The sequence below is a fragment of the Leptosomus discolor genome, chromosome 1 (assembly GCF_034619465.1).
Source record: "Leptosomus discolor isolate bLepDis1 chromosome 1, bLepDis1.hap2, whole genome shotgun sequence".
In the NCBI taxonomy this organism is placed as follows: domain Eukaryota; kingdom Metazoa; phylum Chordata; class Aves; order Leptosomiformes; family Leptosomidae; genus Leptosomus; species Leptosomus discolor.
The window spans coordinates 131,994,389-132,058,313 of NC_141391.1; the positions used below are offsets into that span (position 1 = coordinate 131,994,389).

The window sequence follows — 63,925 nt, forward strand, 5'->3', positions numbered from 1 at the left end:
GAATCATAGAATCATAGAACATTTTCGATTGGAAAAGACCTTCAACATCATCAAGAAGAGAAGGTTAGATTCTTGAAACGCAGAGAGGAAAAACAGGACAGCTTTAAGATGTAGACCAGATGGATTCCCTGGTGCCTATATTCCCTAAATCCCAGATTGCTCAAGGGTCTGATGCAGCTCCCAGCATAAATTAGGGTAGTCAATAACTGGTGGGATTATGGCAACTTCCCAAAAGGCTGCACATGGCCTGCTGTGCCTCTGGAACTCCCTAGGACTTGGAAATCTCTTCAAGCCCTGCTGTTCTGACAAAGCTCCTGTGCAGTGCTGTAGCTTGTCATCATTTCTCAGCAGTTTATTAAGCATTCTAATGATTTGTCTGTGTTGTTTCTTGTTTAGTCATTTCTCAGTGAGTGCTGGTGATGCAGCAGAATGCTTTGCTTGGTAGGATGCCTTGGTAACCTCATGCATTTGAGTACTCCCTTTTGTGTATACACACAGGCAGCTTTACTGCACCTGTACTGAAGAAGACACAGGAGTGGAAAGATGTGCAGCTGCAGAACTGTCTGATTCCCTTCTGATATTTGTTTCAGAGCTTTGTGATATGTCTTGTAGAAGTGAGCTTTAGCTCTTATTGCAGAAAACTGTTACCCTTCAGAGGAATAAAACCAGTCATGCCTATAAGGCCCCCAGAGCTTCTGCTCAGGCAAGCTTATGGCCACGCCTGTGTAGAAATGCATCCAAAGACATATGTCACCCTCAACATAGATTTCCACCAAGCACTCACTACTCAGAAACCACTTACAGCTCTGTGTCTGCTAACACATCCCTATGTCTGCTAACACATCACTGTGTCTGCTAATGGTGTTCACTGAGTGTATTCAATGAGTCTCTCTAAGGTATTTTCTGTTACCACTTCTGTTTCAGTTTTTTGCTTCCCACCATCAGCAAACACAGAATTATTTCCACAAAGGGATATCAGTTCCCAGGACCCAAATCACACTGATCAGGGGTTTTGAACATGATACTGATGCAAGTTGCTTGAGAAGTACTATGTGAATCCCAAAGTCAGGTACAGTCCTGATAGAAAGGCGGTGGCTATAAAGCCATGCAATCCCAGCTACATTGCTTGGCATGTGATCATGTGCACTTTATGAGCCAGTGATGAAGTGTGAGGGAGATCAGAGGCCTCGTAACCCCACATTAAGTCCACACATGGTAAATGCTGCCTGTGGGCAGGTTTGGATCTTTATGTGGTTGTGCGGGAGCCAGGAGCTGATGCTCTTTTGACTGCTGTTGCTACCACCAAATTTGTTTGAGACTCCTTTTAACAAAGTGTTCTGATTAGTCCTGGCTTGTTTTTCCATATCTGCAGTTCCCCAGAGGCTCGGACATCAGCCTCTAACAGTTTAGGCTTCCTTGTTCTCAAGTCGCTGTGTGGAGCAGAATATCAGCAGTGACACCCTAGGCGTATTTCTACCACTCTGGTATTTCAGAGTGCTAAACACGGATCGGGGTGTGATCCCACACTCTTTCGTAGCAGGCTCTTTATTATTTGGACTCCAGTACATGATCTTAGAAGTAAAGAAAAACTAATGATAGGACTGCTACATTAAATTAATGTTACAGGTACAAAAATTCTAGAATCTGAAATGGTCACTCACTGGTGAACTTAACAATGTTGGGCATATCAGATATACCAGAATTAAATGTGATACAATTGTGTGGTTTACTAATTTTTTTTTACTTTTAGTTTATCTTCGAGAATTGAGAATGTTACTCTAAGACAAGTGCTTAGGTTTTTCATGGCCAACTTAAACACGTTCTTAGGCCTACTTTTTCTTCTACAGGCTATTCCTCCCAGTGCTAAGAATATGGCTTTCTTCATTTGAATGAGCTTCAGCAGCTTCTTCAGTACCATGGCTGATTTGTATGCAGTATTTTTGGCCTCCTCAGTTTTTCCAATGCCAAGTGTGACAGTAATGTATCTTTTTTTAACATACATTTTCTGCAGTGTAATTGGATATTAGCATCTTGATTCCTGCCAGCAAAATTCCATCTGTAACAGATAACACCCCCTTAAGCTAATAGCATGGAAATACTGTCCTGGAGATCCTGTGCTGATGGTCTTAATGATTTTGTGAAGTCTCATTCGCAGTAAAGGCTTTGTCATTCATGTTTTGTATTTGGTTCAGAACCAAGTGTATGGGTAGTGTTTTTAAAATAGAGTCAGTATTCTGGATTTAAATTTTGCTCTACTCTCCTTTTGTCTCTGAACTCTCCAAACTTTTCCAAGGTTGAAAATTCCATTTCCCAATCATGCCACTTGTCCGGACAAAAATCTCCATATTTTGGGGAGCATGGTGTATAAGAATTGTTTCTTTTGGCTTTGGCAATAAGTGCTTTATAGTAATTTTCAGTTAACACTTGCTTTCTTTAAAGACAGAACAGTTTAATTCCACAGGCAAAGTTCAAACACAGCTCTTCCGTTTGAGCATGCTAGCAGTCTGTTTTTGATTGCATCTTTGATGTGCTCATCCCTCATTTTGACCAAAGAGGTGCAAGAAGGCTGAGCTTAAAGCCTGCTCTGGTGACATATGTGAACAATTTACTTTTTCCCATATTGTCATGGTACCTCAGCACTAGAATTCTTGTCTGGTCTCAGAAATATGAAGACTTGTCTCCTGTGTCCATTGTCCGCTTCACAGAAGTGCCCTTCTTTAGCTATCTTGAGCAGTGAGATTGGGCACAAAGTTGACCACATATATCCCCACTGATTTCTGTTCTACCTAAACCCTTTCCTTGTCTGTTGAAGGCAGGTGTGTTGCTCATGTCCCCAACCTTACCATGATCTAACTGTACGCCTTGCGTTAGTAAGAGAATTTCAAGGTACAGCAGGATATCTGCTGAGGAGTTTCTGTCACTTTAGCAAATTACAACTCTCCATTAGAGTGAAGCTTAATGAATCCCAGATTTAAAAGCCACAAAAACCCTAATGATTTATTCTGGCACCAGCATTACACAAGGTATAGCTCTCCAGCCAGTAATTATTTTATCAGATGCACAGCTCCTGACTGAGCTGTGCTGGATCTCCTAGAAAGGTATAGAAGCATTGAAATTTCAACAAACAAAAGCTGTAGAGGGAGCGCTCTAGCATTTTCTGACAAAGCAGCACCAGGAAGTCTCCTGGTGGGGCAGTACATTGCTGAAATGCAGCTGGAGTTCCATCAAGCTTTTGCTTCATGCTCAACAGGCCCCAGGGGGTGGGTGAGCAGCTTGGCTACCCAAAACCACCCAGCATCACAGCTCTGGGCCAACCTCACATGCAGGCTGTGCTGGCCATGGGACATCCAGGCCTCCCAGAGGTGGGACAACCCTGCTGAATAGGCAGTGTGGGAGCCCAGGGTCTTTTGGTATCTGGGACAGCCCTGTTGCCATGACCAGGATCAGGAATCTTCCCTGGCTCTTTGCTGTAAAAAGGTCCTGAAAGCCCGGGAGACTCAGCTGAGCTTGAGCACACCAGTTCCTTGTTGATATCCAGGTTGATCACATGAAGTTTAGCAGGTTCTACCTTTGGGCTGAATGGGAGGGAAAAGCTTTTGGAAGATGAGAATTTCTTGTGACGTTTCATAGCCTTATAAACACACTCAACTTGACCTTGTGTTCAGCTGGTGATCTACCACAAGTAGACAATGTCATGCTGTTCCAAAAATGACAAGCGCCATGCTGAAATGTATAAACAGGGCTGTAGCCTGCAAGACACATGAAGTAATCCTACCACTCTGCTCAGTGCTAGTGAGGGCTCAACAAGGACACCGTGTCCATTTCTGGGCACCGGTTTGCACCGAGATTTGCACTAAATGTGAAGACATACTGGAGAGAGGCCAGAGGAATGAAACAAGAATAATCTGAGCTCTGGAAACCATCTTTATGAAAAAAGATTAAATTAACTTAGTTTACTTGGTCTAAAACAAAGAGGAAAAGGGAAAATTAATTCAAATCCCAAATAAGGTGATTATGAGGAGGAAGGCATGGGACTGCATATGATAGTTGGGAGAAGAAGACAGGCTTAAGTTGCAACAAAAAACATTCAAGATAGATGTGAAAAAACATTTGCCTTGGTAAGAGTAGAGAAGCATTGGAATAGGCTGCCCTCAGTGTCTGACAGGTCTTCTTCCTCAAAAGGTTTTAGAGAAAATATGCTGGGAACAGCACTGCTATTGCTGAGCCCTTCTTGGGCTAAGGGACAGGCTCCATGACCCCTTAAGATCCTTTCCAATACAGCCGTTATATGAACTTGAGCAGCTGCTGTTTAAAGTTGTGGTTAGTTACTGTTTGATTGAGAAGTACATTGTAAGTAATATATGCCATGAGTGTGCCATTCAGCTTCTTTTCACCCAAAGAACAAAGATTTATTGAACATTTATGGCTTTTCTGCATGATTTAGTGTGACAACTAAAACATTCATTCAACTAGCAAAACAGTACTGATTGCTGCAAGCCTTTCAAATACCCATGACTGTACCCTGGGTACCATCTCTCCCCGCTCAGGTACTGGTTTTGCCATGACAATAGTGGCCCGATGTCTCCCCCTGTTCCTGGAACCAGTTTAAGCTCCTCCACTGAAGCTTAGGTGAAATAGCTGCTACTTTACTTCCACTTCCAAAAAAAGTTCAAAATCAAAATGTCTGATAGTTACAAAACAGAATGGGAAAAAAAAATTAAAGAATATTTAAAGAAAGGGGAGGGGGATTAAAAATAGGACTGTGTCAAAAAAAATGGAAATAACAATACTTATTTTTTATATTTCTCTTGCAAAAGACATCTTATGGAATTGTGTTTTCTAAATATATGTACAGGGAAAAGGTGTTCTGCATTGAAAAGCTTATCATCAAAGAATTTATGTGCTAATACTAAGTAATGTTTTAAATGTAGAAGTATTTGCAAAGGAAAAAAAAATAGAAATGGGTTTCAAGCTTCCCTCTTAATTCAGTTGCTTGTTAATTTAATGTTTTTAATTTATTAGCTGAAAACCACAGGACCACAGTAATTTATTCTATTAGTAGTACAATTTCCACCTATGTTTTGCTAAGTTTTATGTCTTCATGCATGTGTTAGCAGGTAATTCAATCTTTGGCTGCATAATGCTTTCCTTTAATAAGGAAGAGGCTCATAATCTTAATCCAATTAAAGAAAAGAGAACTGAAGGAAGATTTGCCACAACAAAGATGATACTAGAGGATATTATCTTGGGGTACTGGCAGCAAGCTAATAACTGTTCATCAGGAAATCAGTATCTTCAAATATTTTTAACTTGAGGCGTGGAGAGAATTTGAAAGCATCTGGGAGACCTGTGTCTCCTGTTAAATGAGTTGAGATACTTGTTTCCTAGATATAGTTGGTATTTAGATATGGAGAGTTGTAAATTCAGACACTGAGATTTACGGAGCTGGGCATACACTTAGTTTTACTTTTTCTGGAAATGATTTTGTGCCTGTGCATCTTTGGGCATTTATCCCTCAATGTGCTGCCTTGGGCGAATGTGTTTCATATATACACAGACCATCTTGTTCACAGACAGCACCTCTGATATTATTTCAATTCTGTGTCCTGTACCTGAGAATAGCTAGTTCCAAATTAGTAAGGAGGATACCAAGTATTACCCTATACCATGATACCATGAATGAATAACTTTGTTTTCGTTATCTAATCCCTTGTCATGCTCTTGAATGACATCATGGAGTACTGAGTGCTGTAAATGCTGTTTTAAAATGAACTCTATTTTACCAATTTAGATCTTTCAGCTTTGCCTACTGTGAGAAAAGAGAAATAAGAATGTGAATTTACTTCTTCTACATTTATTACTTTAACCACATACTGTCTGGTGGCTGAGTGGTTCCTAAATATTTAGTAGCATCAGCTCAAACCCCTCCATAGCACCCTGGCAATCTAAATTACATTGTCTGTCTGTTCAGGATGAAAACTCTTTCCTCTTTCATAAGCAAAGAACCCTGAAGGTAAAAGAAAGCCTTATGAAAGGAAAAGCAGGAAAACAGAGTAACAATCAGCAGGCTGTGGTCTCAAGCTCACGCTCTTCCTACAGATAGATGGAGAAGGCACTGATCCCATCCCACGTTGGCTAAATCCTACTCACGGTTCCTTGCCCAGGCTCGGGGACCCCATTGCTGGCTGCTTCCATCTCTGTTTTTACAAATGAAGAATGAAAATCCAGACTCTTCTTCCTCTTGTTTCCCTTTCCTAGGATGCCTCCCTGCTCTCCTGGAAGGCTACATTGCTGGCTGGGGGGACTCCTCAGCCCTGAGGTGACTCCCAGCCTGCCTTTGGTCTGGGCATAGCAGGGTTTGTCCATTCTTTACCAGCATTGTATTAATACTATTCTCAAATCTGACAGTATTTAAACAAGAATGCACCACCGTAGCACAACTGCTGTGCCTGTGATGCCAGCTCCCCTGGACCCCCACACTCTTTAGCAGATGTAGGCAGAGGGCTCCTCACAGAAAGTGGCCTCCAGGATGCTCTTCTTTCCCTCTGCCTGCAAATGTCAGCCATGAGCTCTTGCCTGTCCCATCAGGCTCCACATACTGTTCACCTTTTCAGATCTTTTCTGATCTTCCCTTTCCTTTGTTTCCTCTCTTTATTTAAACAGTGCCAACCTTTCTAACCATGAAATCGCTCCTGGACACACAACTTTTTTTTCTGCTTTATGAGCTGATTTCGTATGTGCTATAAGCTACACTGGGACAGGTGTACCTGAGCCAACACAATCTGAAAGCATATTTAGATTGACTTTAATAACACTGCCACATTACTTCCCATTTTTTTTAATCTCACTTTGCTACCCAGGAGAGCATTTTACTTAGTTTTTGGCTGCTATTTCTTACTGGGTTGTCCAAAAGAGGACCCAGTTTTGGCCTGTTGTTACTGATTTTCTTGTGACTGCTCATTCTGGAACATGCACAGAAGCTAATCAGAATGAGTGTAAAAGTATTTTGTTCAACTCTTAGTTGCTTCTAAGAACAGAAGCTCCCAGCATAGCTTTTCATGCCAATGCTAGACAGAAAAGGTGGTGAAGCAGGAGATGTATCTGCTCAGATAGATCAATGAAGCAGGCAAGGAGGCAAGTGCAGTCAGCTGCACCAAAGGCAGAGCACCCTGCTCCACTGGGGTGTGTCACTCACACTGGGACCAGCTGGACCAGAGCTCATGTGACAGACCTCACTTGTCAGCCCCAGTCTCTCAGAGACCATTTGCAGGCCCCAGAGCAATTCATGAGAGCCATACCCACCTTTGGATGTTGTTGAAGAGCAGGCTGCAAAACAGATGTAGTGGTTCAGCTGGGGAGCAGACCACTCTTTTTCTCAGGGACCCTTTGCTATTGCTTCACCCAGTGTTGGGAGGGTGCCCTTAGAAAGGTGACAGCAAGGAACAGACTGACAACAGTAGAACAGTTCGACTACATGTCTCCTTGCTGCCTGGTCTGAGCAGTGCTTGGGAAAAAAAAGACACACAGAGTAGTGGCAGGGATGCTCTGGCCACGGTTCTTCATGTGGGTGTAAACTTTCTTAACTGATCCTCACACTGGGGCAGGGAGTGGGCTGCAAGCAGATGTGGACAGCATGAATATTATGCTTGACATCCCCATCTGCAATAAATTTGATGCTCTTCTGAAGCACTGAGCTTGCTGCACGTTCGCTATCTGTCTGGCTGCATGCACAGGGAGGCTAGCTGTGTGTCAAGGCAGTGGGTCATGGCGTAAAGCTCTCTTCTGCCGCTGGCAGTCCGTGTCTTTCTTCCTGCCACAAGACCAGACACCCATTCTGTAGATGACTGTAGATATTCCATTGGGCATCAGATAGCAGGAGGGCTTTGTGAACCAGGACAGAATAGAGTGTCTGCAGCTGACTGCAGTGATTGTTTTCCTTTCAGTAATTTGTTGCATAGGACCTGGCAGGCTTAGCCTCAGCCAGGTGGAGAGAGAGAACATCGGTCTAAAATATGTCTGATATGCTTTTTCATATCTTTTCTGAATCCATAATTGGTGGGAGGAAGATGACCTTTCCCTAGCTGAAACATTGCAAAGTGTTTCCTTCCTTATTCTGTTGGGCACCAAAGAAGCAAGAACTACCGCCCATCTGCCAGGAAAAATGAGAACCCAAAAGCTTGGGGACACTCAGCTGTTGCACTGCTCTGTCTCCTCCTAGTCTTGGCTCTGGTTAAAGTTCTGTCATTCTGCTGTCCAAGGGCCACATGCCTATACCAGAGGCTCCTCAGTAAAAGGTATCAGTCAAATGTTAAGACAACATGCTCACAAGTGATAGACGATATTGCATTGTAGCTAGAGCAGTGTGACATAACTCCAATTGCTTGCCAGAGGAATATCCCAAAGTGTCAGCAGCAGCTGGACATTTCATGTCCATGTTTCAGATTTTGAGGATGGTGTTGAAATCCCCATTCAGGAGTAAGGATCTAGCAGTCACGTTTGTCAAAAATGGGAGTTTCTGACTTTGGATTGAGTCACTTAGATGCTGTGAACATGAAATACACATTGTTTCATATGAAAACTAGTATGTTCCTACAAAATCTTTCAGTGTGACTCCACATTTCCTGGTAGATGACTGTTTGCCTAGACATATTTTGATCTCTAGCCAAAAGTTTGATTGCCCTTGCCAATAAAAATGCACTTGTTTAAGCCAGGACCAAAAAATAGTTTAGAGTGGACCCGCCACAGGGAAGTGCAGCATCTGCTCAGCTGTCTAAATGTGTTGACTGCAGAGGCATGAGAATGATGTGAGTTTTGTCTCTCTTCTCCCATTGACTGCTGCGTTTGGACTTCAACAAAAATGTATGAAGTATTTCCAAATGCTTGGTGGTCATACAGCATGCATAATCATTAAGGCTGCCTACTAGAAGAACCCCCGTGATCACAGTGTTTCCCTGCAGTAGCTCCTTATTTGACCTAGGTAGAGGTCAAATCTGTCTGGGTAGATTTAGTGAATAATAAATCATCCTCATAAAAAGGTTCTCAGCACTTGCAAACTCTTGATGACGCTTCAGAAATTAACTGTCCTCAAGATTAGCAATGTATGCCTGTCTTATATTCTGAATTTGACTAACTTCAGATTTCTACTGCTGGCTTTGAGACCTATTCCAAATAGGCCAAAGAGCTGTTTATTGTGAATTTTTTGTGCTACCTCCTCCCCCATAGCCATAGTCATTTTCATATGCCATCATTTAGTTCTTCATTTGGCAGGCCTGTAGACATGCTGCAGGCAAAATGTATTGAGCAAAGAGAAGCTGCAATATTTCTCATCCCCAGAACACAGGTTTCAAATCTCTACAGCTAAGCTTGCAATAACATGAGCACTGAACTTTTCAAGCCTTCGTGATTCATTATGGAGAAGTATCTTGATTTCAGATGCTTCCCTGGAAGTCATCCTCACTTTCAATGTGAAAGAAGTCTTTCTTGTCATCTTGTATCATTTTTAGCAAGGGTTAAGTTCAAACCAGAGAGTTAAGAATGATAATGGAAAGGAGGTGATGGACCAACACCAAAGTGTTATCATAGTTATTTGCTTAAGAGAAAGGCTTGATTCTTACTGCATTTGTTACTTCCTTATTCCCCACTTGGCCATCCAAGTCTCTCACAGTGTGCTCTGTTCATGGAGGTCTGATCACAAGTTTTACAGGGTCTCCTATGACCAGAGTCATGCAGGACCATAGGAAGAGTAACTCACCTTACACATGTGGTAGAGAATTAGGCATCTGACACTTGTTTGAGGAGGTGCAGCTGGCGTCACTGGGATGCCTGGCTTACTCTTACAAGGTTGGTATGTGTCCTGGGTGGGTTGTTGAGTGCAGACAGATGCGGGGGCAGACGAGAGGTTGATTTGACAAAGCAGAACCACCATAGCAGTGTGGGGCCCTGGTGTGTAGCTGGAGTCACTTTTTATGTCTTTCTTTTACAGTTCTCAGAGATGGGCTCTCCATAATGCTTTGGTTATCAAGAAAGGACCACTGAATTGTTGTTTTGCAATGGAGAAGACAGAGGGAGAAACAACAGCACTGTGGCTCCCACCTTGTTACTTATCTGCCTGCAGACATGTGCCCCACATCCTCTCTGTGCTGTATTAAGGAAAGGAAAAGCTTAAACATTACAACATCTGCTTTCTTACATCGTGTTTTCCAATTTTGCATCCTATAACCCCCTGGTGAAAAGAGGAACAATGACTTTATATAGCTGCTGCTTGATTCTTTTGCTATTTACCTGGAACACTGCTGCCTATGGACCAAACCAACGGGCACAGAAGAAGGGAGACATTATTCTTGGAGGATTGTTCCCCATTCATTTTGGAGTGGCTGCTAAAGACCAGGATCTAAAATCAAGACCAGAATCAGTAGAGTGTATAAGGTAAGCCACAAAAAAGGCAAAATAGAATCTTTTGTTGGGGAAGTCTTGACCTTTCTCGGCTTCAGATGACATGCTATATATTGTGTAAATACGGTCTGTGATCTGATGCTTATAGAATCGTAGAATCATAGAATGGTTTGGGTTGGAAGGAACCTCAAAGATCATCTAGGAGGCTTGTATTGTAAAAAATAGAAAAAACAAGTGTGCAAAGACAGGAAGTGCGTATCTTAAACAGTAACATAAATAATATTTGGACAGTGACAGAGGACAATCTTTGTATTACCCAAAGCTGCCAAAACATGAGTATATTGATCTATCTGGCCATGCACAGTGGGCATTTGTATAGTATCTGAAAATTAGCTTTCCTAACAGGAGGATGGAAAATAACTCAGTGCCCTTAAGTTCATTTGATTACATTCATGCATAGCAAAATAGCTTAGAAATCAAATTTTCGTTTGTGTTTGGTTTTTTTTTTTCAGTTCTGCCTTTTATCTTCTAAGACTTACAAACTGTCTAGTTGCCTAAACAAGTGAATAGGTGAAAGTGAGATACTGCTTTTGAAAAATCCCACTGAACACACAGATGTCTCTTTAGGACCTTTACAAAGTCCCAGACTTGAACTCCTTACCCAGTCTTTCTTTGCCCAAAGTCCTCTTCTTCTGTATAAACAGTGCCTGTATGTTTTGTCTTAAGTCTTTGCAGTTAAAGCTGGAGGGAGAAATGCACATGGAAACAAATTCTCTTATTATTGAACTGTAGCCATTTTTATGATGAAACAGGAGGAATTTTTAACCTTATACCCCAGCACATAATACACATGACAAGTGGAAAGTGTGACAGAAACTGACTGCAACTGAAATGTCATATAAACAAAATATAAGAAATTGATGTGGAATTTTGTCGTGACCATGCATGGGGAAACACTTTAGTGTTATGGGACCTCTTCTGTAATCATATGTGAGAAATTGTGTATCTGGAATTATTTGAACCTCTCATACTAGATTGCGGATCTAGTACAGTTTTGTTGCAGATGGCAGTGAGGAATGGCTGACAGCATTGCTGCTGTGCTTACAGAGTTCAGATGCAGTTTCCCACTGAGACACTGACTAAGACACATCCATCTAGGTTATGAGATCATCCCCAGATGCTCTCATAGGGAGCGCAGAGAAAGAAGTATAATTAAGCAGGGGTTGCTTTGGCTGCTTCTGTGCATGCACAAGAAAGTAATGAACTAAATGTATGTGGAATGTCTACTTCATGGAGCAAGAAGCTCTGCCAGATTTTCAGTATTTTTTTCTCTTGCACATGCAGCATTTTAGAAGTGGAATTCCGAAAAGCAATGGATGTTTTCAGCTCTGTTGTCTTCTTCATCTGCTCCAGGTGGCAGGCAGCACAGAGCAGATATTTGCAAACTGAACATAGCTTTAATTTCTGTCAGCACTGGGTCAGCCTTCACTGACTGTCTTCATACTGTCACATTATTAGAACAGATCACAGGAGAATGTTCCCCCAGGAGTACTACAAGTGTGGTTGCCAAAAGATTTGTTAATGAGGTAGCACTGCCAACAACAGGCAAATCCTGAAAAGCCAGGCCAGCTGTTTTAAGCACACAATGGGAGATCCTTCTGGGTGGCATTTGAGCTGCTAAAAGGCATCCTCCACCTGAAATTTGCCTGGGTAAAATCTGTGTTCCTCTTATTCCTACACCAAGAAGCTGCAGGTGCAAAAGAGAGGAGTTAACTGAAAAGGCAGGCATTTGTGGCACTTTGCTGCACTCTAAGGAACTGGATAAATTATGAGTTGATAGCATAGTGCAGATGGAGAGAGAATACTTAATGAAGGTAAAAGGTTTAGCTGCAGAGGTAGAAACTACGATAGGAACAAGACGATGATTGGACCAGAGATGACTGGAAGTTCCTTCATTGCACAATCTTTACCAGAAAATGTGCATTTCCAGGAAAGGTTTAATTCAAAAGAGATTGGGTTGAGAAGCCTTTTTGAGACTGGTCATCATTTTAATGATGAAGATAATTAGTCCATGGGACAGTTTATGTATATTCCTTGTTATTGGTGCATGTTAAATTGAGAGCAGATATTTTTCCTGAAAGGATTTTCTATTTTAAGCAGTATTTAAGCCAGAAAACTCCTCTGGCTGGGCTTGTGCAGAGATCTCTCCACACAACCATGGTAGTCCTATTTGGTCTTGGACTCCGGGATTAGGTAGTAGCCTAATCACTAGTCAGCATGCACAACCCTAGTGGCAGGGTTGTGCATGCTAACTCTAAGAGCCCGATACATTCTGCAAGTCATGAGCTAGAATCTTTCTTAACACATTGGAGTTTCCTCAGTTCTGGGCAATTGGCTAGTCTGGAATGATCAAACCTCTCTCTTTTCTCATACTCTCCTCCATTAGGCAGCAGCAGCAGGACATCAGACCATATGAAAAGCTCCCTGCTTTGAAACCAAGAAAAGACCTAAGGGTCCCGCTGAAACCTTGTGGATCATTTGCCTGGTCTCTTCTGGAGTTCAATATCAAACAATTTAAGATAATGTGGCTTTCCTTTCTTTTGAGGACGGTTCAACCTGATCTGTGCTCCTTGGACGTTTTCCCACACGTTTAGCTGTGTTCAGTGCCATACCTATGCTCCCAAACAGGGCTTCTCACTTTTTCAGTTTTCACACTCTTCATACTCTGTGGCACAGCACCTTTCTCCCCAGCTCAGAGTATGTACTGGCATGAACCTGCTGTGCATACCTTGCACATGATTATTTGGAAGACTATACACATAACTCAGCAGTGAAAGGAAAAGGGAACAGTAACGCTCTGTTCTCTGTTCTTTTTGTGCTGTTTCTACTGAAAATGCATCTTCATGCTTTAAGCGCTGAGCTGTAGAGTCTAAAGTCAAAACTTACTCAAGATTTTGCCACACTAAATGTCAGATAGGAGTAGAGAAAGTGAGAGTAATTTTGTTTCCTGTTTATTGTGTAAACAATCAAGTATCCCGCATTTGATATAAATACAACTTCTGTCTTTGTATGCCTCAGGTGCTGTTGCAGCAACTTTCCTTACAACATTTGCTGATGCATATCTGGTGTGTGCAGTGGAGGCAGAGGCTGAGCACAGCACAAGCAATCCCTGACCCCCATTCCCTGTCAGCACCCACAGGGACCTATTCATAACCTGATTTCTCTGTCCTTTCTTGATTTCAGGTAGATTAGCAGTAGTGGTGGTGGTGGTATCATTAATATTATTGTTAGCATTATTGCACAGATGGGCCAACCCATGTATTCCTCTTACTGTAATGTACTGTTTGCAGTGAGGATGTATCTTTACTGAGCTGAGATACAGTGTTGCCAATATGGTGTCACTAGGTCATCATTTTTAATACGTATTTCCTGTGTTCTAGCCAAGGTCCTACACTGTGACACAGAGCTTTCAAGCTGTGAAACTGTGGTAAGGTATTGTCCCCATGTCATAGTGCAGGATTTCACAGGGCATGGCTCCAGGACACTAGCTCACTGAGGCTGACTGTCCATCTGAGAGAACAGAGAATTTTGATTCTACCCCTTGAAGAGATATTTGCTAATCCCACTGCAGAACTGAATGCATAATGTAGTATTCAGAGTTTCCTCCGTAAGACCAAATTATTTCCTTTTCCTCTTTCTCTTCCACCCACCCTCTGAGTTTTAATTTTTTATTTTTTAATTTTTTTTTTGGTCTGCACTATTCCCCTTACCCATAGTCCTAGCTTGTAAGAGTGGTAAGCAAATCATTATACCTACTGACTGCAGGAATCCAACAAATGACCAAAGGTTTCCCCTTTGCATAGCTTAGTAATAGCAGTGGTAGTAGCAGCAATAACATGTAATTAATGTACTGGAAATCTAGCAAAGACAGAGAAATTAGTATGTGCATACAACTGCTAGAGAAAGAGGAGTACTGGTGTGAGCCGAGAGGCATGTGCAGGCTTTGTCACCATTCTTGAATAAAAGTACCTGTCAGATACAGGAGGGTAAGCGAAGGCTGTATTTAGAGCTTTCATGTTACTTTCCCCTTCTTTTCCTTCATATTCTATTGCTTTTAGTTTAGTGCCTTGCAAATGTTGATAAATGAAGGTCAGGAATTCACATGAGGCTGTGAATTATTTCTTTATGGAGACCAACAGGGATCAGGACTGATTTCCCTGCTGGATCCGGACAGTAAGAGCTGTTCAAACCGAACCAGACAAACAGGGAAACAAACAGGGGTTGGAGCTGTGGGGAGCTTAAACCATGCAGTGAGCTTGTGTCACTTAATTTACATACCGTTGCTTTGTAACATTGACTGAGACATTTAAGCCATCCTGAGCATCCCTTGACAGACACATTTATACGAACTAGGAAGAAACCTGTGGGAATCAGTGAGATCTTGTGAGTTTATTATGTAGCAAACTGGGCTGCTACAAAGAAAATATGCCCCCTGCAGATGTGACAATTAAAACAAGGATTTGTGGAGGAATTGTTTCTGATTTCTCTTTCCCTGTTTGTGTTCCTGCCTGGAAATAGAAAGATAGAAAGTGGGTTGCATACTCTGACAGGTGGGAGAACAAGCATCAGAAGGGAAACCTGTAAAGAACCGAGCATAAGTTAAAATTCCTATCTACACCTTTGGGCACTGATTTATTTACATTAAACTCTCATTTACAGATGAATGGCCACTTTTCATAGCACCACATCTCGGAAATGTTAAAATACAAGGCTATGCCAACATACCTGTAAAAGTAATACAGCATAAAATAAGTTTTGGAGGCTGCTTATTTTCCACCAAGAAAATATCAGTGGCTATTTAAAGATTCTGGAAATCTAATTAAAAGTTTGCTTCTGTTGGCAAATCCTTTGCAGTTTCTTTATGGAAATTACTAGTCAAATTTCTGCATGGTTGATAGAGCATTCCAGTGACTAGTCATATTAGTCACAGCAGCAGCATAGCACAGGAGGTCAGCTGGATCGGTGTAACCTGCTGCAAGGTTCAAAGGCTACTCTTACCCATCACTCATGTACACACCAAGCTAAGAGGAACAGATCTGCAGCCCCTTGCTGGGGTCTTACAGTACAATGGGAGAGAACTTATCCACACAATTTCTGTTCACAGGGACTGAAGGTATCATGAAATCTTGCTTAATTTAGACCAGTTTAGTGGCACTGCCTTCATCTGATGATATTTGTGTTACAGTACCGATACAGCACTGTACCAGTTAACAAAACGAGACCTTGTCTGAGGCTCTAATAGAGAAAACAGAGCGAGGTGTATTTGTCTCCATCCCATCTGATCCTCTTCTCCTTATCTGCTGATGCTGCTATCAGCAGAGGTGCAACTGAAGAAAACTGCAGGTCTCTTGCCCAGGCTAGTTTGAGGTAAATTATCAAAAGCATTTCAAAGGCATTTTAGAGTCTAGCTCTCAGAAAACACCGCCTACCTGTCTTTCCCCTCCAAAATAAAAACAATCCAGACTCAAGTATCTGAAGTACAGACCTTATGCTGTAAATGAACATTCATCAGGAGCGTATGTCAGAAAGGAAAATAAAAGCAACTGTGGATCATGGGCCTTAGTCTGCATTTACTGAATTAAATGGCAAATATTTTCCTTGAAATCAAGGGGAGGACACTCCAGTTCTCACTGCTTTTGAAGATACCACCTGAAGATACCATCTTGCGGCATTTAAAAAAAATTAAGCCAAATTGCTGTCAACAGGCAAAATAATTTTGTGTCATACTCCACCTGTATAATTTAATGTCAGCAGGCTTACATTTACTTGTACACATATTCAAAAGTATGAAGCTTTTCACAGTAGTATAGCAGTACTTTTGAACTTCCCATCTTCTCAGCAGTCTTCTCTTTAAATATAGAAAATGCTTTCAGATTTTTCTCTTTTACATGAGGAGCCTGAATATAGTTCCTTGCTTCAAATCCTATTTTCATTTTAATTAAAAAATCTGTAAATGCCTTTAGCTTTTTAAAGAAGTGTCACAAAACCCCTTCTTGCTGCCATTCATCCCAGTGTGCATTACTGAACACATGAGGCAATGAGGTGTGACCGGCATGTCTTTTTTCTGTACACAACACTCACTGCCTCATTCACTCTGAGACTTGCCCTTTTATTTCAGAGCTCTCCCATTGTATCATGCTCCTTAATGGTTTGGAACTGGAGCAAAAAATAATCTAGATAACCAAATTACTTCTAACAATAACCCACACTTCCATGTTCTAAAGGGTGTCCATTTTCTAAAGAGCGATCTTTAAAAAGCTAGCTGTCCCTTTAGTCATAAATTATAACTAAGGATTTTTATTGGCCTCGAACTTTTTGACTTGAAGAGATCAGTATTGAAACCATGCAGTCTTTGAGGTACAACCTCAGAGCAGAACCTTGTTTGGAAGTTGGCCAAACATGTCTGGAGTAGGTGAAATCAAGTTGAATAAATGAGGTTTTTAAGACCTAAACCTTAGATGTGATGTCTTTAGAAATTCTGATCCCAGAAGAATCAGATAAAATGGAAGTAATGGAATGGAAGTAATGTGTCTACGTTCATTCAGCTTTGAAAAAGTCAGATATAGCTAACATCAACTTTGGAAGCAATTCGTTTAATCCAGCAATTAAAAAATGTTAACGTCATGTATTTCAGAGGTTGAAAGTTTGTGATTTCATGAAGCTTATATTTAGAAATCTTCACCTTGGTAATGGAAACATCTCTCAGAGCATTTCAAAATGGCACTCATGTGAAACCTAAAATTTACCATTTCATATAGAATCTGTTCTTGGGCAGGCTATTTCCCTAGTTTCTTCCAGTTCTGGGGCCTGTCAGTTTTCCCAGTCAATCCCAAGGATAACAGCTTTGACAATTTCATGTTTTCAACTGCAAGTCAACACAAAACTGCAAACTGCTACCCTGACTCATAGTGCGTTACAAGGAAGGGCAGGTTTCCATGCATGAAAGATTCTGCCATTCCAGTTGAATTACCCTAAAACATGGCAGCTTCACAGGCGCACAACTTGTTGCTTGTGCAACTTATGGGAGAAAGCACAGTAAGAAAAAAACTTGAGAATAACATGTATCAAAGCTACTTTCTGCCTGCTGTCTTCCACAAAGAAGCTTTTTTTCACTGCCAGCCCATCCAATACTCTAAACAGGGACTCCCAGATCCTGCAGCACACTTGCCACCACTCCCTGGCTCTGGGTTAGCTCCATGCTCAGCTGAGAGATAGTCAGAAAACTCAGCTTCTCTGTTTTAGAGAACAGAGGAGGCTTCAAAAAACAGTTACAATTTCACAGGCCAGCTCTGATGGCGTCTTCTGAAGTCGTGTTTAAAGCAAGTGTATGAGAGCACTATAATAATGAGAAAAGTTATTCCTTCAATGAAAGCACTGAAGTATCTAGTTAAGTTAGGAAGTTACTCTAGGATATACATTTATAGCATGTCCCTGTTTTCTGGTATAAACAAGTTGACTATGTGGTCTCTCTCACAATGTGAAGTGTGTGATGTGAGGCCAAATTTCCCTGAGCAAAGCTCCTGGCCACCTGTGCATCCAGTGGCGTGCCAGTGCTGTGTCTCAGCTTGCTCTGCCTGCCTGAAGCCATGAGGAGCTGACACACCAGGTATCCGTGAGCCCAGGTCCCTGGCAAAATCGCGTGCAGCACAGGCTTAGCAGACACTGCCATCTGCATTCAGAAACATGTCAGAGGAGCCTGGAAGAAAACCCGGTAGGTGTAGCTTTGTGTCAGAGCATTTGCTCAGGAATCATGAGATCCATGTTTAGGGTCCTGAGCAGAAGGGACAGGCCAGAGCCAACAGCCCACACATGCTCTCTTTCAAATTTCCTAGACTTTAGAGGATCTAGAAAAGTTTATCTCCTCCTCCTCTGAAGTGAGCTCCCAAATTGAAGAGTTGAAAACCAGAACAAAACCTTGTAGCATGTGTATGCCTCTTCTGTAACCACTGAAGACAGAAGCAAAACTTTGCAAATTTAGTGGGATGCAAGAAATAGCCTAAGTTTCTTTTGCCTTTTGTATCTGGAATTCTTCACTCTGTCTTTGTCTCAGTCCTAGTCTTCACTCCTCTGTTTCCCTCCTTCTCACTCTATTTTATTTTTATTTTTGCTCCCCCAGGTATAATTTCCGAGGCTTCCGCTGGCTCCAGGCTATGATCTTTGCCATAGAAGAAATAAACAGTAGCCCAACTCTCCTTCCCAACATGACCCTGGGATACAGGATATTTGACACTTGCAATACAGTCTCTAAAGCCCTGGAGGCCACACTGAGTTTTGTGGCCCAGAACAAGATAGACTCCTTGAACCTGGATGAATTCTGCAACTGCTCAGAACATATCCCTTCCACTATTGCAGTTGTGGGGGCAACCGGCTCTGGCATCTCTACCGCAGTGGCCAATCTGCTGGGACTCTTTTACATACCTCAGGTACGCTTTCACCTCTCTTGTTTAGGTTACAGAAATAGCCTGCCTTGCTGCTCTGCAGAGATTAAACAAAAATTGTTTCATTTTTGCCATTTCCAATATAACCTCAAGGAGAGAAACAATACACGATGTGGGGGTTTTCTTACAGTGGAAATGTGTATTTGCAATTTGCAATCCCCAAACACAAATGTTACCAATGCAGCCAACAGAAACTTAGCCTAGCAGGACTAGAGCCCTCCAGAGTGGTTTAGTCTGTGAACACGGGTATTTTAGGTCAGTCATTGGCAGTTGTCAGCCTTGACAGGTTAGTTGTGATGTTACTTCAACATGGTCGCTGTCTAGTCACGCCCAGTTCCCACAGAGCCCACCAGAGGCAGAGCTCAGTCATTGCCAGCTGCTCTTACGTCTCTCAGCATCTCTCTGATCATTCAAGTAGGTGATCTGTAAAGTTGTTGCTTGTGCTGATCAGGTGCTGTGAAGGTTTCTTCTGGGCTGACCTGCCTTTCTTTTACCCTAGGGCCTCCAAAACAGGGTTTGTGAAGGCATGTGGCTATGCCCCCCACCTTGTCCTGAGGTCATCTGTGTGGTGGTGTAGTTGTGCCGACTCCTGTGTTGCAGCATCCTTCTTGCTGCCTGCTGACTCTACTGGAGCCAGTGCCGGCATCCATGGTCCCATGTCTAACAAGTTTGTTGCTCTGCCAAGACCCTAAGCAAAATATGAGGCTGGCATATTATAGCTTAATGTTGTTGCTCTTGATTTTAGATTTCCACACTGAAGACAACTTTGGAAAAAGTGCTTGGCCTTATGGATTTATGTGTGGCCCTGTATAACCTAGCATTTCTAATTCCTCTTCTAAAATGGATACAGGTGCCAGAGCTCACAAAGGTCCTTGTAACAAGACTGTGTCACACTGCCCTCTCAGTCTGTCCTGAAAGGCTGTATCTTTACTTCAGCCAGGGCTCCATTTCCCATCTGCACCACAAATGAAGAAAGAAGGATTCTTGACTGCCTGCTGCACAGTAATACATCTTGTCTATTTAATGTTGTCAGTCTGACTCCCTTGCAGGAGTCTGAAAAAATGGACATTTGGTCTCTGAGCAGGGCATGAATGGTTTAAGCTAAGACCAATGTGTACTATAGTGCGTGGAAGAGCATTAGAAGGTGGTATGTAATAAATATCGTGATGGCATTTTAAGGGGTACTGTTGATTTACACATCACATTAACAGGTGAACAAGGGCAGCTGGGAAGAGTTGGTGGGTTGGACTGAACTTAAGAGATGTTTGCAGTTTTCAGACTTTCCCTTTGAACAGCGAATGGCATTTGTGCTACGAGGCAGTAGTCTTACCTAGAGGTTGCAGAAATGGGTAGGTGACAGGAGGCTCAGTTCTGGAACAAAGTCTCAGCCAGGTGGTTGAAGTATGACAACTGAAAGCAGGCTTTTAAACTGGGAGCAGCATTAGAATGTGCATTATCAGTGCCATTTATAGCAAGACCATTAGCAAATCCATGCTTAATAGACTCTGCATTTCAGTACAAGTTGGAGGTGTATTTTACAATTAATGTAAGGCTCATTACTCGTTCTGTTGACACAGAAACTGAAAATGTTTCTCACCTCAGTGTAGCCTTACAGCACATGCTGGAGTGGAATACCTTGCAGGAGTGGGGTACCTTGTCTGTACTTCCTGGCAATAGATTGTAGGCGATGAGACTAGCACTGGGCAGGAGCCTGTCCAAGGGAGACTATAGCTTTGTGAAAGGAGGATTTGCTCCTGTGGCCCTTGAAACTGCACCAGGAGACCTCCTTTTCTTTCTTCTTGCAGAAACATTAAATGCCAGAGTTTAAGGAGGAGATAAGGTTTTCTGTAAATTTCCACTTTGTACAAAATGAACTGTTTATAGAAGACATTTTCAAATGAGAGTCAGTCCTAAAGAATTCAGATACCAATCTCAAAATGCAAAATAAGTGAGTTTTAAAAGTTCTCCAGACCTTTAAACTATTCTCTTCTGAATTTTATGGTTTTCTTCCTACTTGTAGAAGATCGAAATTATGTCTTAAGAACATATGGCACTTATTCTGATTAGGAAAAAAAAAAAATTTCTTGATAGCTTTAGAAAAGGAAATAAAATCCCATTTCAACTGGAAAACACAGTGGCTCATGGAGCATGGAATGCCTACTGGCTTCTTCCCTGATTCTGGCCAGCAATCAGGTACCTCCTAAGGTAGTATTGACCAGCATTACCATAACACTCCACAGGGTCCAGGTGACTGACATACATCACATTCTTCTTACTTAAATTGGCAGTGATTGTATGTAACATGCATATGGTGCCTGATGGAGCCTGTCTAAGGATGGGAACAGAGGTGAGAGGCAAGGAGGGACAGACAGAGTAGGTTTGGGATGGCAATACCAGCCTCCTGTCTCATGCCTGGCTCAGCACAGAGGAAGCCTGCATTTTGTCTGAATTATGTGCGCTGTCCTCATTTATCTAAAAGATACATTCTTCTTATTTCTGGATTTGGTAGGAGGTGCAGCAAGGTATGTGTAGGCCACCCATGGCTCACCTCTTTGCTATTCCTCTAAGCTAGTGTCAGTGTCTCTCTCCCTCAGATCCTTGAACTTACAGGTGGGCACGAGCTTGCTCCAGCCTCTTGGGTCCAAGCAGCTGCTCCTGTATGTGTGCTTCTGTAAGACCGTCACAGCTACAAGAACATACAGACTCTCAGAGTTGATCATGTGCAACCACAGGCTAAGTACGTGGCTGCCAGTGTGGTGCTCAGCTCTTTCTTCATCCCATCTGGGGTTACACAGGTTCACAGTGATGCTCAATAAATGTAGGCAATTTATTCCCAGACAGTTCACTTCATGGTGTATTTTGCTTGTTTACTGTGCTCTCACAGGTCAGCTATGCCTCATCCAGTCGTCTCTTGAGCAATAAGAACCAGTTCAAGTCCTTCCTCCGCACAATCCCCAATGATGAGCATCAGGCCACGGCGATGGCAGACATCATTGAGTACTTTCGCTGGAACTGGGTGGGAACAATTGCAGCCGATGATGACTATGGCCGGCCAGGGATTGAAAAGTTTCGGGAGGAGGCAGAGGAGAGAGATATCTGCATTGATTTTAGCGAGCTCATCTCCCAGTACTCAGACGAAGAGGAGATCCAGCAGGTGGTGGAGGTCATCCAGAACTCCACAGCAAGGGTGATTGTTGTTTTCTCCAGCGGTCCAGACCTGGAGCCTCTCATCAAAGAGATTGTCAGGCGAAACATCACCGGCAAGATCTGGCTGGCAAGCGAGGCGTGGGCCAGCTCTTCCCTGATAGCCATGCCAGAGTTCTTCCGTGTCATTGGCAGCACCATCGGGTTTGCGCTGAAGGCAGGACAGATACCAGGCTTTCGTGAGTTCCTGCAGAAGGTGCATCCCAAGAAGTCCACCAACAACGGCTTTGCCAAGGAGTTTTGGGAGGAGACGTTTAACTGCTACCTCCCCGATGGGTCCAAAAATTCTCCAGGTTCAACTTCCTTCCACAAGGGCCATGAAGAGGGACTGGGAGCTGGAAATGGAACGGCTGCCTTCCGACCTCCATGCACAGGGGATGAGAACATCACCAGTGTGGAGACACCGTACATGGACTACACGCACTTGCGGATATCCTATAATGTGTATCTGGCAGTATATTCTATTGCCCATGCTTTGCAGGATATATATACCTGTACCCCTGGGAGAGGTCTCTTCACTAATGGATCCTGTGCGGACATTAAGAAGGTTGAGGCATGGCAGGTAAGTCCTTCATTTGTGTGCCTGTGCAATATGCTTGCAGAAAAAAGACAAGCTGTCCCATATGCCTTTTAAGGCACCTTTCATAATCCTGGGTCTCAGACACAGCACCAGGCTGCTGGGATGTAGCATATCACTCTGTGCGAGTTAGGTGCATCCTACCACCTCGCAGGGAATGTAAGGTAAGTTTCGTTAGGTTTGCCTGCAGAGGAAGGGGTTTAAACTAAGTTAAATTTTCTTGCATTCACTACGGGCCAAAAGAGCACACACAATTACCACAGCCTGGCTGATACAAGGTAACTTGATCATATATTGAGCCCTTACATACACAAGAGGGCCTGGAGAGAGCACATAAACAAGGAAAACAGTTTTTAGAGTCCGTGTTTTTTTGGCGAGCTCTACATCTTTTGCAATCCCACAGCAATTTTCCATACAGGCTGTATTTTTTCCCCCACAGTTTTGAGCTTATATAGGATCAAACAAAAGCAGATTGAGTAACGAAGGAAAATAACCTGTGGCTGTTGGGCAAATAATTGATTTGATTTGACTTGATTTTATTTGATTTGACAGTGGTATTTGTGAACTGATAAAATGATACTAACGACTTAGTCACATTCAGACGTTCATTCAATGCGTTCTGCCCGCTGGCACATGGATGGTGTTCTGGTGTTTCGTCTCTGATCAGTTATGAATACTCTATACCTTACCATATGTTTGAATGTGTTATCTGATGTGATACTCAGTATGTGTTTTTAGTATCTACTGCATCCTTGAATAGCAGAATTAGCTTGTAAGGCTGACAAATGAAGATATGCCAAATACATAGCAAATTCTGTTTTGCCTGTTCTGGTCATCACAGAGAACTTGGGCCCAAACATACCTGAAATCAGAACAACATGGGTGAATGTAAGGAGTATCACATTCCTGTTTGCATGTGTAATTTCCTCTATTCAGGACAGTCTAAGCAAAATAAGGGCTATCCCTGCCAGAAACTTTGCTTTTGGGTCAGCATTCGCATGTGGGAACTGCAGTTTGATTCCTGTCTAGTCTCAGTCTGCTCGAAACTTTGATCAGTCAGATCAAAGTAAAAGGCTTTGTCTTGGCATTTGTGGGAAAGCTGTATTGCTCTAGGTACCTGATTTGGGTTTACTGAAACTACTTTACTCAGAGTTGATGAGTGCAGGGTTTGACCCTGGTTTAGGGGAGTCCTGTGATTACTGGCTGTCCGTGAGGTTTCTGTCTTTCAAAGCCATTCTGCTTTTCAGGAACATAATAGCAGAAGCGGGCAAATCACAGGCAGATATTTAGCTTTTACTGTGTTGGTAAAAACAATCCAGAATAAATATATTTTTAATTTGTTCCCTTATGACTTGTCAACTTGGAAAGTAAAGCAGGATATTCATACCATAGCAAAGTAAAATAATGTGGTGTTTATTGAGGGTTCCACAATGGAGAAGGATGTCCTCTCATTTGTGTTGCTTGTCTGGTGCTGAAGGATGGCTTTATCAAGATGTAAAGCATCCTGCTGATCTAGGCTTTTGAGTATGCAAACTTGCCTTAAAGGAGGGAATCAGCATCAGGAAAGAGTATGTGGGGGATAAAACGACTGGGCAGAAATAGCGGGTGCTACAAAGGAACAGGCAACTTGACCACCCTTATGTGGTGTTGGCTGTTAAGCATGCTTGATGTTTGTGCATATTTTCACTTCACTTCAAAATCAAACACATGAATAGCAGGCAAATGCCAAATTTGTGTGCACACCTACTTCATATCAGGCATTGCGGCTCATTACCCTCGGGAAGCTTTCCTCTGCCCTGGGGGTAATGAGTTCACCTCACAAATGTGCATCCTCCAGCATGTCCAGGGAGTGGTTTTCCGACAACCAGACAGAAGAAAATCTTTCTACTAAAGTCAGTCTCATTTGCAGCAGTACTTCTACCAGTGGTCAGTGCCCACTCCCTTTTCTCACAATCAGCTCAAGGATTTTCTTGAGCAACCGGAGAGAGTGAGGACAATGTTAGGAAGCCTCCACGCTGGAGACTGAAGGAAACACTATGACTGGAGTAAGTACCTGCTAATAGTGTCTGCAATCACTTACTGGGCGATGTGTAGGACAGATAAGGTAAACCTGGTGAACTTGTGGCTCCATTAGCCTGAGCTCCTGTCCACACCAGCCCTTGCCAGCGAGGTCGGTGGCTGGGGATGATAAATGATGCATTCCACAATTTAATTATGTACCATTTAATTTTGTTGCCTTTCAATAGCATTATACCATTAATACATATGAGTTACTATTTATTCGTTCTCTGCTAATTATTAATTTTATGTACTCATAATAAAAACCTTTTATCAGAACTGTTTTATATAATTTGTGGAGGGTGCTTGTGTGGGTCTGTGTATAAAAATAACATTTTTATCTCTGTGATCAGTTTGTGTGAACTGGACATCACGAAGCCTAGCGCAGAATTACTGTGAGTTGGTTGAATTCGGTGCAGTTCTCCTATTAAGAATTTACCATCTACAGTTTAAGAAAGGTCTGTTTCAGCATGCAGAGCGTGGGATTTTTCTGTGTCTCCCAAGCTGAAATATAAAATGCTAACAACTTTCTGCTCTACTTATTTATAGCTACTTGTTTAACAAGCTGCTTATTCATTTTCTCCACCTGAGTCAGTGGTCTGTGACAGACCCTCTCCATAAACCCCATCTTGCTTCCTTTTGTTTTACCAATGCCTCTGCAGCAGCTGTGGGCATCCCCAATAGAGACGGGACTGCTCAGCCCGAGCTCACAGGCTGCCGCAGCGTGTGCGGGGATGCGGGTGCAGGCAGAGCTGGTGAGCAGGCAGGGCAGCTTCCAGGCAGGAGCTGTGCCTCTCACTCTACGTGTGGAGCTGCCCGTGGAGCTCAGAGTCCTCTATCTGAGAATGGGAAAATTGGCACGGTGTACTCTACAGTATTACAGACTGTAATAGGATGTCTGTGCTGCCCTTATTCTGAGCAATGTGTATGCCAGCAGCTGTCATGTTTTAAGAACCTACCTTGCTGCAAAGCAGAAGATAATCCAGGTGCACACCTTTGCAAGAGGCCTGCAAAGAGCAGATAGTATTCTCTGCACTAGCCATTGTTGTGTCCTGCACAATATTGATCACGATCAGCTTAATTATTTCTTTTTGCAGTGTTTTGTTCAAGAAGAAGGTGAACATTTGGAAAAGGCAGAATTTTACACAAAGCGCTAGGGATTAAAGTAGATGACTACAAATAGTACAACAGAAAGAATCCTCTTAAAGGACTTCATCACCTCTGATTATCAGATGTTCATTCTTTTCTGCTGCTGGCTGTGATTTTTGAGGAGACTGTGTTCGGTAGGGCTAATTCTGTCTGTTGCTCTGGTTCTTGTACTGGCCTTCCCCAAATACAGGCTCTCCTATAAGCTACAGAATAGCAGTGGGAAGGTATGGCAAGAGGTGGGACATGGGCTCAGGACACCTGTACTGATGCTGCCTCTTTGTCAAAATTCCCAGCATCTTTGGCCTGTTTCTCCATAACAGCTCAAACAGTCTGATTTGAAGCCCTTTTTTCTTAATATCTTCCTTGGCAGGATTTCCCAGGTCTCTCAAGTTCCTTCATTTTCTTGGTGTCTGCTCACATCACTATTCCCATGGTCACTTATAACAGCAAGTCCATCTGTTCTTTTTGCAATTCCCCTCTGAGCAAAGATTTATAACACTTTGTGGCATTTACAGGAGCCTCTCTGGTGTCTCTCTCTCGTTTCAAACACTGGATGGTCCTGCAAAAATTAACGCGAAAACTAGTAGGAGATCGTAGTCTGCCCTTCAGAGCAAATGTTTACTACTTCATACTCTTCCCGTGTGAGAAGAGGAAAAACCTGTCTTCAGTCATAAGTCACTCTGTGTTTCTGCCCGTTCATTTGGCTTCTTGATGATTGCCAACAAGCAGCTGATCTGCCTCTGTCTCACAGTAAAAGCACTGTGATTGAATGGGGAAGATAGGCTCCCATAGATTCGAGAAGTTGAAGGTGTGCAGTCACAGGGAGCATCCTTAGGTGGACTCCCAGATGATTTGCAGGTTGTGGTTACACTGGAGGCTGTGAACTTTGGCTGGTTCATAAGTGAAAAATGAGATAGCTCTTCTAGGCACCAAGGCAAAGCATGCTGCACAGGGCTGAAAAACATGCTGTCCTAATGATTAACAGGTTAAAGACTTGCTCATGTAAATTATTCTATGCCTAGAAATCTGACTGACCTTATACTTACTGAAAAGCTGCCATGTGCTGTTCCACAAAATAAAAGCAAATACAAGTTGGCTTCACCTAGCAACACCTGAAGTCTTTTATTACACTTGTGCGCCTCCCAGCCAACAGTTCCTTCCTGTGTGCTGGTGATAGGTATTATGCAGAGGTAAAAATGGATTGGTGCCTTCCCCAACTCTACATTTAGGTATGTCTGGCTGGTTGGAAATCGATTCTGCAAGGTTTTAAAGAAGTGAATGATTCCTTAGATGACACGTCTCTCTAGACCTTTGAGCCTAATGGCTTATTGAATCAATTTTGTGTCTGCTGAACTATATAGGCCTGTCTGAACAATTAAAATGGTGTATGGAAAGCAGCTGCTTTGTGGCATAGAGAATGAAACAGTATCAGAACAGGTATTAACGGAGGCTAGTGTAAAAATTAGTCATTTGGGAAGAACTGCAAGCTGACGAATATCAGGCAACTGCAAAACCTCACCTAGTCTTCATTACCAATGCACTGGAGATATATTTGTTATAAACAGAAAGCAAGCATTTCACCAGTGTGCCTTTGCTGTGGGAGACCAAATTGAGAGGCAGGCCTCTTGAGCCACACACAGAAGTGTGTGGGTCGATAGAGTAAACACAGCTACTTCCCTACAAGGGCAATAACAGAGGATTGCTTATTCATCAGATTGGAGATAACAACTTGCCATCAGCTGAGAACATCACTTGTGAGCTCTTCAATGAAGCAGAAAATAAATGGAGTATTATTTAGATGTCTCTGCAAGTCAAAGGAGAAAGACTTCACTGGACCTTACTAAGGGGGGGGAGGAGTGTGTCAGGCCTGTAACATCAGCAGTAGAAAATGCGTAGGGAAACCATTGCCCTGACAGGGTTGCTAGAAGAAGGGTAAATGAACTGCATGCAGCAAATACACAACCTCTATGTCATGAAGTAAGAAGTTGTGGTTATCAATTACTTTGTAGAGAATAACTGAGATTCTTCTGAATAAGGGTAGTACACACTGTGGTACACATGGCGAAGACCCCAGTATTCCTGCCCACCCCCAAACTTGTTGAATTTTTCATAAAAGTAATTCTTAATATAGTCATTTGTATGCTGCACTATATATGCTTCTGTTATACTGTTATACTGCAGTATATATATGCAGAAAAGCTGTATTTAAAAAGAAGCATTTACTAATATTTATGAAGCTCATTTGTACTTTTGTCACTTGAGGAAAAGAAATCACTTTTGCAGCCTATATTTGGCCTGGGAATTTTAGGGAAGGTTCCATGAGACGCTCATATGATGAGCAACTTCAGATAATAATTATCCCTTGAATTACCAAGACATCAGTATCTCTTACTAAGACAGAGCACGTCTTTGTTACACAAAAGGAGTTTCTTCTAGGCCTGACCTTTCCTGATGCTACTGACAAATGGAGCTGGTGACAAAGAGCACCTTAGGACCCCCCTAAAGGTACTCAGGAAGCTAGGTGAGGGAACAAGTGGACTTTTCAAAAATTCAGTTTCACGTTTTAATCATTCCTCTGACTTGGCTGATTTCCATTTATCCCAAGGTAGGTTAAAGCCAACTTCAAAGGCAAGGTAATCAGAGCATAGTTTCTTATTTTTCTTTCCGGGTGGTCAGTCATCTTCACAGATGCTTTACTAACCAGCCACACAGTTTTATTCTCAAAGTGAACTTTCATGTACTATGAAAGACTGATGCGGCTCCACACAGTAGGTGAAGTTTGGAGGAAGGAAAACAAATTGCCTTTTATGGCATATAAAGGCCCCTTTTGCCTTGTAGAATTAAAAGAGTGAGCTCCCCACTGCACCAGAAACAATTATTTTGCTCAGAAAAAACATTTCCCTGTGTCCCTAGGAGGAATTACATGAAGGTTATTTAGGAACCGTTGAAATCAAAGCCTTGACATGAAATTTCTTTGTTGGCCAAGGCTTATTTTGATAAAGGAAATGGAAAAAACAGTTTTAAGCTAGTAGCGAAGTGAAACATGTGCCAAACACATTAAACAGTGAATCTGCTGGGACTTTAGTTGACCATTGATGGGACCTATGACTGTGATTGCGACAGAAGGCCATTCTAAAAGTCTGAAATGGTTGCATAAGTTCTGTCAACCCACTGTGACTGTAGGAAACTAGGAAACTTTAGGACTCTCTTTTTTTTTTTTTTTTTAAAGGACAGTAATTCTTGGACAGATTATAAATCCATTTAACTCAGGTTTGATGAATGACCATTGTTTTGTTAAAAGAAATGACACCAAGTATGCAGTATCAGTTGGTTCTCATTCTAACAGACAGAGACAGCTTGCCCAAACATTGAAGTAATTCATCCTATAGTTCCAAATAGGAAAGAATTTACAATCAAAAGCTATGACTTCCTCCTGGACTAGAGAAAGGCACAGTTCTTCAAATCAATATCAGCAGTGTTCTGTGCAGGATGCAGTTTCAGATGATTTGGGGACTTTGAAGAGACTGATCCATAAAGGGCTGTTAAAAGAAAGCAACAGCAAATGGCTGCAGAGAGACACGTATACAGATTCATTCTCTGCACAGCTGGATAGAGACAACGTTAAACACCTCCTGGAAAAGACGTTTCAATCAGATTTGGATTATGGAAGACATTATATGTGAATTACGCTACTTGAAAAGACTGAGCTTGTAGGATAACCATTAGCTCTATTGTTAGCTTTGATAATTGGACAATTAATTATATATTATTTAGTATTAAATTTAGACTTAAAAGAATAAAAAGAGCCCTATCTTAAGCTTTTAGATACTTCACTGTAACAGTTACTGTGCAGTATGATGACCTCCCAAGAGCATTAAAACATTGTTTACTCAGTCAGGACTTCTGCCAATAGGTCCTTCACCATTAGTACACACTGCACTCTGGGCCATTGTACCCGATGGATTTCTCCATATTACTTTTGTTACAAGTGAAAAACAAAGCAATTATGTCATTAAGTCTAGACTAGGGGGCCATGATGATTTTTTCATACTGTGGCTGGAGGTAAAGACAGCAGCATACAGAGTACAATACAAAATACAATCTAACAGCACTGACAATTAGCTCTCACTGTACCATTGCCTCTGTCTGTCCAGAGGCCACCTCTCTCCACAAAACCTTAATAGGAACCTAAAAAATGTTCAAATGGAGTCACTTTCCAAATGATCATGCAGTTTGAAATCCTTTATATAATAAACTATGTAAATTTATGGCGTGTTCAGGAAGGTAACCTTGATCTAGCTAAGGAATGCTTCATGTTGGATGTAAAGCCTAGGTATTTCACTTCTGAAGGGCTGTGTTTGCCAGCCAAACTTGTGTTTAGCAAGAGTTCTTTTCCCCAAAGACATGCTGACTAGTACACCTTTTTTTATTGGTACGATCCATGGCAGGTCACATCTCTTGTCACAGATCATGTCTTGTTTCTAGTTGGGATTTAACTGACCTTTCATTTCATTGGTCCTTACTTGGCCTTGTTCTATTAGATTTAAAAGTCCAGATGAAGTACTCATCATTTTTCTTCATATGGTGTTTATGCACATTGATCAAATTATTCCCAGTCTTCTCTTGATAATTTAAACAGAGTGGGGGTTTAATCATAAGATGTGTTTCCTGCTTTATTTCTGGATCTTGTCCATTTACTCATTCTTCATTTTGGCATATATTCAGTATTGCTTTAACGGCCTCAGCACAGCCAGACAGTGAAAAAAAATCCCATATTTACATAGTCTTATTACTTCCTCATTTATACATGCAGAAGTTACATTAGCCTTCCTTGCCACAGCATGCAATGGAAAGATCGCATTAAGTTGCCAGTTACACTTTGCAGGATGTGGTGCCCTTTCTGTGCCTGTGGCTTGAGTTTCTTATGCCTTGATGGATGTCTGAATTTCACTGTACTAAACACAGATGTTTGAGAGTGACCTGGGGGAAATGCTTTGTCTTCGTTATTATTTACCATAAGGACAGGCTGAGAGAGTTGGGGTTGTTCAGCCTGGAGAAGAGAAGGTTCCAGGGGGACCTTAGAGCAGTCTTCGAGTACTTAAAGGGGCCCTACAGCAAAGACAGGGAGGGACTCTTTATCACAGAGTGTAGTGATAGGATGAGAGGTAATGGTTTCAAACTGAAAGAGGGTAGATTTAGATTAGATATGAGGAATAAATTCTTTACTATGAGGGTGGTGTGACACTGGAACAGGTTGCCCAGAGAAGCTGTGGCTGCCCCTCTCCCTGGCAGTGTTCAAGGCCCGGTTGAGTGGGACTTTGAGCATCCTGGTCTAGTGGAAGGTGTCCCTGCCCATGGCAGGGGGGTTGGAACTAGGTGATCTTTAGGTCCCTTTTAACCAAACCATTCTACGAGTCTATGATTACCTTAATCCACGCATTTTCTGCAGATTTTCCCAGCACTACTTTTGTATTTTCTGCCAGAGTATTGATGAACGTATTGGGTAACAGTGAGTTGTTTACTGAGGCTGGAGGAATTCCCCATGAACTGGTGGTCTGTCTCTGTTTTTACAAATCTGTTGGGCAATTCTTGATCCATGAATGGATCCCTGCATGGACTGGCACAGAGGGAAGCTTCAGGCACACTGTTGGGAGTGCATTACACATGCATGTGTACCAGAAAGGTGGATTGGGATAGCTGTGGAATAGTGTTAAGTAGCATATTGACTGTCATTCACTGTCAGTGGCATTTTTATGTGTGTATCATAAACCTACTGTAAATCACTCTTTTTATTGCTTTTGGAGTGCTGTGATGAACTGTCTGGTTCTGTCAGCCTGTTAGATTGAATTTAAATTGCTCGGGCTGTTCTCTAATCTCTTTTTAAGGACCTTCTACCTCCATTAATGTCACATTATGGCTCCAAACAAGTGCCCTTGGGATAAGAATGACCAGGTTTTTTTCTGATAGCAAGGGCAATAATATGATTCGTTTAGCTTTCCTGCTCTTCCTTAGCTGCCTCTTTAGCTCTCCATCCTCTTCAGCTGTCTCTTACAGCCTTATGTCATGAGCATCTGGCACACATGACACCTTTCAATTTTAATATGTTCAAGAAATTTCTTAATAAGTTGCCTGGTGATTTTTGCTTCTTTGTTCTCCAGGGTTTTTTATGTTCTGCTTTCTGTTAATATAATACTTGTGTTTCACAGCCTTGTTTGAATGGTCTGTGTTGGATTAGTGCTTTTAGAGCACACCATGATAAATACTGCTGTTTGAACTTTATTTGTGTGATGAGGATAGCAAATTACCATTACCCCCTAATTAATGAGCTTTTATTTTAATAAACACAGCCAAAAATTCTGAATTGATAGTGGGTGTATCATGCATGTGGTACAGTCCTTCAGTCAAACTCCAGCTTCTCCATGGATTTTCTCTGTTCTGTTGGGTACAGCGACCTCCGTCGTCACTGGCCTATGCTTGTACGTCACTGGGGCAGAGACTAGTCAAAAGTCTGCTTGATTTTGTATAGCATCATGTTCCATGTCTAGGGATTCTCCAAACAGACATTATTTTTCATTTCACTACCATGATTTTTGTGCTGATTATTAGGAACTGCATTCATGCTCACAATATTTATAAGGAGCAGAGAGATGCTGTCACTCCAGCCATTTTTCTGCAGAAGAAATCTACTGCAGTCAGTAGATCTGATTAAGTCTGTTTGGGATGGCGCTGAACTGTGACTGAGGCCACTCCAGATGCCTTAACTCATGAAGTTACTTGTAGGAAGGATTCTTTTGGACTCTAGAGAACTAATAGTACAGTTATAGAATTATAGAATTATTCCCACTTAGAACAGCAGCTGTGCACATGGCCAGCATGAGTTTTGGAGGACCTTCAGGAAACAAAATATTCTGGTCCAATCCTTACTGGGTCCTGTGACCTCCTAACTGATAGTTAAATCAGTCTGGAAAAACAGCCACGCGGTGCCAAAATACTGTAAGATCATTTCTTGATTACTTTTGGAATCTCTGTGACTCAGCAGACGTGTCTTTCTGAAACATTTTAGACCCAGTTTTATAATGGCATTCAGGCATCTGCAAACACCAGTAAATACCTAATGGGGTTTTCTAAAGTATCTCCATTAGACCTGACTTGTGCAGCCTCTGTTGTGAAATCCACTGGGCTTGTGTTTTTGAGTTCTTTCTGGATATCCTCGTAAACATAGTATTGTAGTAAATCTGATCCTAAATCAGATTAGTTGTTTTTTATATGAAGTCCCATCTTGAAATGCATGCCTTTGACATTTTTGGTTTAAGTGACTTGCTCCTACTGCTGTAGCAGCTATTAATTTGTTACTTCTCTCACATTTTACTGTCAAGAAAGCATCAAAGCAGTTTTGAATCAACAAAACAGTGTCCCTTGGTTGCTGGCTAGAAAACCACATAACCCATCAAGCCCAGTCACAGGCAGTCCAACTGGTCCTTGTTATAGGAAACTCTAGGCTTCATTGGTTTCCAAGCAGACTGAGCACTCACAGCGTAGCATGAGACAAAGGAAGCACCAAGCACCTTCCACTGAGCAGCAAGTGAGGTGTTTCCAACACAGTTCATCTGAATTCCTCCCTCTCCCAACTTCTGCAAGTCTCTATTGGAGGGCCTGCTTCTCTCTCACAAAGAAAACCCAAAATGTATGCATGGGTGCCCACATCGGCAACACTGCTGCCCCTCCTCGAGCAGAGGTCGCTGGTCAATGGAAGAGAGGGAGAGATGCATCTCTCAGCTGCCTAGGGATCTCATATCCATGATGGAAGCAGAACCAAACCGAACCAATTATCAGTTAAAATACGCCAGTCAGCACATCTTGTCATGGCAGCTTGATGTCCTGTACTTCTCTGGAGACCTGAATAAAATCAGTCGTCTTTGCAGGCATAGAGGTCTCTGCTTCTGTGAGAATGTGTCACCTCTTTCCCAGAAATCACTACGTGTCATAAACAGTTAAATAATCCCATGCTTTAATTTCTGTTCAAATGGAAGTTGAATTACTGTTTAAGAGCTATCATCACCACCTCTGGACCTCTTTAATCTTCCTTTAATTTTATTTTCCTTTTCTGATCAAGTGGCTAGAACTAACTGTATTTTCCAGGGGAAACTGTACTATCGGTGTACATATTGGCACCATATTCTCAGTGTCATTTTCTTTCTTACTTTCATGTCTTAATATTTTGTTTGCTCTTTTAACTGCATAGTGTGCAGAGTGTTTTTACTGAGCTGCCTACGATAATGAATGGGTCTTTGTCTTGAGTGGTTAGTTAATTCAGTTTCCAATAAAGATTACAAATAGCTTAAATTGTTATTTCTAACATATGGCACATTGTATTTGTCACACACATTTAGCCTTTGCTGTCCATTGACCTACCTAGCTTTACGAGGATGTCATTCAGTTCTTATCAAAGCATAACAACTTTGAATGTTCTTGAGTTATTCTCAGCCTTTGTACAGCTGTTCTTGAGTCTTGAATCGTACTCTTTCTTTCAGCCTGTTTTTCAAGTCACTGGCAGATCTAGCATTTCACCAGTGCTGGGATATCTACCCCATCTTGCCGGAATTCCTTTGCATTGTCAATGAATCTCTGGCTGGCTATCAATGTTCTCTCTCTTCAACTCTTTGACACCAGCTCTCCTTCCAGAGTTTATGTCCCTTTGGTCATCTGCATTGTTACCAACTTGACGGTTTCAATCCCGGAGTATAGCCCAGTCCTTGTACAGTAGGTGATAGCTAGTTTTCATTCTTTTAGCATAAAGTGCCCAGTATCCCAACTACAGACCAGGCACTCCTTGTGCATGGTGCTGGATATGTGTAACAGAAGGAGATCCCATTTTTTTGTGAGGTGTTTTCAGAATCCCAGCTCTGATCCTGGGTACCTTTCAACTTCTCCACCTGTATTACCCTTATAGTGATAAACAGTATTAACAGTCACTTCTTCAGAGCAGAAAACCAGGTAGCTTAGGTAGAATGTCGCAGGTGGTGTACGGTAATGAATCAAATCTTCCACTGACTGAAGTACTCTCCTATCTTCTGAATGGCATTCAGAAAAGGCAAGATTAATGGTGTTGATATATCCTGGCATCTTGGTTTTAAAAAAACCATCAGCACTACATGTTGTCCCCATTGGTGCACAACAGGCATCAGGGGAGGAGGAGAGATTATAGAGGGGAAGGAGAGTTCAGCTTCTGCTGGCAAGAAGAATGCTTTGGGCAGAAGAGCTGGGTGCAATTAATCTTCCCCCACTTCAGGCTTCTGGAAACAGGTATTATTGACTCAAGGGGCTAGGGCCAGCACCTTCCTGCCTGCTCAGGTCCTTTGTGTCAGAACTGGTCGATACTGTGATGACAGCACTGCTTTTGGGTAAGCCTAAGAGTTTGCCTTACATAAAAACAGGCAGAATAAGAGAATCCAAAGTAGAGAATGTAGCAGGAATTAAACATTGATATAGACAGTAAAAATTAGAGCTTTGCTAGCTTGTAAATAAAGATCAACACATAGATAGGTGGAAACAAAAGGAAGAAAGAAAAAAAAAACCACTATTGCTTCAAGGAACATTTCTCTTATTTTACAAGTGGCTCTTTCAGAACTGGTGTGTGCATATTTCCTCCTGATACTTGACCATTGGCAGAAGCTGAATCCTTTATGCTATGACCACGGGGCTAATGTGATAGCTGAGCTCTCAAGTCCTTACGTCTGTTACATCATTAAGAAAATATCTTCTCCAGGTTCTTGATTAAGAATCTGAAACAAGAGGGGAAAACGGGCCCTCAGCAATTCAGAATGAAAGGGACGACTTGCCATCTTCAGTATAGTTGCCAGCTTTTTGTCTTCACATTGAGCCATGAAGTGGAATTGTTCACTGCTCTCAGCATGGGCACCCTACCAAAGCAAAGAGAAAAAACATTTGGTACCCATCGGTCCAGAATTGTTTTACAGGTCTGGATGTAGCTAGGTAGACAGAAATTAAAACTCAGCATGCAAAAGTGTATGTTAACTGTCAAGACACAATTCCTTGCAACTGCATGGCAGGAGGGGGACAGACACCTATAATGTGCCCGGGTTCACTTCCCTTGCAGGACCATTTGATCTAGTGGGGAAACATGTTAGAAAGTGCAGAAGGAAGCCAAGGATATTAAACACTTGCCGGTATATGGAAACTAGTTAAAGACTTGTCACAGTTGAGACAGAGTAAATGACAACCCATAGCAGATCTGGATACTGACATTTATTTAAGAATTAACAAGACTTTTAACCTGCTTGGTGTGTCACACACTCACTTGCTTTCCCTGCAATGTTACGTTCGCTAGATCTCACCTTCCCTTCACATCAGGGACATTGTGGGTGATCTGTCAAGTTGGAAGTCGTCTGTTCATGCTGTGCAGCTCCTCACAGTTACCAGTCTTGAGCATTACTGGCCGAGGTCGCTGGGCATCCCCCAACAGTTGTCTCCACAAATCTTCTTCATCTCCAGGATCTTTCGCCACTTCCAGTGTTCTTCATCCAGACATGATCTTCACTTTCTTCTTTCTAGCCCTGAGCCCTAGGTTTTGGTTGCAATCAGCCTCCTAACTGGTGGTTCTGTCTCACATCTTGTAACTAATTGGAGGATTCAGGACAAGCCACTTTTGTTTAGTCTAGCTGCTATCAAAATGTGCAACTAGTACATACTGCTTGCAGCTAGCTTGTGCTCCAGAGTACAAAAGTTCAGCTTTGGACTTTCATGCGCACACACAATTGTCTGCTCCCTGACAGTGTTTACAGCTTAAGTGGTTTTCTTTGCCTGCCACTGGTCCTGGTGCTAGTAAGACAAAGTAAGTGTCTACTGCAGATCAAGAAAAGGTGGAGAAAGGCTAAGGAAGCTGGCAAGGCAAAGCAAAGGTATTAAGTGGTGTCTGTTAAAAGCGAGACAGCATCCTTCAAATAGTTGAATTATGTCCAGTGAGTAAAATTGGAAGGATCATAAACTCTGGCAGGTTAAATGTAAAAATAAAATAAGGCAGGCCAAAAAACAATGAGAACAGGCAGTAAATGGGGTAAAAGCTCATAAATCCTTTTTTAAACACTTCAGCAGTAGGGCTGTCTGTTGAGCCATACATTATCAGTGCAAAAGACAGGGTAAGGCCATGACAGAAGTGTGCGCCTTATAGACAAACTTGAGAACATTCCTGAGTTTATTTATTTATGGGGGACTTGTAGAGGGTCTGTCTGATTGAAGCTATGGAACACAACAGCAAAACGAACCTTAATACTTCGGTGCAAGTGAATGATGTTCACCCAAGAGCTCTGCCAGAGCTCACAGATGAAGTAGCTGAAGTGCTGGCTACAGTGACCAACCCCTCACTTGAAACAGTCTTAGGCCCTAGAAAGTTGACAGATGTGAAACCAATTTCCTAAAAGTGTTCTGGAGGAGATCCAAGGAACTAGCAGAGCCTGACTGAGCCCACTATCACAAACTGTAGTTAAAAAAAAAAAAAAAGGAAAGAACTACAATATACTGAGGAGGGATCACCATGACTTTTGTAAAGAGAAGCCCTACCTCGCAAACATTCTGAAATTCTTTGAAGGGACTGGGATGTATATGGATAAGGGAGCTCCTATAAAGTACGCTCAAGCTTCTAAAAGGCTATAAGGTAGTCTGTCACCAAATTCTGTTCTCGCATGAACGAACAGTTGGTTGAAAGATAGTCAGCAGAGGATAAAAATAAATGGTGACTAATCACAAATGAGATCTTCAAGCTTGAACAGGTCCTTGTCTGGACTCCTCAGCTCTGACTGAGTAGTAGTCAAAGAAGGAAATGCACTGTTAAGAATAGTCAGACTGGGAAAGCAACAGAGGGGTAAACAGAGTGCCCTAGGACCACTTCATTAGTCCTTGGTGCATCTCACTTCAATATCATATGCAGGTCTCAGAATTGGTGAAGGAGACTGGGAAAGTTAGGAGAAGGGCCAATGGAACAGCTTCTGTACAAGGAGCAGCAAAGTTGGATAGGGCTCATCAGCCTGTTGTCTTTTCCAACATAAGCATGAAGGTCATCAAAAGACATTAGTAGCTGCTCTGTCCCAGCAGGCAAGAAGGGGTTCTTTTCCTGTAAAATGTAGATCTCCTTGCTGTAGGAGGCTGTGGATGTGAAAAGTTCACACAGATGCAGAACACAAATGTGCAGTGTCATGGAAGAAAAACCTACCACAGGTTATCAGGTACCTTTGGCCCAGGACATCACTGAGCTGCAAAATGTGCGAGAGTATCCTGGGAAAGCATCATATCCCCTTCTACTCTTGTATAGGCATTTGCTGTTGGCCATAGTGAGAAACAGGTCCTGGGGAGATAGGCTGCTGGTCTGACCTAATACAACTGTATTTACGTTATGGTTTTATGATCCTTCCATAGGAGTGGAAACCACATGACCCAGAATATCTAGGATAAAGCATTGGATGCTACATGTCTGGGAATGGCCTTACCAGGAATAATGGGAGGGTGAACTAGAGGGCGGCTTGCAAGTCCTGTCTGATAATAGGTGTTTTAATTAAAAGGCATTGCCATTCAACGTGGAGCCTGTGACAGAGCTTGCACAATGCTCTCCCTTCAGGCTTCTACTAGCTGCTGACAGTGTATTGAAGCCATGAGGTCAACACTTCTTTCGTAAATTCTTTGTTCCAGGATATGTTACATGCATCCCTTACATGTGCTCTTGCCCTTGCTGAAGCAGGGTCTTTTAAATCTTTGTGGATTGAGGCCTTGGTATTTATGTTTCTATCTTTAGTTACAAAACACAGTGACACATTTTTAACTGTAAAGCTTTCAGCTAATCATTGATAGACTGGTGCCTATAAAAGAGTGCTGTCGTTATTAAGAGTCTACAACTTCCTCTTTTAAAGTTTAGTGCTTATATATTTCTTGGCTGTTTAACCTGTATTTTCATCCTGTAGAGAGCAGAATTCGTGCGATATACAGATATCATCCTGGGATTTTCTTACCATCTAAAACAGGAACATGTCCTAGTAGTTGTTCAGTTACCATTTCACAAGATGCCCCTCAGAAATTTAGACTTGAAAGCAAACTTTGGTATTTGCTTGAAAGAGAAAACAGATTTTGTTACTCCAGTTGTTTCTGTTGCCCCTCCATTTGGGATTTTGAAACAGGGCATGTGTCTTTCCTGCATGAACTGACACACCTGATGGACAAGGTACCTGCTAACACATCTGAGATTGCAGCCCCACTGCATATGAGGCCAAAGTAAGTTGATGCAGTACAGACATCTATGGATCTGCAGACCCTGAGTCACCTGTTCTGACCTCAGAGCTGCTTCTGCTCTGTTCTCACTGTTCCCTGACAGAGCTGGTCAAGTAGCATCTTCCTGGGTGCCCCTCAGGGATGAAGGGGAAGAGAGGGAAGCAGTTTCCTCTTTTCTACCCTGACTCTCCGCAGCAAAGCACCAGAGCAGAGCACCTTCTTTTGCCATGTCCATCTGAGGGTGAGGTCTTCCAAGAACAGGTCCTGGCTCTTCAGTGAGATCATTTCAGCTGCACACCTTATGGGGGAGCCGATCTACAGAGGAGGGCCAGTGGGGATTGGAAAGACAGAAAAAAATTCCTGCCTCTGCCATCTCACCCATTATTCAAAGACTGAGTGCTGTGGCGATATTTTGATGTACTTCATCAACATCACACAAAGCTGAAAAGGTATTGCCAGCCACGTCCTGCGTAGTACTACTATGATTTTTCCAGACTTTCTCAGGCTGGCATTGATATAGGCAGTGAGAGGAGGGTATCTGTGTAACTCTGGGGATTTTAGCTTGAGATAGGAGGATCCCAAAAGAAAACAGAGAAAAATGAGACAATTTAGCAAAACCAACAGGAATTAATGACGTGATTCTGCTCCCCTGTCCCTGTGTTTCCAGGTGAAAAGGCTTCATCAAAACAATATTGTCTGTTCTATGTCTGTGGAGTGGAGAGGGCTCTGCTTGCCCAGACAAATTTATTTCATTTTGGTTTTTCTTACATTTTGCCACCCAGGGTTGTATGTTTGGGCACTCACAGGTGAAAGAGAGAGGACTGAGCTTACAAGCTGTCACAGGTGCTAGGAACACAGCAGCAACTATGCTGCAGTGATCTAGGGACAGCTGACAGCCAGGTGCTCTCAGAGCTATCTCAGCTTTCCACAGATGAGCTCTACAGAGAAACTAACTAAGAACATCCATTAAATAGGGCAGGGGTGTGTGGGATTTGATAAGTGCATAAAACAGCAACTAACTTTTGAAGAAAAATATGGTCTGGATGAATTGTGTCACAGTTGCCAGTATAGGCTTTCTTTCATGCTGCAATTTCTTTGTTCTGCCTGCCAGGCTATCTAGATTGTGAATTCTGCATTTGTAGTTCCTGGGATTAACTGCCCTTATCCACAGCATATGACATAGGGCATGAGGTGAAAATTACAGGAGTAAACACATGGGGACAGGCAGAATGTGATTACTTGAAACTGCACAACCAGCGGACAGGAACCGAAAAAAGTAGTATGAACTTCTTGGGCCTGACGTGGTGAATGAGCTTGATTTGTTGGGTTTTTACTGAAGTGCATAGGGCTTGGGGTTTTTCAATCAAAAGTAAAGTTTGAATTCTTTCTCAAACTTCCCCGTTTCTGAGTGATTGATCACTCAGAGATGAGCGATGCCAATTGAGAGCATTTATGCAGAGTGGTTGCAAGAGCAGGGTGAGAGGGATGCGTGGGTGACTGAAACACTTCAGTAGATGCTGCCTCTTCTCTGCCTCTGACTGAGAGCTATTGGCTTGCAGAGGTGGCTCAAAGGGAACGAAAAGGAATGCTAAATGGCTGATGAGGTAGCAACTGGTAAGTGTTACAGATGAGTGCCTACCACCCTGAGGGCCACGAAACCTTGTGCTGTCTATGAGGTTTGTACAGGCTCTCTGTGTGTGCATGATGTCTATGAGAGAAAGCCTGCTACTGCTGTGATTAATTGATTTTTAAGAGATTAAGGACTGTAGTAAAGTGATTATTTCCAGTTCTGTACCCATAGCAGATGTGTGCTGTGGTAGGGCTGTGACATGCAGGCATTCACGGTGTCTCTCTATCTCTCTCTAGGTTCTCAAGCATCTGCGACACTTAAATTTCACCAATAACATGGGGGAGCAAGTGGATTTTGATGAGTTTGGGGATCTGGTAGGGAATTACTCAATAATCAATTGGCATCTCTCACCGGAGGATGGGTCAGTCGTCTTCGAAGAGGTTGGGCACTACAACGTTTATGCCAAGAAAGGGGAGAGGCTCTTTATCAATGAAAACAAGATCCTGTGGAATGGATTCTCTAAGGAGGTAAGTGCTTAAATCCTCACAGCAACATTTCCCAAGTTTCCGCAAGCTGAAACTTGAACTAACCCTGCACAATCTTTGTGTTATGGCTCCATGTCTCATTAAAAGATCCATTCATGTTACTGTATACATGGCCTCTGCCATAGTTTTTCACACCCTCATTACACACTTCTGGAAATAATGTGTAGCTACTTCTCCCCTCCTATATATTTGATGAGCCTGGGTATTAATGGTTTAAATAATGCCTTTTTTTTTCTGGCCCAAGTAGATAGCTTGGAATTTTGCAATGTAGTTTCCACAAGGATGAGAAATTCATTACCCACGTCTGGTTATTGATTAAGTCAAGTTTTCCTGAGCTCAGTAGTTTCATTGCTGAAAACAGCCATCTCTTCCGCTCCCAGTGAATCTGTATCAAGAAGTGTCTCTTCCTGCTTCTCCCTGAATTCACAACTCTTTCTGCTGGCTTTACCCTCCAAGTTGCAGGCCCTTCCTCACACCCTTGCCTTGCAAACCAAACAGAACAAGCCCTGTCAGTCTTCCCAGGTTAACTTGGTTATGGTGCTCAAATAGATGCCAGTACCTGCTGCCTTTGTTTAATCTACCAGAAGGTGCTTGCTAGTCTCAAAAGTATGTGATGTAGCCATTGGCTTTAGTCAGGCCCAAGTCCTCCGCTTTCTTGCATATGTTAGATCATTTCAGCATAACTGTATTGTCACTAGCAGCCAGTGCTGTGTCTCCCCTGCATGACGGGAATGTGGTACAGAGATCTCTGGACAAGAGCCAGGTGAGCTGCTGTCATAGCCAGCAGCAGCCCACTCCAGCCTAGACAGAAACCCTGGCTCCTGGAGGGGATACTGAGTGGGCATCTCACTTGTGGCCTGGGAGGTGGCACAGGGAGCATTAGCTCCGAAATGTCACTGCCAGACCCCGCTGCAATGTTTAGACATGTTAAATCAGCACCCAATTAATGAACAAGGCAATTCGGTGCCAGGTGATTATTCATGTTGGTTGACAGATCAGGTAACTGCTTCTGCAGTAGCTACACTTACCTAATAACATTTATACTATCAATTAAGCCTTACCTTTACTCCAGAGACCCCAGCTTCACCTGTGGTTTAAATCCAAAGATCTCTGAAGGAGGCATGGGTCAGGCAGAGCACATTACTGCAGAAGTACTGAGCTCAGCCTTTTCTAAGCCCAGCTGAAGTCTCTCAGCACAAACTACAAGTGGAGTTAAAAAAAACCCTGGTATTCTAACCCCTCCTTCTGATCATTGCAATTACCATGGGCACTTTTTCCAACAGTTAGGGTTTTATTGTTTTTTACTTAAACTGAGTAATTGTGTTCTCTTGGTCAAAATTCCTCCAACAGTTGAGTGTTTGTCTTTATTATCTGTCCTAAACTGTTAAAAAATGTGACTGGATGTTGCTGAGTGTCATGCCAGGGCATGTAAATTGTGTGACAATGGAGGAGTTTGTGATCTCTGTGTCTGCTGCAGCCTTTTTCAGTTTATAGAGTTTGAATTTCTTCCAGATAAAAGGCTCTGCTCAGAGAGTAGCCAGTACTTCACTCACTGAAGCCTTCTACACCTCTGTCATCCTCAAAAAAAGATTAAATATAGTTAATTTTAACACAGGAACTTCAGCATTGGCCAGACTTGCAAAAGAACAAGTTAAAGAGTAGGTAAGATAGATAGATTCATTTTGGCAGAACTTGATGAAATTCCCCATAGAATACTTCAGAAGACAGCCAAAGCAATCTCAAAAGTACTAGCAATTCATCTTTGAGAAATGTGGAGGATGAGTAATGTCTCAATGGATTAGAGGAGTATAATTGTAATATTTGTTTTTAAAAGCTGATATAGGAGAGCCAAGGGAACTACACACAATTGAGCTGAGCTTCAGCAACCTAAAAGACTTGATAAAAAAAAATTAATTAAACAGTTTCTAAACACTTAAAGGATAATAAACTGATAAGGAAAAGCCAACATGGATTTGTCAAGATTAAATCATGCCAAACCAATTTAATTTTCCTCCTTGGAAGCTCAATCACCTTAGTAGATAATGGGGAAGCAGTTCTTGACTTCAGTCGGGCCTTTGATTTAACCCTGTTCAAAATCCTAGGGGCAGCCTAGGGAAAGACAGTCTAGACTGATGAAGTCCTCTTGATGGATGTACTACCTGCTGAAAGACTGTCCCAAGGAATAGTTATTAACTGCGCGCTGTATTAATAGCAACAGGTATTAACAGCAAAGAGTGCTTCAAGTGGGGAGCTGCAGGGATTTGCCCTGGATATGTGTCTGTCCAATTAATTATGCAATACTGATTAACAGCTTAGAAACAGTGTTCCCAAACTGTGCTGCAGCTGTACTTCAGAGTGATGGAAAATGGTGACTGCTTTCAGCTGCAGGTGAATGCCTGAGCCAAAAAATGGGCATCTCCACATAGGAGTTGCCACTACCGAGGGCTCGCATACCCTGTGGCTGAGGTCAATGCCTGCACACAATTTCCAAACCATACCCCAGACTCACTGCCTAAGTGCATCCACACAGGAGGCTCCTGGAGATCAGCAGGTTAGCACCACTTCGGCAAACTAGCAGCAAACTTCCAAAAAGCTCAACAGAGGCTTCCAACCAGAGCAGGCAGCCCTTTAGTATGTACAGATCATGGTAATTTGCTGGCAGTGGAAACTGTGGGTTTAACTCGCCTGAGCTGAGAAAGCCATGTTCTGTGTTAGCTCTCTTTCCTCAGTTGAGTTGGGAAAAGGTAAATGCAATCTCAAGTTGTGCTTCTGTGTAAAAAAGGCCCAGGCTTACACTTTACTATGCCAAATTCCTTGTTGTCAGTGTGTATTAGGTATGCGGTGAGCTTGCGCAGGCAACCACTTGCTGCCGGGATATGACCATGCCCAGGTGGGCTCACACAACAGCATAAATACACAGCCAGCAGGCGACATAGCTCATCATTTGCAGCAGCAGAAGTCTGGAAGCCTTTGGATCTGGATATAGCTGCTGATTTGCATCTTTGGATGCTCAGTGTTCTAAAAGCATGGCCTTTCTTTCTTTCTTTCATATGAAAACTCCTCTTTTTTAGTTAATTTACCATTTTTGTTTCTGGTTTGGAGAGTGTCTTCAGGAGAACAGGAGGAAGTGGGTTTCAAGAAACTTTTAATTCCCATAAACAATTAGCAGTCAATATATGGGATTTGGTATCAGCAGTCAGAGCCCATCATCTCCAAGGCTGACTCAAATTCCTGCCAGTAGAGATTGATTGTCTTTTCTTGTATCCATCTAATGACTGTTTTCTGGTATGTGTATCAGGAGTCATATACCAGTTCGCAGTGCCCACAACACAAGTAGAGATTAGAAAGATCTGCTGATCTTCCCTACCATCCCTTGACGTGTTTTCTGGAACAAATATCACTACAGTGGGTTGGGGAAGGACTATTGTGCAAAATGTGTCTGTTCCGTGGAGGGAAGAGGTGAGCCTCTGAGGCTCTCCATCCAGTATGCTAATCAAGCATACCCTTGGAGGAAGCAACACCCTTGGAGGAAGCCCAAGGTCCTGCAGTGGAAAGGCTGCATTGTAGGGCACTGCCGCCATTAACCCTCCTCGGGCTCTTTTCTTGCAGGTGCCTTTCTCTAACTGCAGCAGGGACTGCCTCCCAGGGACAAGGAAGGGCATTATTGAGGGAGAGCCCACCTGCTGCTTCGAGTGTGTGGACTGCCCCGACGGGGAGTACAGTGATGAAACAGGTAATACCCACAGAGCTGCTTTGGGGGTTGTAGAGGACCACACGAGCCCTCTGGGCATCACCTGCAGTTCTGCTGAAATCGCTTCCCTGCAGTGCTCAGCTGGAGGCTGCTTTGCCAGGGGGCTTCACAGAAAGTCTGGAGGGACTTCTGAAAAGCTGATGTGATTTGAGTCCTGTGGTCCTCAGGTCCTGTCTTCTGCTAAGCCTGCTTGTCACTTCTGCTCTGAGAAAAATTAAGGCAGAGAACTTGAGAAAGGACTTGCATATATGAAGCCTCTCAGGAAGTCACAAGCAAACTCCATTGCACTGTAGCAATAGGTTTTGTTCCTCCAAAAGCCTGGAGGAAGGAGACACTCCCTACCCTAATCCTTAATTCTGTAGTTATCGGTCTGCTTTTCCTCATGTTGTCAAGGTTTTATTTTACGCTTTACAAAGAAATAAAGTCCATTCCATCCCTGACTTCACAAGCAGAGAGGGATATTTCCCTTTATGGGGTCACCAACCACAGCTTTTCTTGAGCACTGGCTGTGCAAGAGACCAGAATCTCTGGGTCCTATGAAACACCCATGGATATCTTTTTCATTGGCTTCAGTGGGAGCTTGGATCAAGCCCAGGTTCTGCAGTGGAGGGAAAAAGTAACCTCAGTTTTAGAGCGGGTTGAAAAATCCTGAATTTCCAACACCATTAGCGCTCCCTCAGTGTTGGGCATCCCCAGGTAACGAAGGGTTGTAAATCCTTTCAGAACAGCAGTCCCCACCACATTGGAGAGTGCTCAAGATCTCCTCTCACCCTCTCTGGCAGCACTGGTCCCAGCGCATGCTGCAGTTCTTGCCTGAGATGAAAACTTCAGTAAGCTGCATGCAAGACTGAATAATTGTTCTCCCTTGGGATAGTCTCATTTGCATCCTGTCAGACAGGAATGATAATTTTTTAGCATGAACATATAGTACTACAGGATGCTTGGGAGTAGCATTTTCAAATTAAACAGAAGCAATTCTGCTCCCATGTAATAGGGGTCTTTTAGTGTTTTTAACAGGATTTTGTGAGCTGGCACTTGGTGTGCTGGTGAAATTTGTGGGGCTGAGGAGGTGACTGCCTTCTGACTCCAGTTTCCTGCTGCTATTTCAGCTGACAGTAATGCTCTTTATTTCCTGCACTTGCCACTTTTATAGGTGTAGAGAGCAGTTTTACAACCAGTCTCACCCAGCTGAGACAGTGATACTACCAAAGGAGACAATTTGTTGTGTCCTCTCCCAGCTGTTTGCTCCCACCCTTTGTCCAGGAGCAGTGCTGGTACCCGTGTGACCATAGAGCGAGCTGGACCAGGTCTCTGGTCCTTCTGAAAATAAACTCTTGGCAGGTTGAGCTTCCAGCTAGAACAAGAAGCTGCCTGACCTCTAGTGCTAACACAAAGGAGGGGCCAGGAATGAGTAGCCTTGGGAGAGGAGGGAGATCTGGTTTATTCCCTTCAGTGGCAGCATGGTCAAGATGACAGTGAAAGCACATCTTTAGGATGCAGTGCTAAGTAGCTGCCCCTGTCTCTGGTAAAGGCAGCTGAATTCCCTGGTATGGGAAGTTAGCTCTGCCATGCCTGCAGTTGGCAATGGGCCTCCAGGTAAAAGGCACAAGAAGAATAAAAACGGTAGGCTGAATGGATCTAAATGAAATGACACGTGGTGATGGGAGCTTCTAACTGAGCTTTTGCATTGAGTGCAAATTTTTCACACAAACAGCTTAGGTGAGGCAACTAGTCATTAGGAAAGCAGTATCATATCAAGTCACGGATGCTCCCTTCAACCACCACTCCAGAATGAGAGAGCTTGAAATCCTCTGCCCTTGTTAGCTGGGCATTCCTGGCTTTCTCATTAGCATCAAGCTCTGCTCTGGAAGCTATGCTCTGAGTCTCTGTCTGTGCTTAGGTGTAAAACTCAGAGGGAGATTGCTGCTAAAGGGGTTTTCTGAATGTTTGTTCCCAGAACTTACTGCAGCCCATTGCTATCCCGCTGGGATCCTGAAGGCTGAGGTAGGTTGTGACTTCCAACTCACTGCTTTCAACCCCTTTCTACTGCCATCAAGTGAGTCATGACCCTCCCCGCTGGAGCACAAGACCCATTTGGGTCAAAGAAGAAGAGCAGAAGGTCCTTGCCTTTTGATCACGGCAGACATTGGAGACATACATTGCCATCCCAGTAGGCACAACTAGTTTCATGCAGAGGAGACAGAGGCATCAATTTTCCCTTTGCAAGTATCAGTGGGATACTTTGCTGGGTGTGGGGAGAGTAATATCGTTAAGACACATCTTCCCCTGATGTTCCAACATGAAATGAGAGTGTGCTGGGAGTCAAGGGCATTGCTTGCCTTCAGGGAAGAGCAATTTAAACACTTCTAAGACTTGCCTCTGTGGATATGAAATAGGCACTTAAGGAGGCAAGCACGTTTTTAATTTTCTCTGTAATAGAGACAGGAGGATGTTTCAAATGATGATAAAAGCCTGAGAGGTATGAAGACAGACAGAAGTAGATGATAAAAATGAAGGAAGAAGAAAGAGAGAGGGACAGAGCCCGTGTAACAGCTGATAGTAATCAAAGTTTTCAAAGTTTTACCACAAAATGGATTCCAAAAACACAAGCGCAGGGGCAGGAGTTTTTTTAAGCTGGAACAAAGCATGCTTTGTATTTTGCTATATAGCCTGTGGGAGGCTGGTTGTTTCAGTGTAAAATACTCTGAGACACCAACATATGATTCTGGCAACCTGCAAACACCTGTAGGGACACCCCATATATTTAAGGTGTAGCTGCCATATATGTCATCCCACATTTCAGCCTCTCATTCTGACAAACCTTCTCTCTCCCTGTTACTTCTTTTTCAGATGCAAGTGCCTGTGACAAGTGCCCTGAGGATTACTGGTCCAATGAGAACCACACGTCCTGCATCCCCAAGCAGATAGAGTTTCTGTCCTGGACCGAGCCCTTTGGGATTGCTCTGACTCTCTTTGCTGTGCTGGGAATTTTCTTGACTTCTTTTGTCCTGGGAGTCTTCACCAAGTTTCGCAACACGCCCATCGTCAAGGCCACAAACCGGGAGCTGTCCTACCTCCTCCTTTTCTCCTTGCTCTGCTGCTTCTCCAGCTCATTGTTCTTCATTGGCGAGCCCCAGAACTGGACTTGCCGTCTGCGGCAGCCAGCTTTCGGCATCAGCTTTGTCCTCTGCATCTCCTGCATCCTGGTGAAAACTAACCGTGTCTTGCTTGTCTTCGAGGCAAAGATCCCCACAAGCCTCCACCGAAAGTGGTGGGGCCTCAACCTCCAGTTCCTCCTGGTCTTCTTGTGTACGTTCGTGCAGATTGTCATCTGTGTGATTTGGCTTTACACGGCCCCTCCATCCAGCTACCGAAACCATGAACTGGAAGATGAGATTATCTTCATCACCTGTCATGAAGGCTCCCTGATGGCCCTTGGCTTCCTCATTGGCTACACCTGCCTCCTGGCGGCCATTTGCTTCTTCTTCGCCTTCAAATCTCGAAAGCTGCCTGAGAATTTTAACGAGGCCAAGTTCATCACCTTCAGCATGCTGATATTCTTCATCGTGTGGATCTCCTTCATCCCTGCTTATGCCAGCACATACGGCAAGTTCGTCTCTGCCGTGGAGGTGATCGCGATACTGGCTGCCAGCTTTGGGCTCCTGGCCTGCATCTTCTTCAACAAAGTCTACATCATCCTCTTCAAACCCTCCCGCAACACAATCGAGGAGGTGCGCTGCAGCACAGCTGCTCACGCTTTCAAGGTGGCCGCCAGGGCCACACTGCGACGGAGCAATGTGTCACGCAAGCGCTCCAACAGCCTGGGGGGCTCCACCGGCTCCACCCCTTCCTCCTCCATCAGCAGCAAGAGCAACCATGAGGACCCTTTTCCTCTACCAGCCTCTGCCGAGCGGCAGCGCCAGCAGCAGCGTGGGTGCAAGCAAAAAGTCAGCTTTGGGAGCGGCACAGTCACCCTGTCGCTGAGCTTCGAGGAGCCACAGAAGAACGCCATGGCCAACAGGAATGCGAAGCACAGGAACTCCCTGGAGGCCCAGAACAGCGACGACAGCCTGATGCGGCACCGAGCCTTGCTTCCCCTGCAAAACAGCGAGCCCCTCAGTGCTGAGCCCGGCTTCCAGGCAGCTTCCAGTCCGGAGACCAGCTCACAGGAATCAGTGGTGGGAGACACCAAAGAAGAGGTACCAAGCCCTGAGGCGGAGCCTTCCCTGCCATCGGCTAACTCCCGAAATTTTATAGGCACTGGAGGTGGCTCTGTCACAGAGAACACAGTACATTCCTAACAAAAGAAGATTGTGAAAAGCACACCAGCCCCCAAGAGGAACTTGCTGACCTCTTACTTCTAAACGGGAAAGACAACAGACACAGTCCTGTGACACAGCCCCACCACACCTTACTGCTAGCACTGGCAGGGTAACACACATGCCTCCAGAGGAAGGACTGCATCTGGGGAGCCTTGGACTGAATTTGCATTTGCTTTATTGAAACCAGGACATCTCAGAAGGACAAGAGAAGATCGCCTCTGGTGGGGCTTAAGCAGAAGTCTGCATGCTGCCTTGCCTCCGTAAGCTTTTCCTGCCAGACTGCAACTCAGCTGACAATGGGAGGCACTAGGCAATTCCACTATACTCTGCTTTTACATTTATGTATAATATTCCTCTTTCCCACTATGTATAATATTCCCTCTTTATCAGTATATGTGATCTGTATCCATGTGCATCAGGACTCTCAGCTCTACAAAAGTAAGGTACACGGTTTCACTTGGGGGAAGCATGGTCGTGGGGAAAATAAAAATGCCCCCAACATCCTGCATGCTGTGTACAGCCAAGGGTGTGAACATGTAAAGTATTTAATGTGACAGAGCGCCCTGCTATTTATATTTAGTAATGTCCCAATCTCTCCTTTCTGCCCAGCAGGAAATATTGGACAATCCTCTTCATAGACTCCATTGCACTAGACCAAGCTACCAGGTTGCTACTGGTTTCCTCCAGCTGACGTAGCTTGACCTCCAGCCTGCCTGCTTTGGTGGAGGGGGAGAACAGCTTGTAAATCCTTCCCTGGAGAACGTTGCGAGAGCACAATGAGATGTATCCATGATTGATTATGTTGCTAGTAGTTGTATGCGTAACAAAGTGTTGCTGCTGTAATATTCCACATGGCATACATGGCTAACTCTTTCACACCCTAGTCAGTGTTGTGCTTTGCCATATTTATCTGCCTCACACCTACACAGAGCGTTGTGCTAGTTGTGACGATACTGTTGGGCCTGATACAAAGCAAATAAAACTAGGTGAAATGGAGGAGTTAGGGATGGAGAAATAGCTCCCAGATGTGGTAATGTGATTGCAGGAGCGGGTGAGTTTCTGAAGTGTGTCTGCTGGTACGTGACTGGATGAGGAAGACATACAGGCCTGGGCTCTGAGACACGGACAATGACAAATGGATACATTGGATATGTTTTGACTCCTATAGGCCGCCTACTATGTTATTTCCCTCCTGGCCCATTTTGAAGAGAGAGCACCCAGCACAAGAAGGGTGGACTGTACCCAAAGAAAAACAGTCAGGACTTCAGCAGAGAGCATAGCAGAACTTCATTACTCTTGACACTTGTCCCGGTCCCCCAAACGCAGACATAAGTGCTCCTGGTTTTGCAAGGCATGCCTGGTTCTTCTCCAGCCATGCTGGAAAAGTTGAAGTAAGAGAGTCATTAGAAGAGATATTTGTTTCAGCCTGATGAGAGAAGAAGCACCCCTCGATAGCATGGCTGGAGGTGGTGGGGTTATGTTGCAGAATTTATTTCTCTCTTCCCAGATCCCATATGCAAGAACAAGCACCTGGCCTGAAGATGTCAGTACCCTCCCTCATCAAACATGAAGGTAGTCTAGACCACTATGGAAAAGTAGGCAGACCTGCAGCTTAGTGTGAGCAGAGATGGAAGGACTGTGTGAATGCATTGGGGAAAACACCACAATTCTCTTGTTACCTTTTTTGTTTGGTTGTTCTTTTGCCAGGGAAGGCAAATAAAACTTACAGGTGATATTAATATTACTTCATAAAAACTTTGTTTTGCCACCTCCACTTGTTGCTGACAAGGAAGCGGAGTTTTTGGCTTAGGAGAGCGGAGTGGAAGTCCAGAACCCCAAGGAGCATGCTATTCAGACAAGTTATTTTAAACCTTTTGTTGATCTGTTACATTCATTGCCTTTGGAATGGGCTCAAATTTTGATTACACTATGTAAGAACCAATTCAACTTTAACTGTAAGGCCTGCAAATGACAGTATTTGATTAAAGCTATGGCACAGCTGGTTAAAAGAAAAAAAAAAAAAAAGAGAGTTTAAAAAACACAAGTCCTTGTGGACACAATTTTGGAAACCACATTCTACCCCTGGACCCAGTGAGAGTTGCTTACTGCTTCTGAAAAACCAGGCCCCTTCCCCAGGCTGCTGACTGCAGCCTCTAGGCTTAGTTTAGGGTAGGGAGACTCGTGGTCTCCCGAGTCTAAATGCACGAACTCAGATGAACACTAGATGGCAGAAAGGGCTAAAAAAAGTACTTCGGTTATGGCCCATACTACCAAAAATTTAAGTAGCCAAGGAGTTTTAGTGCGAGTGAATGATTCCTACAGGCCAAGTCCAGTACAGTAGCCCCTGAAGCAAAGCTGACAGCATTGGAAGCATAGTAGAGCTCAATGAATGAAACAAAAACGACACAAGATACAGATCAAAGACTGTGCATGAACACACGCAATGTGAGAAACAGAAAGTCACCATCAGCCGCCTTGTTTGGAGAACAATGTTCACTGGCTATGCACACAGTAGATAATGTTGACATTTGGGTGGTTTTCACTCTTTGGGTGGTTTTCATTCTTTATATCTACTTAAAAGGAGTTTGTACCCTGGCGCACAGTGGGGCTCTGACAGCTGCTATAATTTTATAGCAACAGACCAACCGTGCTCAATTTGCTGGGGAACCCCCATCCACCCTCACTGCACGCGTACCTGGTGCTCTAAGCCTCAAGCTCCACAGGCTGTGTGAGAGCTGCTGCTGCAGCCTGTCGTAGTGACGCACACGCTAGATGCAAAGGACCCCCTTTGTGAAGGTGGTTTGCAACCAAATGCGTTTACCCATGCATGGAGGAGGCTATACGTTCTCATCATGCCAAGTCCAGGAGAAGAGGAGGTTTGCTCAGGCACCTGTCCAAAAGCCTGTCTGTGTGTCACATGAGACAATACTGATGAAGACAAGTTGGGTACTGTCTTTCTGTTGAAAGCTCAAGCCTGAGAATCTCCACTAGAACGTCCCACCAGAAGTTGCCCATGTGAATGCCTGCCCCATCCCACCCTACATTACTGGAAAGCATGTGCCAGTGTGGTGTTTCCTGAATCATCCAGTAGCAAAGCAACAACAGAGTTTATCAGCTCTGTGGTGGGATGTCCATTGGCAAACTTGGTTGATGGGTAGGGAACCATCCCAGTGAAGAGCCCGATCCTTTGTCCCCACTCTGCTCACAAACCCAGCAGAGCTCTGCCTGTCTGAAGCCCCAGCAGAGCACTTATTTGCTTGCCACAGAGGAGAGAGATGACACCAGGGGAAAGAAATCCTTCCTCCCCATTCTGTTTCATGCTTCTCACCCCATCCTCCTTACCAGTGCAGGAGGTCCGTTCAGTAAGCAATACCTGCTGCTGTTAGATTTAGCGCTATGTTTACCAAATTTACCAAGGGATGCTGGGAAGCGGGGGGAGGAAGGTAGGTTTTCATTGTTGCTTTTCCAAGGAATCTGGGTGTTTAAATTGGGGGGAAATTTAGCTAAAGACCTGAATATTCAGCCTGAAGTCTCACCGGGGGCTTTCTCAAAGGCTGGGAAATCCACCACAACCTTGGGCTTGCTGGCTAAGGAACGGCAACACCAGCCTGGGAGAGGGAACGATGAACACGGTGGGCGAGTGAGTCCCAGAGCTGGAACTTTCCACGCTGCTAAAAGAGAACGTGTCATGTAGGTGACGGCTGCTGGAAAAACATGACCCACTGGAACAGAAAAACGCTGCGGTTCAGGACAGGCCTGTCCTCACGCAGGACTGTCACAGAGGTGCCATCCGCCGAGGACCGGCTGCAGATCACTTCTGCGGATCACTCTGCAGGCAGCTTTTATTGCAACTCTCGCTTTTAGAAATTTTTACTTTTTGATCGGCTCACGGCTTACGGGACGGGAAGCCTTCTGCCGAGCCGGGGGACAGGCGGTCCCACCGTGCCGCACTACATTTTACCCGGCCCAGCCGCATCCCTGGGGCGGTCGCTGCCCCCGCGGGCGCTCCCGGGGCCCGGGCGCTCCCGCCCGCCGCCTCACGGCTACGAGCACCCAAACGCACGTTCAAGCCCCCGCGCAGGGCCCAGGCCCGGCCCCGGTCCCGGTCCCGCCCCGCGCCGCCTGAAGGGGAGGACCGGAGCGCCGCGGCGGGGAGCGGAGCGGAACGGAGCGGCTGCCACCATGTTGTGCGGGGGCACCTCGGCGGCCCGGCCCGCCACCGACGAGACGCAGCAGATCGTGGACGAGGTGAGGGGGGGGACCCGCTGCGCCGGTGCGAGCCCCGGGAGGGACCCCCGGGCCCAGGAAAGGCCTGGCGGCGGGCGGTGGCCGTGCCAGGGGCGGGGCGGCGGGTGTCCCCGGTGCTTCTCCCGCCGGGCCTGTTGGCGGTTGGAGCCTGCTGGCTGGGGCTGCGAGCTGCCGGCTCTCTGTGCTGGACTGTCCGTGCGGGGGGTGGCGGGGGGGGCCGGGTGTGTTTGGCGAGACGCCTTTCCTCCCCCCTCCGCCCCCCCCCCTAAAAGCAGGAAGACGGACGAAACCGTGGAAATGTGCTGAGCAGCCGCTGGCTCTCTGGAGCCTTCCTTGTACGTGGCTTGGCCTTGCGTGGTTTTATTGGCTTCAGGCAGAGCAGGTTCAGCATTTTAAGAGGACATTTTGAGGGATTCAGAGAGGAACCATAGGCAGCGTTGAGTGCCCAGGGAGAGCTGGGGTGCTTTCAGCCCCGTTCCGGGCTGTGCAGGTGATGTGCCGCCTGCCAGCGGCAGTGCAGAGCCGCCGGGCAACCCGCGTCCGTCCCAGCTCTAAAAGGTCCATTTTCCTGAGGAAGGAGCTCAGGAGGTTCTTACAAAATCTAAACCTTGTAGCCACCTTTTTTATTTTCTTTCTTTTTTTTTTTTTTCGCGTGGGGAGAATAAGCCAGAAAACTCTGCTGCTTCTGCTATTCCCCAACGCAGAATTCAGCTCCAACCACTGCCAGCTCCAAATCCTGATACTACTTACATTAACTTAAATTACTGCCCATGTTAATGGAGCATATGCTTTTGCTCTAAAAACGCCAGTGTACAACCAAGTTCTTTCTTCAGAGCAGGGAGTCTTCCGTTTCAGTCATGGGAACTCAAGTTCTTTCTGCTTTTCAGGTTTATCAGCTAGGATGTGTGAAGCCAGTGAAGAAAGATGATGGATGAGCTCCAGCTTCTTAGGCTCTTTGTCATTGTCTGGATTTGTTCCCCAGGCTGCAGCAGTTGCTAAACATGTACTGGGCACCCAAAGGCACAGCAGTCATTGAAATTAATGTTTAGCTTGTAGAATCTGATGAGTCTATGTTTTTAAAAAAGAGAGAGATGTGCATCTCCTAAGCACCAGCCTGAGTTTGCAGTAATGAGAATTGCTGAGAGAGTGACAATTATTGTTTTGACCTGAAAAGGTCTACATGTCCTGTTAAAAGATAAATGCAGATATGCAGTTACCATTGAACATGGACTGAAAACCAAATTTGAATTCCGGACTTTCTATTTTGTGGCACACTGCAGTGGTTTGGTAATCCAAAAATAAGATGAAGAATATAAAAACGAAACCCAGTTGGATTCAGAAGTGAAGAGAATTAACGAAAAAGCTGTAATTTTCACTTAAATCACATAAATATTTCAAAGTTTGTCCAGCTTGTTTTCACTGCCAGTTTAAATTACTTTATTTAATGAAATACAAGTGGGAAACCTGCAAACTGAACTTTGCCCGTGCAGTCATATCCTCATCCAGATTGCGAAGGAAACATCAGTTTTGTTAAATCAAGGTAGACTTCTCAAAACTGTTTTATTTGCTTGAAATCAAATCTTTATGGAGATTTGTTAGAGCCTGCCAGTTTGCTTGCCATAAATATATTTCCTGTTCCTGCTTTTCCAGTTCTTGCCTCCATCGTATTGTTTCATAAGAATTGTGTCGATGGCCGAACATTGTTCAGTTTCGTGGCCCTGGCAAGTACTGCTGCTTGCCCAGAGCAGGACAGCTTCCTTCCAATGGTGTCTGGCTTAGGAGTCGCGTAGGAACTGCCTCTCCATGTCAAGGATTTCCACCTGGGCCTATTTGGCAGCTGTGGCAGAGGTTAGCTGGGGTGATTTTGAACCACCTGCTTTTTAGTAACTGCTCTGGGAGTAAGCAAACAGGCCATGCAGAACAGAGAAGAGCCTTCAGGGCATGATAATTTTCAGCCCTGTGATTGAATCACACAGATTGTTTGGGTGGAAAGGGACCGTACCTCCTGCCTGGGCACAGGGTCAGCAGCCCCAGGCTGCTTGGGGCTTTGTCCAGTCAGGTCTTGAAAACCTCTGGGGATGGAAACTGCACAGCTTCTCTGGGCAACCTGCTGTACTGCAGGGGTGTCCTCAGGGGAAAAGTTTTTCCTTGTATCCAGTCTGAACTTCGAGTTTCAGTGCATGACCGTTGTGTCTCCTGCCATCACCCCTCACTAAAGAGCCTGACTTCTTGTAGGTACTGGAAAGCTTTCCTCAAAGCCTTCTCTTCTCCAGACTGAGCAAGCTCATTTTCTTCCACTCCTCACAGCATGAGTGCTCCAGCCATCTGACCTCATGGTGGCCCTCCACTGAGCTCACTGCAGTTTATTGACGTCTGTCTTGTATTAGGGGCCCAAAACTGGACCTGGTACTCCAAATGTGCTCTAACAACTGCCAAGTAAAGGGCAGTAATCGCTTGCTGCTCTCTTCTGGCTCGGCTCGTGCTGATGCAGCCCAGTACGCTGTTACCTTTGTTACCACCACAGCACAGTGCTGGCTTGTGTTTAGTGCACTGACCACCAGGACTCCCAGATCCAGACTGAGGTCATGAACTAGCAGGGTGGGCCGATACCAGGTCTTTCAAAGAGTATTTCTCTCTGGGCTCTCCCTCCCCATGCTGAATCAGGATGCCCATTTGTCACATGCTGTGGTGAGTCACTGCCGCGGTAACTCCCTGGCAAGCTTGCAGCCGCCTGTGACTCTGAGCTGTCTGCAGTCATGGAGCCCAGTGTTCAGCTTTCTGTTGGAAATACAAAGTGTGCTGAGCAGGGGTGATTTTGAGACCTAAGGAACCAACCTTGCACAGTGCCTAGGATTGCTAAAGGAGCACGGGACAGGATAGGGTCAGTGGAATACTTGTGTCCATCCTCTTGCCTGCTTGTTAAAATTCGTAATAGTAGCTCTAGTGATGGAAATTGAAATCACTTGCTCCAGCCTCTGACTCAGGGGAGGAGGGAGGACTGAATCACTGCCCTTTCTGAAGCTGTGCCCTTCCTTGCATCTTAGAATGCAAAGTTGTAGGGTGCGCTTTGCTTTCCATATGGTAAAATAGATACGTACAAATGCATCCAAACATCCTCGTACTTTTGATGTAGCCTGAAAGAAGCGTAGAGGTGTGAACTCTGAGGGAAGATGTAAAGTATGGTTACAGTGCCCAGAGATGAGATGGTCACTGATCAGGTGTCTTGGAAAGGCACCAGTTTGGTCCTGTGCCTTCTCAGTGCTGGAGAGGTGGGAGAACATACCCTGTTGCAGGAGCATGCTTCCCTCCGGGGTGTTGGGCAAGTTGCTTCTTCAGCACTGGTTTTACGTGCTGGCAACTGGGATGGTAACTCAGAAGGCTTTATGGTTCACTTTTTTTTTTTTGAAAATATTTGCAGTTTGAAACCATTACAGGTTCCAGCAGACATGCTGGAAGAACTGTCAAATAAGTGCTGTAAAACCTTAGGCTTGGGTAGTTTGCTTTCAAAGCTTGATTTTTGGATGTCAGTCTGTTCTGTGGTGCTGGATGTGTAATAACTTGTTCTGAATTTGAAAAGGGAGCTAATACTGAAGACGGCCCTTTTTCTTGTAAGAATGATGTATATTAAAAACTCCTTTTTAAAAAGACTTCCAGGCTTGCGCATGTAGATACTGAACCACTTTACATTTGTTGTTAGATACACAGGACAGAAAGGGAGGCCGAGACATTGATAGAGGAAATAATTTGTCAGAAAAAGTCTTTTAGCATACCCACACAGTTCTCTTGTTGGAGGTCTCAGATTTGGCCTAAGTTTGTGGCGACTGCATCACACCACTGTCTTGGCTTTGCTGCCTGTCTGGATTTAACACAAAACTTTATTAATTGTAATCTTTTAATAACTTGGAAAAGCAGGAACACTCTGGGAATTCAGCAGCCGTGACTTGGAGGGTAGTGAGGCATGCAGATAGTGTGGGCCTTTAAGTCCTAAATACTGGAATCTTGCATCAGTCTTAAATAACCCACTGTTTCCTTAAGGTGAAACCTCAGCTAGAAGAAAAAGAAGGGAAAACGTTTGATGTCTTCACTGCAGTGGAGTTTAAAACTCAGGTGGTTGCTGGAACAAACTACTTCATCAAGGTAGAGGACACTGGACAATGGGATTGTTTCTTTTTTTTTTTAATTAACATGTATAATATTTGGACTGGTGAGTTTTTTCTTGCTTACCTACAGAGGGATGCTTATGATTTGGCCTCAATAAGAAAAAAAAAATGTACATTAAAAAAAAAAATAACCCACCTGCCCACCTCCCAGCCCATCTCCCTGCCTGTGTTAAATGGAGACGAGATAGTACTTCTCTATTTTCGTAGTATTCTCATAATTTTCAGTTATTTTGTGAAACTTGGTTTCGGGGATAATTACACATCTGTGACATAAAGCACTAACATCGCATTAAGTGAAGTCCGGATGTGTAAACATACAGTGAATTATCAAACCTCTCTGAGTCTGCCTGTAATGATGCCACACACACACACACACACAAAAGCAACTGTAACTAAAGTGTTCAAGTGCTTGCTGTGCCAGATAAGATTAGAGCATTTTGCATGTATTTAATATATTCATCACTGCTACGCAGCTCCACTTCCCTACCTGTATATTCCCTGTCTCAGGCACAGGGAGGATTAATAAGCATAGAAGGATTAGGTGGCATTTCCACGAAGTCACGACTCCCAGTCTGTTTTAAAAACAAGACCACACCTTCTGAGGTGATGGTTTTTCTTAGCACCTCGCTGCTTCTCCATTCTCAAAACACACCAGTCTACACCATCCCTCCTGCTGAAGGCTGCTGTTACTCCATGGAACTCACTGTTTTTCATGCTTTGCAGGTCCATGTTGGCAATGATGAGTTCATGCACCTGCGGGTGTTCAGAAGCCTTCCTCACGAGAGTAAGCCGCTGAGTCTCCACAGTTACCAGAGCAGCAAGGCTAAGCATGATGAACTGGCTTTTTTCTAGCAAGCTTATATCTTGTGCATTTTCCTAATGGTTTCTTATGTGCATTTTCTGTAGGCTGCAAAATGTTGATTCCTATGCCAACAAAGGAGAAAAGAAAGTTTCTTTTCTTTAAACTTAATGCTGCAAAAAATAAATTTCTTTTATGCCAGTCCCTTACTGTGCAGTATCTAAACTGTAGAGTCACTAAATTGTAGAGTCACTGGAGTCACTGCTCTCCTTTCACCTACACTAATGCAAACTCAAGTAGCAGCTCTGACTTCAGTGCAACTTAAGTGGAATGCTGCAGCTAAGTCTTGTTTGTGGAATTCCTCGATGTGGAAATTGAAAGGGGAGTGGCGCTCACGTATTTACAGCAAGGAGCAAGAGGAAGAGCAGAACCTTTTCTGTGCTGCTTTGCAACTGTTGAGTATATCCATAGATTTAAATTGTACTATGTATTTTACTGGCAAAGAGCTGAAGAGGGACTTGAGTTGAAGCGATTTTGAAAGCAAGAAAAAGAGGAGGATTAAACATTGGTAATCATGTTTACCCTTGCAGCAGTAGGATATAATGTCCAGTAGAGGGTGTACGAGTTTTTTTTAAAAAAAAAACCACAACAACTTGCTTATTTTCTCAGTCCTAAGGAAAAGTCCTGGAAAGGAGTTTAAGCTGGACAATTATTTCTACATTAGTAACAATAAATATTTCCTGTAAATCCAAATGGCATATTTGACTGGTGTTTCACTGTTCTCTTTACTGGTTTTCAATAGTGGTTATTATCTTGCTCAGTGTTTTTTTTTTTTTCAATGAGTGTTTTTCATATTCCAGATACCCCTGTGTTTATTCCATGTTTTAATTAGAAATACTTAATCTGGTGAGAGACATGAAAGATAACAAGAAATGATTCTGCAGATATATCAGCAGCAAAAGGAACACTAAGGAAAATGTGGCCCCTCTGTGCTCAGTGGAGCAGGGGACCTGCTGACAGCAGACACAGAAGAGGCCGAGGCACTCAGTGCTGCCTTTGTCTCGGCCTTTACTGGTAGGACTTGCCTTCAGGAATTTGAGGTCCTTACGATGAGTGGGAAAGCCTGGAGAATGGAAGACTTCCTTCAGCAGAGCTGGATTGGGTTAGAACACTGAAACTGGACTTAGACAAGGCCGTGCCACGTGAGTGGCTTAGGGAGCTGGCCAATGTCATTGCAAGGCCACATTCAATATCCTTTGAAAGGTCATGGGCATCGGGGGAGGTTCCCAAGGACTGGAAGAAGGAAAATGTCATTCATATTCAGGAAGGGCAAAAAGAATCTGTAGCACTATATGCTCATCAGCCTCACCTCACTCCCTGGAAAGGTGATGGAGAAATAATCCTGGAAGCTGTTTCCAAACACATTAAGGACAAGAAGGTGATTGGAAGTAGTCAGCATGGAGTTACAAAGGGGAAATCATGCTTAATCAACCCAATAGCATGCTATGATGAGATAAATGTCTTGGTCGAGGAGAGATGGACGTTACTTACCTTGAGTTTAGTAAGGCTTTTGATACTGTCTTCCCTAATGTCCTCAAACTGATTAAGTATGCACTAGGTAAGTGGGCTGCAAACTAGCTGAACTGCTGTGCTAAAAAAGTTCAGCAGCACATTGTCCAGCTAGGTCAGTCCCTAGTGGTGTACCCTCAGGGTCAATCGATATCGGAACCAAAACTGTGGAACATCTTCATTAATGACCTGGATGATGGGACTGAGCACACCTGGTGGAGAGGGAGGCAGTGAAAAGCCAGGCCCTTCTCAGGAGTGCTCAGTGCTGTGACAGAGCAAGAGGCAATAGCCACAAACTGACATACATAAATTCCATGCAAATACAGGAAATCCCCCCCCCGCCTTTTTTTTTTTCTTCTTTCTATTTGGGTGCCTGAACATGGATGGTCAAACGGGACCAGGTTGCCCAGAGAGGTTGTGGAGGCTCCGTTGACAGAGACTGGCAAAAGCCTGACTGCATATGGCCTCTGAACTGAGATGAAAGAGCCTGCTTCTAGATGACGCTGCTGCATGTCCTTGGCCACAGACAGAAGAACCAACAAGCAGCTTTGAGAGGAAAAGGCATGGTGAACCTACATGCACATTACATGCAGGCATGTTCTCAGTAACAAGCATTGCTTAGAAGCATGTTCTGCCTCCTGATTATTGGCGGGGTGTGTGTGTGTATGTGTGTGTGTGTGTCTTACATGCTTTTGCTCATATTAGCCCAAAGAGTCCCTACAACCCCCTCCAATATGGAATAAAGGGAGAGAGTTGAGTCTGGCTTATTATGGCACTTCTTATTTTGCTAAAATAAAGTGAGTTTTGGAGACACAGGGTCTTTTTTTGGTGCTGGTAACTCCCCACTGTGAAGTGTTTTCATGTTCAAAAAGCTGAGCGTTTTTCTCCAAATGCTACTCTGTGAGAGGACGTTATTTAGTGGCGAGAGTGCCAGACTTGCAGACTTGCTGCATCTTAAAGATTTGTAACTAATCAGACTGCAGGATTGAGCTCTTGTGGAAACTATATTAGATGCACAAGGGACAGACTACTCCGTGTCACAGGAGGCTACAGGCTGTCTTCACACTTCCAGGAATTAAACCATCTGAGCCAGGATATTGGCATGCAGAGAAAGGGACAGCTGCCACATTTTTTGTAGGCACTATAGGCCTGTGACCATTACATACCCATCCTTCGCTAGAGCCATGAACACAAGCAAGGCAGGGCCTGAAACCCATTTAAGCATTTAATGTCTTGCACATGAGCCCCAGCTCCCTGGCAAGTAATGCAAAGGCCCTTACCTGAGCAGCTGCTAAACAGGAAGATATTTTTATTGTGCCTTAGCCTTGCCCTCTACCTTTGTCACCTCAGAGCTCAGCTGAAGACTGCTCTCATTGCAGGTGGCTAATGCAACCCCCCAAAAAAAACTACCAAAGGGAATGAGCTCCACAGGTCTCCAGTAAAACACACTCCCCCAGTCAAGATGGCCACTTTCTGCTCCAGGGGCTGAATGCTGGGATTCAGCTGTCTCAGCTGTGGCAGGAGACCTGTCCTCCTGCTCCTTCAAGGAGCTCAGTCCTGCCCCCCCCCCCCCCCCCCGCTCCCATACAGTGAAGCTGCACGTACAGAGGGGTACACAGTTTGGCTTCTCAATGCCCCCCTGCCAGAAATTATTTATATCTCACACATTCTCTAAGGAGTGGCCAATAGCTTGTATTTAATGCACTTAAAACAAACCCAAGAAGCCACATGCTGAAGTACGTAGCCCGTTATGCCTGAAGTATACTCAGGAGGCCCAAGTTCTGTCTTCAAAGGATGCCTGACAAGTGTTTTGGAAAGAGGAGCTGAAATGGGTGTGCTCTACCTTACAGCTATAGTACCTCAGGTAGCAGAAACAGCCTTGAATAGTATTTCAGAGCCTGCTTGAGCTTTAGGCAGGCAGCAGACCTAGACAAGACATGCAGCAGATTAACAAATAGCTTTCAAAACTTATTTTATTTTCATGCATTTACTGACACAGGCAGAATCCACATGTAACTTGCAGAAGCGATGGACCACTCCTCATCGTCTCTCAGAAGTAGGTCAGAGGATCATCTCTGGTTTTGCCAGTCTGAAAACTGACAAGGCTGGGACCTTGGTTCTCATGAGGAAGGCTCTGAAACACCCTTAAGTGGACATAGTCAGCATCAGAAACTTGCACCTAGAAGCCAAAACAGCAGGAAAGTGAGGATCACGGGTTCAAAGCAGGTTCAAACAAAAGGATGCTCTTGCATACTTGGAAGACTATCTTTGCTCAGGAGCTTAATTTTAGGTGCATCTTGATTTTCAATTCAACAGCTCTTAACCCAAGTCTGGATAGTAACTCGTGGCAGAAACTGTCTACACATGTACAAAACTGTAATCAAAACCTTCAGACTCACGCGAATGGAAAATGAGTAGGAATGCTTGGGTGTGGAAGCACTAGAAGGCACAACAGGAGAAAGGTTTTGCTGGTGTCCTATTTCGGTCATCAAGATCCCAGCACATCAGCTTACAGCTTCCTGGGACACTTGGAGTAGGACACAAGAGACACTGAGTAAATCTGAATGACTCAGGGGTGGGGCAAGATGCAGAAACCGTGTCAGCTCCTAGAAGGTATAGAAAGAGCTATCCCAAACGGGCACATGGTCCTAAGAAGCAATGACAACCTGAAAGCCAGGATCCCTTGTCTGCAGAATTACTGCAAACACATCCGTGCCTGAACAGACAACTTGACACATCTTGGTGCTTGTACAAATGAGTGTGAGTGGCTGAAATTATTTTAAAATAAACTCACCTTCCCCACCAGAAAGTCTTCACATAAAGACTTGCCACAAAGTTGTGCATGACTTCGTACATACAGAGCCAAGAACAACAGGTGCTAAACTCTCACTGTGAGGTACATAGCGTTAAGGGAAAATTTAATGCCTTAGGCTCCAAGAGGTTTTTACATGCTTTCTGGTGGCTGCAACATGGCACTATGTTTGCCTTGGTCTCAGCTATAAGTCAGTTGGTAAAATATTAGCGATGTGGAAAATTCAGCAGTATAAAAGAATTAATCTTGTGACAGAGCTCCTTGCAGTCAATGCTAAAATGTTTCCTGTCATTTGCAAGATTGGGAAAGAGGAGACAAATCATCTGGTTTTAGTGTTACAAATGGATTTCTTTCAGGTTCAGTAAGATGTCAATCTTAATTTCTGAGTAGTTTGGTCATGAGGCTTAGCACGGACAGCAGACAAGTATTTTGCATTGCCTACATCAGCAATAAGATGGCACTAAGGGAAGAAACGCAACTGCGTGTGACTTCCGGCTTCACTGCAGCCTTGCTGTGAATTGGAACTCTTCATTACTCAGTACCTTGTCCACAAAGTCAAGGCACATCTCCCAGGAGCAAGTGAAGGATAAACATCATTCATGTAAGACTCCGGCTAGCCATTAATAGGTCATCTGTCAGTACAATCCCCTGGTGCCCACAGAGCAGAAGTGATTGTTAAGAGTTAGTTTAAGGAAGGACATGGGAAAGAAGAAGATTTGACAGTGTCTGTCCTTCCTGGGATGAACTAAATATGAGAAGTGTGGAACAAATGCTCATAAGGTCTCTCTGCAGAATTACTATTGCCAAGAAACCCTACCTGCCAATTTCTTTAATAAAAAGATTCTGACTCTTGTCAAGGGAGCATATCCTACCAGGCGTATGTCTGCACACATGTGGGGTTAAGACACAGCAGTCACATGCAACGTTTGCTCGACTTCCAGAAAGCCAGCCTGCCACTAAGCAATGCTTTCTGGCTTTCACTTGCAAAATAAGCCCAGC

General features: G+C 43.9%; 3 protein-coding genes across 3 annotated transcripts in view; 2 read left to right on the forward strand and 1 right to left on the reverse strand.

The window, feature by feature from the left end:
- The first annotated feature begins 10,240 nt into the window (after positions 1-10,240).
- CASR (calcium sensing receptor) lies at positions 10,241-49,317 on the forward strand. Its single transcript, XM_009949442.2, has 6 exons — positions 10,241-10,425; positions 18,569-18,875; positions 21,775-22,656; positions 41,017-41,247; positions 44,875-44,998; positions 47,867-49,317. Exons 1-6 carry the CDS (start codon positions 10,241-10,243, stop codon positions 49,315-49,317), a joined length of 3,180 nt encoding a protein of 1,059 aa, XP_009947744.1.
- A 4,203-nt stretch (positions 49,318-53,520) lies between these two features.
- On the forward strand, positions 53,521-59,292 carry LOC104352187 (cystatin-B). Its single transcript, XM_086478560.1, has 3 exons — positions 53,521-53,586; positions 57,622-57,723; positions 58,470-59,292. Exons 1-3 carry the CDS (start codon positions 53,521-53,523, stop codon positions 58,596-58,598), a joined length of 297 nt encoding a protein of 98 aa, XP_086334686.1. The 3' UTR covers positions 58,599-59,292.
- Positions 59,293-62,069: 2,777 nt separating this feature from the next.
- The window catches only part of LOC104352186 (cystatin-A), a 7,870-nt gene continuing 6,014 nt past the window's right edge, over positions 62,070-63,925 (reverse strand). The window contains exon 3 of the mRNA XM_009958459.2: positions 62,070-62,293. Within this exon, the coding sequence (XP_009956761.2) occupies positions 62,165-62,293 (129 nt within the window). The 3' untranslated portion in view covers positions 62,070-62,164. The remainder of the gene's footprint in view (positions 62,294-63,925) is intronic.

Excerpts from the sequence above, each read along its gene's own strand:
- CASR (XM_009949442.2), top strand. The coding sequence starts at position 10,241 with ATGACTTTATATAGCTGCTGCTTGATTCTTTTGCTATTTACCTGGAAC. Across the intron at positions 18,876-21,774 it reads GACTCTTTTACATACCTCAG|GTCAGCTATGCCTCATCCAG; the intron begins GTACGCTTTCAC and ends GTGCTCTCACAG. Across the intron at positions 22,657-41,016 it reads AGAAGGTTGAGGCATGGCAG|GTTCTCAAGCATCTGCGACA; the intron begins GTAAGTCCTTCA and ends ATCTCTCTCTAG.
- LOC104352187 (XM_086478560.1), top strand. The coding sequence starts at position 53,521 with ATGTTGTGCGGGGGCACCTCGGCGGCCCGGCCCGCCACCGACGAGACG. Across the intron at positions 53,587-57,621 it reads CGCAGCAGATCGTGGACGAG|GTGAAACCTCAGCTAGAAGA; the intron begins GTGAGGGGGGGG and ends TGTTTCCTTAAG. Across the intron at positions 57,724-58,469 it reads GAACAAACTACTTCATCAAG|GTCCATGTTGGCAATGATGA; the intron begins GTAGAGGACACT and ends CATGCTTTGCAG.